The 72,089-nt window shown below is 44.8% G+C and overlaps 1 protein-coding gene across 1 annotated transcript; it reads left to right on the forward strand.

Annotated features, from left to right (window-relative positions):
* The first annotated feature begins 25,871 nt into the window (after nucleotides 1–25,871).
* Nucleotides 25,872–28,011, forward strand: LOC127330344 (chloroplast envelope quinone oxidoreductase homolog). Its single transcript, XM_051356591.2, has 4 exons — nucleotides 25,872–26,011; nucleotides 26,614–26,752; nucleotides 26,940–27,031; nucleotides 27,122–28,011. Exons 1-4 carry the CDS (start codon nucleotides 25,931–25,933, stop codon nucleotides 27,800–27,802), a joined length of 993 nt encoding a protein of 330 aa, XP_051212551.1. The 5' UTR covers nucleotides 25,872–25,930; the 3' UTR covers nucleotides 27,803–28,011.
* Nucleotides 28,012–72,089: the final 44,078 nt, after the last annotated feature.

The raw sequence follows: 72,089 nt of genomic DNA on the forward strand, positions 1-72,089 counted from the left end.
AAAGAGATTAAAAGATAGTGAAGGAGCATGTACAGAAGTACCAAGTGATTGGAACCTCGTATGACAACATCATACTCTAAGGAGCTCTTTACCCCTGATTCTGCACTTAATTCTAAGGCTCTAATAGCAATAACAAAGGAGAGGGTAACGAATGACATGAACGTTGATATGTGCAAGGAATTTACTGATGAAGAGATGAGGGATGCTATGTTTCAAATAGGGCCTCTCAAGGCATCTGGCGTGGATGGATTTCCAGCCCGGTTTTATCAGCGCAACTGGAGAACAATTAAAGAGAAAGTAATCAATGCAGTTAAACTGTTATTTGTCACAGGGAGTATCCCTGATGGGGTTAATGATACGGCCATCGTCTTAATACCCAAGGTTGATCAACCAGAAACTCTCAAGGATTTTAGACCTATCAGCCTATGTACGGTAATTTATAAAGTTATAGCGAAGTGTATGGTTAATAGGCTCCGGCCTATCCTGGGTGAAATTGTTTCCATCAACCAAAGCGCATTTGTGCCAGGACGGCTGATCACTGATAATGCATTGGTCTCTTTTGAATTCTTGCATTTTATTGAACATAACTCAAATTCGAATAATTATTTTTGCGCCTACAAACTGGACCTTTCCAAGGCTTATGACATAGTGGATTGGGATTTTTTTGAAGAAGGTGATGCAAAGGATGGGTTTCTCGCATCGATGGGTGGACTGGATAATGTCACGTGTCACATCGGTGCAGTACAAGGTCAAATTCAATGGGAATCTTCTGGATTCATTTTCTTCTTCTCGGGGCCTCCGACAAGGTGATCCTCCCTCTCCATTCTTGTTCTTTTTTTGTCACAAACGGGTTATCTACACTCTTACAAGATGCAGTAGACAATCACACTATAGAACCACTCAAGGTATGCCGAACTGCCCCAGGGGTCTCTCATCTTTTATTCGCTGACGACAGCTTGCTATTTTTTAAGGCACAGGAATTACAGGCCCAAAGAGTCAAGGATATACTAGACACGTATGCATCTAGAACGGGATAGCTTATTAATCCTGGCAAATGTTCCATCATGTTTGGCGATGCATGCCCGCAGGCCAGGCGCATAGAGGTTAAGCAAATGCTACAATTTGAACAAGAAACTTTTGAATCCAAATACCTTGGACTACCCACACCTGATGGTAGGATGAGCAGGGACAAGTTCCAAAGCCTCCAAGCAAAGCTAGACAAGTGCTTAGTGGAATGGGATGACACCCATAAGTCCCAAGCAGCAAAAGAGATCTTGATTAAAGTTGTTGCATAGAAAATTCCAGTATATGTGATGAGCGTGTTCAAATTGCCGTTTGGTCTCTGTGATGAGTTGACGAAGATGATTCGTAGCTACTGGTGGGAAGCGGAGAATGGAAAGCGGAAAACCCATTGGGTGGCATGGGATATCATGCTACGGCCTGAAGACTATGGTGGCATGGGATTCCGAGACATGCGACTCTTCAACCAGGCCTTGCTAGCTCGTCAAGCATGGCGCCTTTTGTAGCACCCCAATACCCTGTGTGCGCAAATTCTTAAAGCTAAGTACTATCCTAATGACTTCCTCCTAGATATTGTCTTCTCAGGTAATGGATCCTCCACTTGGCATTCCAACGAGTACGGTCTTGAACTGCTCAAGGAAGGCGTAATTTGGCACGTTGGTAATGACGCAAAGATACGAGTATGGCGTGACCCCTGGATTCCGAGGGAGTCGGATCACCACCCAACAACTGACCAGGGAAGATGCGTATATCGGTGGGTGTCTGACTTCATCATGCCAAATGGAGCATGGGATATGCAGTGCCTCCAACAATATTTCAACCAAGAGGACATTCAGGCAATTGTCCAGATTAAACCGTTGACGAGGCATGAGGAAGATTTTGTTGCATAGTTCCCTGATAAACGGGGCATGTTCACGATTAGGGGTGCATACCGACTGGGCCTTGATTGAGCGATGATGAAGCAGGACCGAGGAGCTAATAGTGCCAGACCGAATGGGAGGCAGCCTACATGGAAGCTAATTTGCACTAGTAGGAAAAGGGCTAACTGTGGCGCACCATTTCCTCTTTCTGTGGCGCACGAGGCCGTCGCCACAGTTGCCACGCGACTAGTATTAGAATTCTATGGCGCAGCACCGGGTGCGCCACAGAAGTTTGGAATTCTGTGGCGCATGCGCACCAGTGCGCCACAAAATCTTTGAGAATTCTGTGGCGCACCTGCACACATGCGCCACAGAATTTGGCTGTAGATTTTGTGGCGCATCTGCTTTCGTGCGCCACAGAATATTTATAAGTTTTTATGGCGCACTACCATTGCATGCGCCACAGAATGTTAATTTTTGGATTTTCGAATTTTTCCCATTTCTGCAGTATATACTGGTATTTGACAGGAAATATACAGGAAATACATAGCACAATCCAGAAATAACAGAAATACTCACAAATGACATGATACACACAAATCTTCATCATTACATCATTTAGATCCAAATTATTACACAAGTACAAATGTGTTCATCGTCGCATACACATGCATCGTCACCGGCCACCTAGACTAAAGTAAAGTATAGTACAACCGCGGTGGCGGTGAGTAAGAGGGGGACCAAGAACTTCAGCCGGTTCTTCTTCTTCCCCACGTGTGCCCTCCACTGTGCTACCGCCTCCTCTCTAGTCGCGTATCCCTTGTAGCTGTTCCCGCTGAACTTGTGCACCTGTTCGAGACAGTCCTGCCACTCCTCGTAGACACCTGGAACCCGACCCTTGTACACAACATACGTCGGCATCTCTATTGACAAGGCATATTAGTATATCATATTAGTACATCACGCATATATATATATGTTGATAAATATTAGAGCAAAGCATATAGTAAAGTTGAACACGTCAACAATAAGTTTGCGAGGCGCACACACAAGACGACGTCCATCGATACACCTAAACCGATGAACATAATACTTAAGAGTTTAATTACGACCCACACAAAAGACGACGTCCATCAATATATACAAACTAACCGATGAAGATAGCTAGTACTTAGAGTTTATGATCCACACACACTAAGTCAAGGCTCGCAGGGCTCCGGGAACAACTTGTACAGATCTTTCGTATTCCACGTCCTCCTGTCACCCTGCGCTTTGAGGCGTTGTTCGATGTCCCTCTTGCATAACGCTCTACCCTGGTGTAAGAGCCCTCCCCCTGTGATGACGTCTTCAATGATGATATGTGATAACTTGACCTGGGTAGCATGGAAGTCTTCTCTGAGGTCATCATCATTGATCCGCGCCAACTTTTCGGACCATCCTCGGAGAGCAGATGGCAGCAACAAGTTCTGGCTATCCCGGACAAACCCTTTTAGGTGATGCATGACATAGAAGGCCTCCAGAGTGCTGTTTTCAGGCTGCTTGACACAGGGGAACTCGAACACGTGCTTGAACTTGTGTTTACCATCATCCCTGAAACATTCCGCCTTTTCTTTGAAGGCGCCTCCCTTTTTGAAGTAGCCCTCGAGAGCATCATCTAGCACACCCCTTATTCTAGTGTAGTTCTTCTTTTTCGCACTTCCCGAGTCGAAATAGGTGGCAAGAGAATACTTCGGGGCGATGGAGATGAGTACGCAGTACGTGTCTCTGCGCAACACAAATTTGGAACAAGATCGATGTTGGAAATGAGCAATTGAAAAGAAATTTATTACAGGGCTAGCGGGATGTGTACTTACTCGGGAAAGTAAACCAAAAGGATGTTGTCCTTCCTCTTGTTGTCCAAGAAGCACTTCTGTAGGTACAACGAAGCCCGGACCCGCACCACTGATAAGGCCAACTGGCTTTCACGCATGTAGTAGGGATCCGCTATCGCGACGTCCGGGGTACTCTCTCTCTTGATCTTCATCGCCAGATTGAGCGTGAATAGGCGGACCAAGTTATAGTCCAGCCTTCTCGAGTGGAATAGCTTGAAGATGTCCTCGTACGCTATAAAGAATATATCCGCGGGGGCATCAGTGACAAAGCCCACATCTCTTGGCACCCTGACCGTGAAGACCGGGTAATTTGGATCTTTGTCCTTAAGAAGGACACTCTCTAGGTGAAGGACACTGTCCTGCAGACGCAGCATATCTCCGGAAGCGAGGTGGCGCAGCTCCGGACCCATTATTGGTTTGCCAGCTTCATGCATTCTGGTCAAGCCATCCTTGCTGGGAGGTACAATGGAGTCCCGATAACAGATCGTCGGAGGTGGCTGGCTCGCAGACTTGTCCTTGTTCTTACTAGGTCTTTTACGGGGCTTCTTCGGAGCAACGGCCCCTGACGCTTCAAACTGCTCGTTGACCTTCTTGATTAGCGTATTAGGGCTGAAGATGTTTGCGGTGGATGGCTCTTGTGTATCGGCGGCCGGAGGCGTCTCTTCAGAGAAGCCGCGGAACACCAGGCGCTGTTTGGTTGCCTTGGGTGGGCCAGCTTCTTCGTCGCGAGCGCGGAATGGTTCTTCATCCACGCCCGCCATGTACAAATCGTCTATGTCGGCGCCGGTGTTGAGGTAGGCATCGACGTCGACCAGCCCATCATCATCATCGATGTCATCTTCCTGGGGTGGTGGGATGGGCGATAGCGGTGCAGCGGCCTTGCCTTTAGGCTCCGCCGGTGGCGGTTGAGGTGTAGACGCTCCCAGCAGTTTCTTGTGGCGGCTTGTTGTGGCAGCGAGGACGGGAGGAGCTGCCCTCCGAGGAGGCGGCCGGACGATCGGCTGTCGGGCGATCGAGGAGGCGCCGGTGGAGCGACCCCCAAGACGGATCTGGGTCTTTGGCCATACCATGGTATAGCCATGGCAGTTCTCAAGTGTCAGGCGCTCGTCGGCTCCCTCGGGTTGTATTGGGGGGTCCATGTCTTCGCACCCCGGCAACACCCGACCCAAAGTGACCTTCAGGATGTTAGCGTCCATAGCCACGGTGTGCAACGTGGTGCTCTTCGGTTGTATGATCATGCCCGTGGCAACATCCTTCAACTTGCCGCCGGGCGCACAATGAAGGAGCACGCATGGAGTGTCCTGAGAATGTTGGGCATCATTAATTAGATCGCCGGGTATCAAAACGCATGAAGGAGATGGCATGGAATAACTAATTAGTTAACTACCTTGGTGATGGCGTTGAGCTCTGCTAATGTCGAGACAGGGGCGGCCGGCCGATCAATCTTCTGCGGCTCGGGTGCATTATGAAGCACCACCGCCGCCGGTTGCCCCTTGGTAGCCTTGACAGGAGGGGGCACCGGTTCATCCAACTCCATCGGCTGCCCCGCGGCGATGGTGGGCGGCGGGGTAACCACATCCGGAGATGGCGACACGTTGAAGGTCGAGTTGCTGCCCCCGGCGCTAGGCACTTGTATCTGCCCCACCTGACCGGCCGCATTCCACGCAGCTATCCCCTCGATGAGCTGAGGGGGTAGGAAATCGCGGAGCTTCTTCTCAAACAGCTTGTCTACCTCTTCTTTATCCATCGAGGTTGCCTGTTTTGCCTCCAGCATGGAGACCTTCTGCCTCAGCTCTTCCACCTCGGCTTTATCGCTCCTCCTCTCCCTTCTCTTCTTGTTGTCCTCTTTGTAGTACTCGCGAAACTTCATGCTTGTACCAAAGCCGCAGACACGGCCAGCCGACGTCGGCGGCTCGGACAATGGCCTCTTCTTGTAGGAATTCAACGCCCTGTTGAAAGGCGTGTCCCACGGCTCCGTCGAGCCCTGGGATGATGATTCGTCCTCGGGGCGATCGGCCGCCGCCAACTGCTCGTTCTGCAGACAAGGATATGGTGAACACATTTAGGGCATTGCCTTCACCTCATATATGTAATATGTGCAGCAATGGACCGCGCGGGTAAATTCCCTTACCAGCTTTTCCTCAAACTTCTTCACTTCTTTATCCTCGGTAACGAATTCCATGGTCTTCCTGTCCAGAGTGTAGCGGGCCCGTACAAAGTACCTCACCTGCAAGTTGGTCATTTTCAACCATGGGTTCGGTTTCCCAGCACGTGCAAGGTCTTCGTCCTCCTTTTCCCAAATGGGAATCTTTCCTCTATAACCGCCGCTTCCAAGGTGATGTGCTCCTAAGTTGAGCTCATGCATTTGCCTACCCCACTCTGTCCATGCTTTGGCATCATCGCTTTCCACCTGCGCCTTGAATATCGTGAACTCCGCTTCATCGAGCATCGGCTCACCCTTCTTAATAGTCTCCCAGCTTTCACCTTTGTCGATCTTAGCCTTCACCTGGCTTTTCCAGCTGCTCAGGGCGTTGCTCATCTTCGTGATGGCCAATTTATTCACCGGGTTGGATGTTGACAAGGTATTGTATGGCGCCGGGAACGTGTACCGTCGGTGAAGCTTCCGAAGGCAGAGCTCGACCAATTTCTCCTTGCCTTCACCTCGGAGGTTCACCGTGTTGATCGACATGCTTTCCCGGACAATGCACCCGAGTTGCATGCCGTACCCAGCGGCAACATCCATAGGCTCCAAGGGCTGCCCACTTTCGGAGACCAATGTGATCTCGCTGGTGGTGTTGGCGAGCACCGTCGGCTTCCGATCCTTCCGCGGCTTCTTCTTCTTCTTAGCAGCCGGGTTGCCGCTGCCGTCATCCTCCGTGTGGTCGGCACACTCGGTGGAGTCACCCCCCGTGTGGTCGCCGCCGTCGGTGGTGGTGGGTTCATACTCCTCCTCCTCCTCCCCGGCTTCAGTCATCTGTCGGTCAGGTCCGACTTCCTCCGCCGCCATGTCCACCTCCTCCTCCTCTTGTCGATGGGAGGGGCCGACTTCCCAGAACGCGACGTTCGCCGCTCTGGCTTCCTCTTCGAGGCTCATGGCGGCCTTAGAAGTGCCGGCCACGTTGTCATTGGCCGACATGTTTGCACTTTCTATAAACAAGAGGAAGAAATCTATTAGTACAATTGTCGGCCGGAAAATTCGGCATGACCTTTGCTAATTTTTGGACATAGGAGCCCCATTTCTCAACCGAAACGGAAGTGAATCAACGTTTCGGGAGAAATGGGCAGCTCATTTGAAATCCCTGCAACATTTCACATAAAAATATACCACTAGGTCCATACACAACACCAATTCACATAAAAAAATGCCACCAACAGCAGCAACCAAGCAACAGCACCAGCATGCAGGCAAGCAACAACAACATCAGCAGCCACCAACAGCACCAGCATGCAGCAGCACCAACAGCACCAGCATGCATACCACCAGCAACAACAGCAGCCACCAACAGCATGCAGCAGCCAAGCAACAACACCAACATGCAGCAGCCAAGCAACAACAACAGCAGTTTGGTTTATAATTTCTTGCAAAGCTGAATCAAAGAATGACAAAGGCACTGACTTCACAAGTCCTCAAGTCTGAACATTCTATATGCTGAATAGCTCTAGTATACAAGTATAACCAGTAAGCAAGCTCATACCAACAGATAAATGAATAAAATTGATAAACCAATATAACCAGTATACAAATATATATAATTTACCTAGCTACTGCCAGTACTGCCAATATAACCAACATGAAATGGATTTACCTAGCTACTGCATGCCACTACTGCCTTGAATTTATCAACATGAAATGGATTCAAGAACTAGATAGGAGTGACACTAAACCAACAGTATGCAACAATTAAACACTAGTGGAAATTTAGTAGAGCATATAATTTATGTACATCAATTTAGTCAGATAAATTCTCTGACTTGAATTTATCTACAAGAACAGCACTAGTGGAAATTTGACCTGCTTGTGGAGGGGGAGAGGGAAGGGGAAGAGAGGGGAGAGGGAGAGAAGCTCACCAGGGGCGGGCGTAGGGCAAGGCGAGGGCGCGGTGGTCGTCGGCGAGGCGAGGGCGTGGTGGTCGTCGACGAGGCGACGGTGCGGGCAGCGGGCGGCGCTCCTCCTGCTCCTCCGGGCGTGTGGGAGGCGCTCCTCCTAGCTACTCCCTCTAGGCGCGGGCGGCGGGCGGCGGGCGGCGGGCGCGGGTGGGCGAGCGCGGCGGTTGGGCGACAGCGCTAGGGTTGGGCGGTGTGTTGGGGAAGAAGTGAGCAGGGACGCGAGGAGAAAGCGGTATATGGCTAAGTGTTGGAATTCTGTGGCGCACCAAGCCCCATATGCGCCACAAAATTTCAACTTTCTGTGGCGCACTAGGCCGCATATGCGCCTCAGAAGTTTTTTCGACGGAACTATGGAGGAGGCTTTGGCTTCCCATAATATGGCTAAGTGTGAAACTTCTGTGGCGCATATCGTGTCTGGTGCGCCACAGAAGTTATTTTCCTTATAAAATTTATTTCTCCCCTGCATTATATGTTCCTAATATAGATAATTCAAAAAAATCACATCACACACATATACACACTTGTGTTTTTGCCAAAGAACATATATGTCTGCATTAGAGTAAACAAAAAAACCACATCACACACATGCATGGTGCTTGTGTCATACACACACATGTACACACATGTGTTTTTGCCAAAGTACATATATGTGTGAATTAGAGTAAAAAAAAAAGGCACAATGAACTTCTCGGTTCCGATTGGTGGCTAGCTAGCGTTTCTTGACAATGTTCTTGCCCTTCTTCATCGCGGCCGTTGTTGAATACTTTAGCCCGGCCACCTTGAGATTTCTTCTCGTGTACGGGCAACCTTTAGCCGGTAGGGTGGTCTTCCTTCTTACTTTCGAATAAGTAGTAGGCTTGTCGAAGTACTTGTCAAATTCCTCTTCGATCTTCGGATCGCCGTTCTTGTCGATGTCTTGCTTGTCGGCGTCTCCTTCCATTCCGATGATGCTCCTCTTGCCCCTCCTCACGACCACACGGCTGGGCTTTGACAGGTCGGTAATGAAGAAGCATTGGTCAACTTGGCTAGCGAGCACCCACGGCTCATTTTTCGCGGAGGGGGTCTTCGATTTGGCATCGGGTATAACCATGGTGGTGAAATACAGTCCATCTTTTTCGACGCTCTTGGCCCATCTCACACGGAACATCGGCATCGTCTCTCCAACATAGTCGAGTTCCCAAATCTCCTCGATCCTTCCGTAGAATCTTTCCTTGACATCAGTCTTGTCATCGGTGTAGGATAGCATAGTTACTCCTGAGTTTTGATATTCGCTATTCTTGTCCTTCTCCTCGGTGTAGAATCTATAGCCGTTGATGTCGTACGACTGATAGGTCCTTACGTTGTGCCCGGGTCCCTGTGACAGGGAGAATATGAGTTTCTGCTCTTCAGTACAAGGCGTCGGTGTGGGACTTTCCAGTAGCCTTTTCTTGAACCACCCCGTGAAGCTGGAGTTGTGCTCTTTCGTAACGTCTCCCATTTTCCTCGGCCGGCCTAGGTCGATGAACTCCTGCTCGATTAAGCTTTTGTGCTTATCCACCCAAGGGCTGACCAATTCTATGTGTTGTAGCGCGACTCGGTGTGCCCTGTCAAAGTCGGCGCGTCGACCAGCGATGCTGACATGCATTGCGCGGTAGCCCTCGCGGTGACCAAACCCTTCTAGCCTGCCGACGTGCTTCCTGGTGGGCAGACCGACATCCTCGTTCTCGGTGCTTAGGTAGTTACGCGAGAAGGAGATGCACTCGTAGGTGAGAAAGCCCTTGGCTATGCTTCCATCTGGACGGGCCCTGTTGCGAACGAATCCTTTGATGACACCATTCAACCTTTCGAATGGCATCATGTTGTGCAGGAATGTCGGCCCGAGGTGGATGATGTCATCCACTACATGGACAAGCAGATGCACCATGATGTCGAAGAACGCGGGCGGGAAGTAAATCTCGAGCTCGCATAGTATCTCGACGATCTCTTCTTGTAGCCTGTTGAGCTGCTTAACGCCGATGGACTTCCTAGAGATGACGTCGAAGAAGTTGCAGAGGCCAAACAGCGTCTCGCGGACGTGGTCGTCCATTATCCCTCGCATCGCAACGGGAAGTATCTGCGTCATCAGCACGTGACAGTCATGAGACTTCATCCCGCTAAACCTCTTCTTCGCTACGTCCAGATATCTGCTTATTTTCCCAGAGTAACCGTGAGGAACTTTGACTCCTAGGAGGCACTCGAAAAACCTCTCGAGCTCCTCATCGCTCAGAGTGAAGCAGGCAGGTTTAAGCACCACCACCTCATTTATCTTAGCCCTTTTGTGGCGACCCTGAGTCGTTTCCGTCTGTTCATCATCATCATCATCACTATCGGTGGGAATCGAAGTTCTTTCTTGAGGCCAAGCAATTTCAGGTCGGTTCTTGCTTTCGGGCCATCCTTGGTCCTCTCTGGCATGTTCATCAGAGTGCCAAGTAGGCTCTCGGTAACGTTTTTCGTGATGTGCATGACATCGAGGCTATGGGGCGTGTGGAGGACCTTCCAGTACGGCAGGTCCCAGAAAACGGACCTCGCTTTCCATACGCCTAGCAACGGCGATTCTCTCGGTCGCTTCTTTCCCGGCGCGGGGCAATCTTCCCAATTTTCCAAAAGCTCGGATATTTCTTCGCCGCTCCTCGGTCGTGGGGCTCTTTCGAACTCCTCTTCGCCATTGAACAGATCCTTGCGTTTTCTCCACGGGTGATCGAAGCGAAGCCACATTCGAGTCCCTTGGAACACAGTTTTAGAAGACCCGGGCACCTTCGGCAGCTGCAGATGCGGGGTCTTATCCATGCACTTGACACATGCGTTGAATCCGTGGTTCACTTGGCACGCTACATATGCGTAACCAGGATAGTCCTGCACTGTCGTTAGCAATGCGGCTCTGAGAGGGAAATAATCTCTTTTGTACGCGTCCCAAGTACGGGCCGGCGTCTCCCATAGCGTGGCTAACTCCTCTTTGAATAGACTGAGATACAGATGCATGTCCACACCCGGTTGTTTCGGCCCCTGAATAAGAATACTCATGTGTACGTACCGCTGCTTTGTGCACAGCCAGGGGGGGAGGTTGTATGGCCATACAAACACGGGCCAGGTGCTATGCGTGCTACTCTGGTTTCCAAAGGGATTGAGTCCGTCGGTGCTCATGCCCAAACGAACGTTCCTCGGTTCGCTCCCGAACTCATCTGCGAACTCAATGTCCAACGCATTCCACTGGCTAGCGTCTGCAGGGTGTGTCAGGATCTTGCCCTTCTCCGGATCATCTGTGGGCTTCTCCCTTTCCGCGTGCCATTGCATGAGCTTTGCTTCCTTAGGATCTACGAAATACCGCTGCAGACGGGGAGTGATAGGAAAGTACCAGACAACTTTCAGAGGAACTTTCTTGTTCCCTCTCTTGTACCGTCCGTGCCCGCACACTGGACATGTGGTTCTGTCCTTGTACTCATCCCGGAAAAGTGCACAATCATTGATGCATGCGTGGTACTTTACGTGCGGTAGGTCGAGTGGGCAAACTATTTTCTTGGCCTCGTCGATACTTGTTGGCAATGTGTTGTCCTTGGGAAGACGAGCATGCCAGGATTTCATGTTATCGCTGAAGCTGCTGTCGGTCCATTTGTGTTCCGCCTTCATCTCCAGACACTCGAGCGTTACACTCAAGCGTGTATCCTCGGGCCGACACCCTGGATACAATGGAGTCATCCCGTCTACCTCCATTTGCGCCAGCTTGGCTTCAGGTTTGGCGTTGCCCGTGTCCTTCAGGAGCAGCTCTTGAACATGAGGGTCCCGCAAGGCCGACGTTAGCGGCGTCTGCGTGCTCTCGGCTTCTCCACCACCATCTACTCCGGCATCATCATCTCCTTCATCGGCCTCATGATGAACACCATGTTCGGGAGACTCTTCGTCTTCTCGCCCGATGTCGTCCTCTTCTTCATGACCAACATTTGCCGCCGGCTCCTCATTGAAGCCGAGCATGAAACCGCGCCTGAGCAGGTGTTCCTCCAGTTGTCCAGAATCAGGGTCGATCCACTGCCGGAGTCCGCATTTTCGACACGGACATCTTATCAGGGTCATGTTGTTCCTAACCATGTCGGCCTTCGCGTTCACCTTGTATCTAACCACTTGGCCTTCCCTCATATGGATGACCATGGTTCACTGCGCGTCATACATAGAGCAAAAGAGAGTTAATTAGAACCACACACATCATGCACAAACACACATGCATGCATGATCGCCGGAAAATTTCGGCATGACCTATCCTAAAAGTAGGACATATGGCTAGTGCAAAAATTTGCCGAAATGGAAATGAATCAACATTTCGGCAAACATCCATGCACCACACGCCGGCACAAACCAACAACACCAACAACACAAATAAGCTTCTTCGCAAGCAAACATTCAACCACAACACAAAGCTCAACAAGTATAAACATCATCGTCTCGCCATCGCAAACCGTCCGGGAGCGCGATAATCTTCACCTACAAAACATCCATACATACAAAACATGCATCCAATAGTACTCAACCTCTCACAAATCTACCAATCATGGTGGAGCAAGAGGATGGGGTGGTGGAGAGAAAGCAATGGACCATGCAAGAGGGAAAATGGAGGAGGGAAAGAGAATTGTGGTTTTTAGTACCCTCTACAAGTTGGAGTGGCTTCCCCTTACAAATATGCCCACAAAATAGGCTTAGAGCTATCAACAATGGAGGAAAGTATGACTAAAATGGAGTGAAAGAGAGGAGCAACACGAGCTGGTTAGAGTAGACAAGAATGGAAAGTGTGGTGGGTGGAAGAGAAGAGGGAAAAGCCTAGATCTACTGTGCTCATTCTGTGGCGCATATGGTGATATGCGCCACAGAATGTTTGACTTCTGTGGCGCATACCAGCACATGCGCCACAGAATCTTGGTGGCATGAGCCGGGGGGTGGTCCCCGCTGGATGTTCTGTGGCGCATGGAGCAATGTGCGCCACAGAAGTTTAAATTTCTGTGGCGCACATTGCTCCATGCGCCACAGAATATCCTTCGCCCATGTGCAGTGTTGGACCCCGCGTGGGCCCCACTAACTTTCTGTGGCGCACTGGCCATAGTGCGCCACAGAATGTCCACTTTCTGTGGCGCATGCGCTGACCGTGCGCCACAGAAGTTGCTCCATTTTTGTGGCGCATAGAGCTTGGTGCGCCACAGAAATTGTTTTGTGGCGCATGGTTAATATGCTGCGCCACAGTTGTTGTTTCTACCTATAATGGTTTTCCTACTAGTGTTGGCACTACCCGGTACCACCTAAGGTGATAACCCTAGCATGGAAAATCAGCCATAATGCCCTTGCCACCCAGCTCAACCTGAAACGTAGAGGGATAGTGACTTCTGGCATGTGCCTTGAGTGCGGTAAGGAGGATGAGGACACATTCCATACCTTCATGCGATGCCCACACCCTCGGAATCTCTGGAACGCCATGAAAGAGGTTTGGGACCTCCCACCTGACAGCTTGTTGGAACCAACTGGGTTGGACTGGCTAATCCACCTCCTCAGCGCCATCCCTGAAAACCAATGAGCTATGACCTTGATGACACTCTGGAGAATCTGGCATCCTCATAATGAGATAACACATGATAAGTCGTGCCCCTAGATCAAAGGTTCTCGTAGGTTCTTGGTGAGTTATTTGAATTCCCTTCTCATAATTAAACAGTTTCTTGATGCAGACATTACCAAGGGGAAGATGACCATTGATCATATCCAGGGATTTATGAAGCAAGTCAAGCTCGTGGATGTCCGAAAGAAGGTGTGCAAGAGATGGGAGCCACCGGGAGCAGATACAACAAAGATCAATGTGGATGACGCCTTCTCACGAGATGACTGCGCATGTATTGGCATCATCGTACGCGATCAGCAGGGTGCAGTGTTGTTTGATGCATGCCGGCCACTAGAGTCTGTCAGGATGCTACGGAAGCGTAAATCATGGCGATTGAGGAAGGAGTCAAGCTCGCTCTACAATGAACGTAGATGCGGTTCAGCGTGGAGTTGGATTGCTCTGAGACAGTGGAAATGATCAATGAAGCTGCACCAAATTTGTCAGCCTCTGCATTTAGGATAAATGCCATTCGTGAGCTGCTGAGGTAAAGGGAGAGAGAGTAGTTTAGTTAAAATAAACAGAGACGCTAATAGAAGACCATTCCAACTTCCAAGAGACCCGCCGCCGCCGACGCGGTAGATGAAATTCCGATCCACTAGAAAACCATTCCAAGCATCACATGTTACAAAGCGATGCCCCACAAGTGTGAGAGCGACACTTATAGTGCCGCCACCGTCCAATCCGGGAGATCTAGATCTAGGATTTCCATAGAAACATCTCGGGAGGAGGTGGCAGATAGTAGCAATGACACCCCCAACAAGGTAACAATGACCGAGGACCCCGCCATCGTTGGCCCAAGGATGCCCCCATCCCACGCAATAGCCATAGGGGCCGCATCGTTCGCCATCGATCTCCCCGCAGAGGCCGCAACGCCATATGTCATGTTGTCGCCGAAGCAACCACGCCGTGATGCGCGGCGGCCGAGCCACTCCCAAGCCCTAGGACGTCGTCCTGGGCCGATTTCTTCGGGCGTGGGGGCGAGATGAGACCTCAGCACGGTCGCGCCGACGCTGACTAGGATTAGCCGTACCGGAACCTATGGTGACGGTGGGAGAGGAAGGATGGACATGTCAGGGGCTATGGGCGTTGAAATTTTAGCCTCCCCCAGTCCCCACCTATCGAACGCGCGAGGGAGATGAGAGGCTATCCCAATTAGATTGGTTATGATCAAGGATCCCTCCATATTTGTTTCAATAAAGGAAATATATTAGTGTCACAAAGATACCATCAACCTCTGCACCACTAAGATCTCTAAAGACATCAAGGCTGCACACACCCAAGAAAAAATAAAAAGAAAGAAAAAAACCACGTTGCAATGATGAAACACTCGCAACATAACACTTTAACCACCACCTAAAAAAACACCCGGACTACAAAAGATAATCTCCGAAAGCAACTCCCCCAAGAAGGAAACAATATAAAAGCGTGTTGTCGTTGCCCAATCGAGGATCTTGGGTTTCCACCCTGAGAAAAGCCCAATTTCACAAAATAATGCCTTCAGGAAGACCACTGCCAGGTACAACCAATGAAGGCTAGACCTTGGACTTTCACCTTTGAAATCGTGACTCGGTACTCGAAGAGCACCACCAAAAATGTAGTCCGCACATGTGCTTCCATCCCCTCTTGCCAAGGCTGCTGCTACAAGTCATCAAACACCCAACAGAAAGGAAGAACATCTGCAAGTCTTCATCACAACCAATACACCTCTCCGCTATTGCAAACCTCCGATCCAAGACACCATACCTTTCTCCACATCTATCAATATTATGGAAATATATATTGAGACATGTCCCATGGCACCGACAAGAAAGGGAAGCTTCACGCCATGCCCTGATGAATCCACACTGGCTGAAGATAAGGGCGCGCAAGGCCAGAGCAATTTCGATCTAGCTATCTAGCGGCTCCATGTACGAAAGTACAGAAATCTCCGAGTTTTTTTCTTCGAAATGGGGAAAAATCGCCCCAGCTTCTGCATCCAAGGGATGCACACGACTTTTTTATTAGATTATTCGCAACATCTTAGAAGAGCAATACAAAGATCAAACTCGAAGCCACCTCGCTAAACCTAGAGAGGGATGAAGGGGGTGAAAATACACCAACTCACATCATCCAAACAACCAAATGCCTTCCCAAGCCGCCCAATAGCAGGTGAGAAGCACATCCAGTCAAGCAGACTCTCAGCGCATGCCAACATACACGCCACAGAAACCGCTACCGCCGTCTTTCTCGCACCCATCTTCAAGAGGGATCACCCCATTGACCTTGCCAGACCTGCCGTCGATGTCACCATGATGCCAGACAGCTCCACCATCCTGCATGTGTCCTGCGGTCCGCGCCTGTCTTCGATACCCTGCAGCTCCACGCCGCCGAGAATCATCAACGTCAACGTGGTAGATGAACACCACTCCACCAAATATCTACCTCCATCTAGCCGCTGCTCAAAAATGATGCCCCAAGGGGTAGAACGACGCAAGAAGCGCCATCATCATCCGATCCGGGAGACCCGGATCTAGGGTTTCCCCCGGAGCAGCACGAGTGAGTAGCCGCAGACTGCGACGATGATGCCTTCAAGAAGGAAGCGAAGCTTAACACCGCCATCGCCCACCAATCGTGGCACAGTTTTCACTGACAACCGCTAGTCCCCAACTCGGCAAGAGCGAGCGTAGAGGCCAGCAAAGTTGATGCCTTCGCAAGGGAACGACGCCAATAGCCGCCGCCATCATCCGCCAAGAACGATGTCAAGGCGCGGTTTTCACTGGTGGACCCTTCACCGCTAGCTCGTCGTCGACTAGATCTTCATCGTCGGAGTAGACGGATTTCGTGATCGGCCACCCCAAGCAACCAGCCGACCACCTCCGGCGAAGGAGGAGGCCGCCACCACCATGCCAAGGACAGTCGCCCATGGCGTACTCCAGCCTCGGAACGAACCCAGAAACCTGCACGAAGCCGGCATCATTGTGACCGCAGCAGTAAGATCGCAGCCCACCTGAGCCCGCCAGGACCCAGATCGGACCCGAACCACCGTCGCCGCCCGCCAAACGATGGAGATCATATCCCTCCTCTGGTCGCCGCAGCTCCATGGCACCACCGTTGAAAGTCCGATGCGGATCGCCACCGCCGGACACCCGAACCCGCGCCCCCATGGATGCCGTGGCCGAGGAAGTCCGCCGCCGCCACGCCTCCAGGGCTTTGCCCGGTGGCGGTGGTGGGAGGAGGGGAGCCGCTGGGGAGGAGGAGGAGGGGAGTCGCTGGTGGGCGCCTGGGGCGGCACGGTGCCGCCGCGCGGGTGCGGGAGGAGAAATCTCTGAGATGAAGACCGGAACACGTCGGCGTCCAGATCGAGAAGGCCGACATGAAGAAGATCGACGACTTGGTGCACGAAGAACAATAGGGCCAGTCCTCTTCTATTCTTCGATGCAGCAAGCAAGCCCCCACTACGCCATTCACCACCCAACGGGTCCATTCGCCCGATCTTCCCTATCGGCAACCTAGGAGGTTGTAATCAGCAAAGGAGAAGATGACCCGCTAATACGTCTCCGACGTATCGATAATTTCTTATGTTCCATGCCACATTATTGATGATATCTACATGTTTTATGTATACTTTATGTCATATTTATGCATTTTCCGGCACTAACCTATTAACGAGATGCCGAAGAGCCAGTTGCTGTTTTCTGCTGTTTTTGGTTTCAGAAATCCTAGTAAGGAAATATCCTCGGAATTGGACGAAATCAACGCCCAGGGGCCTATTTTGCCACGAAGCTTCCAGAAGTCCGAGGGAGTGACGAAGTGGGGCCACGGGGCGCCGCCACACTAGGGCGGCGCGGCCTACAGGGGGCCCGCGTGGCCCTAGCGTGTGGGGCCCCCGTGACGCCTCCTGACCTGCTCCTCCGCCTACTTAAAGCCTTCATCGCAAAACCCCCAGTACCGAGAGCCACGATACGGAAAACCTTCCAGAGACGCCGCCGCCGCCAATCCCATCTCGGGGGATTCAGGAGATCGCCTCCGGCACCCTGCCGGAGAGGGGAATCATCTCCCGGAGGACTCTTCACCGCCATAGTCGCCTCCGGAGTGATGAGTGAGTAGTTCACCCCTGGACTATGGGTCCATAGTAGTAGCTAGATGGTCGTCTTCTCTTAATTGTGCTTCATTGTCGGGTCTTGTGAGCTTCCTAGCATGATCAAGATCATCTATCTGTAATGCTATATGTTGTGTTTGTTGGGATCCGATGGATAGAGAATACTATGCTATGTTGATTATCAATCTATTATCTATGTGTTGTTTATGATCTTGCATGCTCTCCGTTATTAATAGAGGCGCTGGCCAAGTTTTTGCTAGTAACTCCAAGAGGGAGTATTTATGCTCGATAGTGGGTTCATGCCTCCATTAAATCTGGGACAGTGACAGAAAGTTCTAAGGTTGTGGATGTGATGTTGCCACTAGGGATAAAACACCGATGCTATGTCTAAGGATGTAGTTGTTGATTACATTACGCACCATACTTAATGCAATTGTCTGTTGTTTGCAACTTAATACTGGAAGGGGTTCGGATGATAACTTGAAGGTGGACTTTTTAGGCATAGATGCATGCTGGATAGCGGTCTATGTACTTTGTCGTAATGCCCAATTAAATCTCACAATACTCATCATATCATGTATGTGCATGGTCATGCCCTCTTTATTTATCAATTGCCCAACTGTAATGTTCACCCAACATGCTTATTCTTATCGGAGAGACGCCTCTAGTGAACTGTGGACCCCGGTCCATTCTTTTAATCGAGTACAATCTACTGCAATACTTGTTCTACTATTTTCTGCAAACAATCATCATCCACACTATACATCTAATCCTTTGTTACAACAAGCCGGTGAGATTGACAACCTCACTGTTACGTTGGGACAAAGTACTTTGGTTGTGTTGTGCAGGTTCTACGTTGGCGCCGAAATCCCTGGTGTTGCGCCGCACTACACTTCGCCGCCATCAACCTTCAGCGTGCTTCTTGGCTCCTACTGGTTCGATAAACCTTGGTTTCTTACTGAGGGAAAACTTGCCGTTGTACGCATCACACCTTCCGCTTGGGGTTCCCAACGGTCGCGTGCTGTACGCGTATCAAGACTGTTTTCTGGCGCCGTTGCCGGGGAGATCAAGACACGCTGCAAGGGGAGTCTCCACCTCCAATCTCTTTACTTTGTTTTTGTCTTGCTTTACTTTTATTTACTACTTTGTTTGCTGCATTATATCAAAATACAAAAAAATTAGTTGCTAGTTTTACTTTACTTGCTATCTTGTTTGCTATATCAAAAACACAAAAAAATTAGTTACTTGTATTTATTTTATCTAGTTTGCTTTATTTACTATTGCTAAAATGGGTACTCCTGAATACTAAGTTGTGTGACTTCACAACCACAAATAATAATGATTTCTTATGCACACCTATTGCTCCACCTACTACTACAGCGGAATTCTTTGAAATTAAACCTGCTTTACTAAATCTTGTTATGAGAGAGCAATTTTCTGGTGTTAGTTCTGATGATGCTGCTACCCATCTCAATAATTTTGTTGAATTATGTGAAATGCAAAAGTATAAGGATGTAGATGGTGACATTATAAAATTAAAATTGTTTCCTTTCTCATTAAGAGGAAGAGCAAAAGATTGGTTGCTATCTCTGCCTAAGAATAGTATTGATTCATGGACTAAATGCAAGGATGCTTTTATTGGTAGATATTATCCCCCTGCTAAAATTATATCTTTGAGAAGTAGCATAATGAATTTTAAACAATTGGATAATGAGCATGTTGCCCAAGCATGGGAAAGAATGAAATCTTTGGTTAAAAATTGCCCAACCCATGGACTGACTACTTGGATGATCATCCAAACCTTTTATGCAGGACTGAATTTTTCTTCGCGGAACCTATTGGATTCAGCTGCTGGAGGTACCTTTATGTCCATCACTCTAGGCGACACAATAAAGCTTCTTGATAATATGATGATTAATTACTCTGAATGGCACACGGAAAGAGCTCCACAAGGTAAGAAGGTAAATTCTGTCGAAGAAACCTCTTCCTTGAGTGATAAGATTGATGCTATTATGTCTATGCTTGTGAATGGTAGGACTAATGTTGATCCTAATAATGTTCCGTTAGCTTCATTGGTTGCTCAAGAAGAACATGTTGATGTGAACTTCATTAAAAATAATAATTTCAACAACAATGCTTACCGGAACAATTCTAGTAACAACTATAGGCTATATCCTTATAATAATGGCAACGACTATGGTAATTCTTATGGGAATTCTTACAACAATAATAGGAATACACCCCCTGGACTTGAAGCTATGCTTAAGGAATTTATTAGTACACAAACTGCTTTTAACAAATCTGTTGAAGAAAAGCTTGGGAAAATTGATATACTTGCTTCTAAAGTCGATAGTCTTGCTGCTGATGTTGATCTTTTGAAATCGAAAATTATGCCTAATGAAAATAATAATAATAAAATTGTTACTACAGCAAATGCCATCCAAGTTAGAATTAATGAGAATATAAGATTGATAGCCGAATTGCGTGCTAGGTGGGAAAAAGAAGAAAATGCTAAAGAAGATAATATAGCTAAAGTTTGGACTATTACCATCACTAGTAATGCTAATGCTCCACATGTTGCTGCACCTCCTACTATTAATGGTAAAATAATTGGTGTTGGCAATGTTTCCACTTCTAATGCAAAGCGTGAAAAACTGCCTGAAACTGCTAAAACTGCTGAAACTGCCTGTGATAAAACTGCTGAAATTTTTTCCAACATTGGGGACAATGATCCCATTGCTTTAGATTATAATGGTTTGGATTTTGAAGATTGCCACATCTCTGAAGTTATAAAGTTCTTACAAAAACTTGCTAAGAGTCCTAATGCTAGTGCTATAAATTTGGCTTTCACGAAACATATTACAAATGCTCTCATAAAAGCTAGAGAAGAGAAATTAAATCGCGAAACTTCTATTCCTAGGAAGTTAGAGGATGGTTGGGAGCCCATCATTAAGATGAAGGTCAATGACTTTTATTGTAATTCTTTATGTGTTCTTGGTGCAAGTATTTCCGTTATGCCTAAGAAAATCTATAACATGCTTGACTTGCCACCATTGCGAAATTGTTATTTGGATGTTTATCTTGCTGATAATTCTACAAAGAAACCTTTGGGGAGAGTTGATAATGTTCGCATTACCGTTAACACTAACCTTGTCCCCGTTGATTTTGTTGTCTTGGATATTGAATGCAATGCATCTTGTCCCATTATATTGGGAAGACCTTTTCTTCGAACTGTTGGTGCTATCATTGATATGAAGGAAGGTAATATTAAATATCAATTTCCTCTCAAGAAAGGTATGGAACACTTCCCTAGAAAGAGAATGAAGTTACATTTTGATTCTATCATTAGAACAAATTATGATGTTGATGCTTCGTCTCTTGATAATACTTGATACACACTTTCTGCGCCTAGCTGAAATGCGTTAAAGAAAAGCGCTTATGGGAGACAACCCATGATTTTACTACTGCACTTTTATTTTATATTTGAGTCTTGGAAGTTGTTACTACTGTAGCAACCTCTCCTTATATTAGTTTTGTTGCATTGTTGTGCCGAGTAAAGTCTTTGATAGTAAGGTTCATACTAGATTTGGATTACTGCGCAGAAACAGATTTCTTTGCTGTCACGAATCTGGGCCTAATTCTCTGTAGGTAACTCAGAAAATTATGCCAATTTACATGAGTGATCCCCAGATATGTACTCAACTTTCATTTAATTTGAGCATTTTCATTTGAGCAAGTCTGATGCCTCTTAGAAATTCGTCTTTACGGACTGTTCTGTTTTGACAGATTCTGCCTTTTATTTCGCATTGCCTGTTTTGCTATGCTTGATGGATTTTTCTATTCCATTAACTTTCAGTAGCTTTGTGCAATGTCCAGAAGTGTTAAGAATGATTATGTCACCTCTTAACATGTGAATTTTGATTGTGCACTAACCCTCTAATGAGTTGTTTTGAGTTTGGTGTGAAGGAAGTTTTCAAGGATCAAGAGAGGGAGATGATACAATATGATCAAGGAGAGTGAAAGCTCTAAGCTTGGGGATGCCCCGGTGGTTCACCCCTGCATATTTCAAGAAGACTCAAGCGTCTAAGCTTGGGGATGCCCAAGGCATCCCCTTCTTCATCGACAACATTATCAGGTTCCTCTATTGAAACTATATTTTTATTCCATCATATCTTATGTACTTTGCTTGGAGCGTCTGTTTGTTTTTGTTTTGTTTGAATAAAATGGATCCTAGAATTCATTGTGTGGGAGAGAGACACGCTCCGCTGTTGCATATGGACACATATGTCCTTAGGCTTTACTCATAGTATTCATGGCGAAGGTTGAATCTTCTTCGTTAAATTGTTATATGGTTGGAAACGGAAAATGCTACATGTAGTGATTGGTAAAATGTCTTGGATAATGTGATAATTGGCAATTGTTGTGCTCATGTTTAAGCTCTTGCATCATATACTTTGCACCAATTAATGAAGAAATACATAGAGCTTGCTAAAATTTGGTTTGCATAATTGGTCTCTCTAAGGTCTAGATAATTTCTAGTAAAGAGTTTGAACAACAAGGAAGATGGTGTAGAAGTCTTATAATGTTTACAATATGTCTTTTATGTGAGTTTTGCTGTACCGCTTCATACTTGTGTTTGTTTCAAAGAACCTTGCTAGCCTAAACCTTGTATCGAGAGGGAATACTTCTCATGCATCCAAAATCCTTGAGCCAACCACTATGCCATTTGTGTCCACCATACCTACCTACTACAAGGTATTTCTCCGCCATTCCAAAGTAAATTGCTTGAGTGCTACCTTTAAACAATTCAAAATTTATTACCTCTGATTTGTGTCAATATTTTATAGCTCATGAGGAAGTATGTGGTGTTTATCTTTCATTCTTGTTGGGCAACTTTCACCAATGGACTAGTGGCTTCATCCGCTCATCCAATAATTTTGCAAAAAGAGCTGGCAATGGGATTCCCAGTCCCAAATTAATTAACAAAAAAATAGACACTCCTCCATGGTATGTGATTGTTGGACGGCACCCGAAGGATTCGGTTAGCCATGGCTTGAGAAAGCAAAGGTGGGGAGGAGTGTCATCATAATAAAACTTAAATAAAAAGGCACTCCTTCATGGTATGTGATTGTTGGCAGGCACCCGAGGATTCGGTTAGCCATGGTTTGTGAAAGAAAGATTGGAAGGAGAGCCACACAAAAATAAAATAAAATGGGAGCCGCTCTTTGAAGGTTTGTCTGGCAAGGGGGTTAGAGTGCCCACTACCATTCGTTGACAACAACAAACACCTCTCAAAATTTTACTTTTATGCTCTCTATATGTTTTCAAAATCAAAGCTCTAGCACAAATATAGCAATCAATGCTTCCCTCTGCGAAGGGCCTTTCTTTTACTTTTATGTTGAGTCAGTTCACCTATCTCTCTCCACCTCAAGAAGCAAACACTTATGTGAACTGTGCATTGATTCCTACATACTTGCATATTGCACTTGTTATATTACTTTACATTGACAACTATCCATGAGATATACATGTTACAAGTTGAAAGCAACCGCTGAAACTCAATCTTCCTTTGTGTTGCTTCAATGCCTTTACTTTGAATTTATTGCTTTATGAGTTAACTCTTATGCAAGACTTATTTATGCTTGTCTTGAAAGTACTATTCATGAAAAGTCTTTGCTATATGATTCATTTGTTTACTCATGTCATTTACCATTGTTTTGATCGCTGCATTCATTACATGTGCTTACAATAGTATGATCAAGGTTATGATGGCATGTCACTCCAGAAATTATCTTTGTTATCGTTTACCTGCTCGGGACGAGCAGGAACTAAGCTTGGGGATGCTGATACGTCTCTGACGTATCGATAATTTCTTATGTTCCATGCCACATTATTGATGATATCTACATGTTTTATGCATACTTTATGTCATATTTATGCATTTTCCGGCACTAACCTATTAACGAGATGCCGAAGAGCCAGTTGCTGTTTTCTGCTGTTTTTGGTTTCAGAAATCCTAGTAAGGAAATATTCTCGGAATTGGACGAAATCAACGCCCAGGGGCCTATTTTGCCACGAAGCTTCCAGAAGTCCGAGGGAGAGACGAAGTGGGGCCACGGGGCGCCGCCACACTAGGGCGGCGCGGCCTACAGGGGGCCCGCGCGGCCCTAGCGTGTGGGGCCCCCGTGACGCCTCCTGACCTGCTCCTCCGCCTACTTAAAGCCTTCGTCGCGAAACCCCCAGTACCGAGAGCCACGATACGGAAAACCTTCCAGAGACGCCGCCGCCGCCAATCCCATCTCGGGGGATTCAGGAGATCGTCTCCGGCACCCTCACGGAGAGGGGAATCATCTCCCGGAGGACTCTTCACCGCCATGGTCGCCTCCGGAGTGATGAGTGAGTAGTTCACCCCTGGACTATGTGTCCATAGCAGTAGCTAGATGGTCGTCTTCTCTTAATTGTGCTTCATTGTCGGGTCTTGTGAGCTGCCTAACATGATCAAGATCATCTATCTGTAATGCTATATGTTGTGTTTGTTGGGATCCGATGGATAGAGAATACTATGCTATGTTGATTATCAATCTATTATCTATGTGTTGTTTATGATCTTGCATGCTCTCCGTTATTAGTAGAGGCTCTGGCCAAGTTTTTGCTAGTAACTCCAAGAGGGAGTATTTATGCTCGATAGTGGGTTCATGCCTCCATTAAATCTGGGACAGTGATAGAAAGTTCTAAGGTTGTGGATGTGCTGTTGCCACTAGGGATAAAACATCGATGCTATGTCTAAGGATGTAGTTGTTGATTACATTATGCACCATACTTAATGCAATTGTCTGTTGTTTGCAACTTAATACTGGAAGGGGTTCGGATGATAACCTGAAGGTGGACTTTTTAGGCATAGATGCATGCTGGATAGCGGTCTATGTACTTTGTCGTAATGCCAATTAAATCTCACAATACGCATCATATCATGTATGTGCATGGTCATGCCCTCTTTATTTGTCAATTGCCCAACTGTAATTTGTTCACCCAACATGCTTATTCTTATCGGAGAGACGCCTCTAGTGAACTGTGGACCCCGGTCCATTCTTTTAATCGAATACAATCTACTGCAATACTTGTTCTACTGTTTTCTGCAAACAATCATCATCCACACTATACATCTAATTCTTTGTTACAGCAAGCCGGTGAGATTGACAACCTCACTGTTACGTTGGGACAAAGTACTTTGGTTGTGTTGTGCAGGTTCCACGTTGGCGCCGGAATCCCTGGTGTTGCGCCGCACTACACTTCGCCGCCATCAACCTTCAAACGTGCTTCTTGGCTCCTACTGGTTCGATAAACCTTGGTTTCTTACTGGGGAAAAACTTGCCGCTGTACGCATCACACCTTCCTCTTGGGGTTCCCAACGGTCGCGTGCTGTACGCGTATCACCCGCGCCACCCACAATCTTTGCCAAGGGGCCGCCAAAACCACAACAGGTCAACGATGCAACCACCACCACGCCATCAATGGAGAAGACGCTCGCTGGCACCACCTCCACATAACCTCACTTCCGCGCCTAGCCGAGCGTCGCATCCCCGCCAGCCATCATGTCCCGTGCTACTCACCTTTGAACAAGGAGGGGCGGGAGCCCTGCCGCCATGCACCGATACCGTCTAGGCTTCGCCCGACGATGCACCCCAGCGGCGGTGGATTGGAGGGGGCAAGGGGAGGGCTTAGTGGGAAGCGGCCGGAGGAGGATTCCAGGTGGCTCATGGAACCGTGCAGAAACCCTATCATCCCATCATATATTGAGCTCAAGTCTATCTCTAATAGTACATATATAGTACATATCTGCTCTTTTAATTTAAAGTGCACCGTTGCGCTCATGACAACACAAAACAATAACCTCGTTACCTGTTCCTGGCTAATCATAAGTGGATCCCAAAAGTGCCAATATCTGGAACTTGGCTTACGAATTGAAAAGATGTCGTTCACACTTTCTTAATTATTATCTTATTAATCGCTAATCTTTACTACTGGCGTCTGATGAGAAGCCTCAGTTGAAATTGGAAACTTACATACATGGTGATGACAGACTGCGATAATAACAGATAAGAGAGTACACCAAGTAAACTGTAATCATAGTCAAACATCAAATGGGTATTAATTAGAAGTGGTGTTTTCTAATTGCATATTCAAGAGCTATCTAGTCCCTGTTCAAATCCTTCGTGCCCAAGTCAAATGGCTTTGCGAATGTTCCTTATATACGTACACATCTGCACGTTACCAAGTCTGATATGTTCTTAAGCTCGCCTCTCCGCCAACTACACCCAAAAAGTAGACGACCCACATCTAGCTCAAGATTATGGCCACCGCGGGAATCAAGCCATCCACCATGCGCGCTGTCCAGTACAGCCGCTACGGTGGCGGCGGGGCGTCTCTGAAGGTGACCTTAGTTTGTACGACTAGTTTGTTTCTATCTTATAGCTCTTTCAGAGTGATGATGTTGGTAACCCCTTTTTGTGGATCATCATGCGCAGTTTCTGCACAAATTTTTTTTCCCCCAAATAAGGCCTAAGCATTTCTTGATGCTCATCTATTTTTATCAAGTGGAGCCATACGGACATGTATTGTTGGTTTTGCTACGGCGATGAAATTTGCGAATTAATCAGAGATTCAGGTCAGGGTGTGTTAGATGGTTGCTTCCAAGAAGAAACTGGTCGTGAAAGGGGATGTGGGGTGACAGCCTGGAAATGCAAAGAAAAAAAAAGTTGACTTTAATAATATTATATATGTACAATGTCCATTACGTATTTTTGTGCCTCCAGCTAACTTGTGGAATTTAATAATTTGTAAGGTCCCATTTTGCAACTCTGAGAAGCAATAGTTTTGGTTTAACACAACAATTGGCTATTTTTTTTGCGTTTTGCTGAAACAATTGGATGGAAATTGAGTTAGTTAAAGTGCTATGACTTATGAATACCCATCCTTTTGCTGAAACAAAATTAGGTCAGAAAAATTTAATAAAAAAGTGTATCTTTACTTCAGTTTGTGGAGATCCCCGTGCCGTCACTGAAGAAGGATCAAGTTCTTATAAAAGTAGAAGCGGCAAGCCTGAATCCGGCGGATTCTAAGGTTCAGCGAGGGCTGTTGCGTCCTTTTGTCCCAAGATTTCCATTTATTCCAGGTATTTATTCATTTGAACCACAGACTAGAGTTATTAAACAGAAGCTAATTTACCTGTACACCATGCGTTAGCTCCTGCACAGTAGATGTTTTCAATGCTACAAACAGAATGATGCATGAGTCACTTGAGGAAATGCACAATTTGTTCTTGATTATCAAAATGACAGTGCCTCTGCCTTGTGAAACAGTTACTGATGTAGCTGGAGAGATCGCGGAGGTCGGCTCTGCAGTAAGCGAGTTCAAAGTTGGTGATAAAGTTGTGGCTGCACTGAAATTCTGGGTAACTTCAAACAGGCAGATCTTTATCGTTCATTCAGTTTAAAATGAACATGCTCTGCATCATTCATGAGAGAGGATTTGAAAATTGCAGAAAGCTGGTGGACTCGCCGAGTATGTAGCAGCATCCGTGAGCCTCACCGTGCTACGCCCGGACGGCGTGTCAGCCGCCGAAGCCGCCGGGCTGCCCATGGCCGGTCTCACGGCTCTCCAGGCCCTGAAAGTGATTGGGACACAGTTCAACGGCACGGGCATCGGCAGCAACATCCTGATCACGGCGGCGTCCGGTGGCACCGGCACTTACGCCGTCCAGCTCGCCAAGCTCGGGAACCACCACGTCACGGCCACCTGCGGCGCGCGCAACGTGGAGCTCGTCGCGAGCATCGGCGCCGACGAGGTGCTCGACTACAAGACCCCCGAAGGCGCCGCACTAAAGAACTCCTCCGGCAAGAAGTATGACTACATCGTCAACGGCACGAAAGACGGCAAGTGGTCGGCGTTCAAGCCTAGCCTCAGCAGCCGTGGCAAAGTCGTGGACTTGGCTCCCAACTTTGGAAACGTTATTGCGTGGATTCTGACGAAGTTCACCAAGAAGAAAATGTCCGTTTTCCTGATGTCTCTGACGATGGGGGAACTGAGGTTTCTGCTTGAGCTGGTGAAGGAAGGGAAGCTCAAGACGGTGTTCGACTCACGGCATCCATTCGAGAAGGCGGCGGACGCATGGGACAAGTGCTTGAGCGGCCACGCGACGGGGAAGGTTATAGTTGAGATTTGATCATGTGAGGTGCAATGTTCGTTCCTGCATTTGTCTCCGACATGTGAGTGTCACGGATGTACTAAGTTTATACTTCAGTGTTGATTTCTGTTGTTATGGCTGTCATGTACTTTATTGCTTTTGTACTGTATACGGAAAACAAGGATCGCCTTCTTTCTGAGAAGTGATATTTCTTCTGAAATGAAAAGATTTTTTTCTTTTTTTGGAAATATGCTACCTATTTGTTCTTGTAATTTAACAGCACCTTCTTCGTCCTGAATTCAATTAAGATATTGCTGGTAGGTGAGCTGGCTGAAATACTTGGCCACAAGTAACAGGAGCCTCTTTTAACCAAACACATAGCAAGAGCAAGAGCAGAACACTGAACACAAGTTCAATTGTTGGAGAATAAGCGAGGAACTCATACAGGAACTGTTTGCGGTACACAAATGATGATCTCCTGGGAATTAGAGGCGTCAGAGAACCAAGCGCTGGCTTGGTGGCTAGAGCTCAGGGTCTATTTAGGTTTGAGTTGGAGCGGTAGCACGCTAGGACTAAACAGGATGTTATCTGCCTAAAAAGTTGTTAGAGAGATCTTATCTACCTAACAATGTGACAGTTAAGGAAGAGATCGTTCCTGCATGTTGGTCACAACATTTTAGAGGCAGCAGGAATTTGGAAAGAAGCTCTGCTTAGCAACAATGCATACGTGTACGAGCATTCGGCCTCGATGGGGCAGTACTAGGGATATTATAATTAGGACAAGAAGGATAATTATACATTTTAAACAATTTTCAACTTTATATAATCTCTTTGATTTTTCCATGTTCACTTGTATCTGGGCTTGTAGATATTTGTTTTTAGCACAATTCTTTGCCAGAGGCCATCATGAGTATCCAACTTCCACCACCATTTGGTTAGAAGGCTAATAGTTTGCTTTCTAAGATCTTTCATCATGTCCCCTTTCTCTTTGGATCTACAAACCATTTTCCATTTTACCATACAAAAAGACTTTTTTTCTTTCCATATCAAAATAATCTTCTTCTATGCTTACCCAACCTTTCAATAAAGGTCTTGTTTAATAGAAACATTGCCATATAAAAGGATGGGATTATTGAGAGACAAGAATCCAAAAGGGTAAGTCTAGCACGAGAGGAAGCTGAATCACAAATCTGGGCATCCAACTTCTTAACCATCTTTTTGCATCCAAGAGTTCCCAATCAATATTCTTTAGGTTGGAAAAATTTACAGGAACCCCTAAGTATTTCATAGGAAGCTTACCAACTTGACAGTTAAGCAACTCAGAATAGGATTCCATAGTGTAATTATCTCCACCAATGACTACTATTTCACATTTCCATTAGTTAATTTTCATGCTTGACATCATCTCAAACATATACAATAAAGGGTTCAGTTAATAGGTTGTTCCTCATCATATTTGATACAGGAGATTGTGTCATCTGCATATTGCAACACAACCACACCCTTATCAATTAGATCATCAGCAAAGCCTGTAATCAAGTTATTTTCCTGAGCTTTAAGCACCATCTTGGTAAGGCATTCAACAACCATGTTAAAAAGGGGTGGTGAGAAAGGATCAACTTGTCTCACCCCCTTTGCACTCTGAAAATAGGGACCACTCATATTGTTCAACTTAACACTAACTGTCAAATTATGCAAAATTATTTCTAGACCACATGCACCATTGTTCAGAGAAACCTCTAGCTATATGACAATCTATCAGAAATTTCCAATTCACCTTATCATAAGCATTTTAGAAGTAAATATTGAAAATAACCCCCACATATTTATTAACTATTGGGAATTCGTAGCAGAAAAAAAATCTAACTAATGGTTGCTCAGATCTATCTAGGAGTAATGCTGTCACGGAAAAGATATCGGTGAACGTACCCTCGTAGACCGATAGAGGTTAACGTCCACCATAACATGGACGATGTAGTCGAACAGGCGATAGACAATGAGATCCAGTGACTTGATCTAAGAGAAGTTACCATTTGATTTTACCTACATGAGCCATCTAATTAAGATCCAATGCACGGTTGATCCAAAATATGAAGTCAAAATTTAAGATGCTCAGAAAAACTGAAAGCATTACAGTAAGACATCCCTTGAGTATGGCAAAGATCAATCTATTTGAAAATTTGGTTTAATTTCAAGCTTAAAATCTGGATGAACCGTGTGCGTTGCATCTTGATCGAATGACTCACGTATGTAAAGTCGCATGGTGACTTCTCTTACTAAAGTCACTGAATCTCAGTCCCTCCAGCTCCTCCCACTCGCCACCGCCAGCCCTGGCCCATCCCTGATACGTCTAAAACGTATCTATAATTTTTGATGCTCCATGCTTGTTTTACACCAATTCATATATGTTTTGCTTACACTTCGTTGTACTTTATATATTTTTCGGTACTAACCTATTGACAAGATGCCACAGTGCCAGTTCCCTGTTTCCACATGTTTTTGTATTTCAGAAAAGTTGTACAGAAAATATTTTCAGAATTGGATGAAAGAAAACCCGAAGTCAATATTTTACCGAAACGAAGACGAAGTCCAAAGGGGGGTCGAAGAGTTGCCACAGGGCGGCCAGACCTGCCCTTGGCGCAGCCTGGCCTTGGCCAGCGCAATGGGGGGGCACCTAGGCACCCTACCGGCCTAAATCCTCCGCCTATTTATACATATTCTCGGGAAAACCCAGGATATCCGAGCCTCCATCCACGAAAAGTTCCACCGCGGCCGCCATCGCAGAACCCATCTCGAGGGGTTCTGAAGCTCTTCCCGGCACCCTGCCGAAGAAGGAAATCATCGACAGAGGCATCTACATCGCCATGCCCACCTCCGAAGTGATGCGTGAGTAGTTCATCCCTGACTATGGGTCCATAGCAGTAGCTAGATGGTTGCCTTCTCCACTTTGTGCTTCATGTATAGATCTTGTGAGCTACCCTACATGATCAATATCATCTTTATGTAATCCTACATGTTGTGTTTGCTGGGATCTGATGAATATTGTATACTATGTTGAGAACTTGAGATCGATTATATATTCATTTCATATGTTATTTGTGATCTTGCATGCTCTCCGTTGCTAGTGGATACTCTGGCCAAGTAGATACTTGTGACTCCAAGTGGGGGTATTTATGCTCGATAGTAGGTTCATGCCTCTAGTTTTCTGGGAGAGTGACAATAACATCTAAGATTGTAGATGTGCGGTTGCTACTAGGGAGAAAACAATAATGTTTTATCCAAGGGTAATTCTATTGTTTACTTTACACATATTGCTTAATTCTATAATCCGTTGCTTGCAACTTAATACTGAAAGGGGTTCGGACGATAACCGGAAGGTGGATTATTAGTCATAGCCGTAGTTGGATACGTCTAATTCTTTGTGTTCAACAAACCGGTGAGGTTGACAACCTCACTGCAAGTTGGGGCAAAGTACTTTGGTTGTGTTGTGTGCAGGTTCCACGTTGTTGCTGATGCATGTAGTGCGCCCTGCCACTAGTCAGCCAGCAACACCTTCAGAAGTCACGCCTTTCTTCTACTGGTCGATTAAACTTTGGTTTCGTACTGAGGAAAAACTTGCTGCTGTGTTCATCACACATTCCTCTTGGGGTTTCCCAACCGCTTCCACAACAACTGCCAACATGATTATCTGGCGTCATCACCGGAGCACCATCAAGATTTTCTGGCGCCGTACATTACCGGGGAGAAAGAGGATTTCTGCAAGGGGAGTCTCTCATCTCCAATGTCTTTACTTTGTTATTGTTTGCTTAGTTTATTTTATTTTGTCCTTTTTTGCTTTAGCATATCAAAAATAAAAAAATTAGTTTCTTTTATTGTTTTTTTTATATCAAAAACACAAAAAAAATTAGTTTCTATAGCTGTTATTTCTGTTGCTTAGTTTTAATTTGCTAAAATGGGTTCTGCTGAAAATACTAAGTTGTGTGACTTTACTAGCACCAACAACAATGATTTTATTTGTACACCTATTGCTCCAGCTGCTCCCGAAGCAACTTTCTATAAAATTAAACCTGCTTTATTAAATCATGTTATGAAAGAGAAATTTTCTGGTGTTAGTACTGAAGATGCCGGTTCTCACCATAATAATTTTATTGAACTTTGTGAGATGCAAAATTATAAAGATATAGATGGTGACATTATTTAAAATGAAATTGTTTCCTTTCTCTTTGAGAGGTAGAGCTAAAGATTGGTTGCTACCTTTGCCTAGAAATAGTATTGATTCTTGGGTTAAATGCAAAGATGATTTTATTGGACAATATTATCCTCCTGCTAAGATTATATCTTTGAGAAGCGACATAATGAAGTTTAGACAGATTGATAATGAACATGTTGCTCAAGCTTGGGAAAGAATGAAATCTTTGGTAAAGAATTGTCCCACTTATGGACTGACTACTTAGATGATCATCCAAACTTTTTATGCATGACTAAATGTTTCTTGAAGAAATCTCCTGGATTCAGCTGCTGGAGGTACCTTTATGTCCATTACTTTGGGGGCTGCAACAAAATTACTTTATTATATGATGATAAATTATTCTGAATGGCACAGTGAGAGAGCTCCACAAGGTAAAAAGGTAAATTCTGTCGTATAATCCTCATCCTTGAGTGATAAGATTGATACTATTATGTCTATGCTTGTTAATGTTAAAATGCATGTTGATCCAAATAATATTTCGTTAGCTTCTTTGGTTTCTCAAGAAGAGCATGTTGATGTGAATTTCATTAAAAACAATAATTTCAACAACAATGCTTATAGGAATAATTTTGGTAGCAACAATTATAGGGCATATCCTTCTAATAATGGTAATGCTTATGGCAATTCTTATGTTAATTCCTACAAAAACAATAAAAGTGCACCCTCTGATCCTGAAGTCATTCTTAAGGAATTTATTAGTAAACAAACTGCTTTCAATAAAACTGTTGAGGAAAAACTTGGCAAAATTGATATTATTGCTTCTAAAGTTGATAGCCTTGCTCATGATTTTGATTTACTTAAATTAAAAGTTTTGCGTCATGATGTTAAATAAAGTAAAACTTTGAACGCCATTCAAGTTAGAATTGGTGAAAATGTTAGGATGTTGGCGGAATTGCGTGCTAGGTGGGAAAGAGAAGATGAAATTGCTAGAAATAATAATTCGACTAAAATTTGTACCATCACCACCACTAGTAGTAATGAAGTTTCAAATGCTAGACACTCTCCTACTATTAATGGTAAAGTAATTGGTGTAGGAAAAGTCCCCGCTGCTTCTACAAAATTGCCAAAAACCACTGAAACTGCTCCTGATAAGTTTGTTGAAATTTTTTGGAGTATGGGAGACAAGAGTCCTTTTACCTTTGATAAAAATGGCTTTTATTTTTATGATTGCAATATCTCTGAAGTAATTAAGTTCTTACAAAAGCTTTCTAGAAGTCCTAATGCTAGTGCTATAAATATGGCTTTTACAAAGCACATTACAAATGCTCTTATGCAAATTAGAGAGGAGAAATTAAAACGCGAAACCTCTATTACTAAAAAGTTAGAAGATAGCTGGGAGCACATCATTAAGATGAAAATAGATGGCTTTGATTGCAATGATTTATGTGATCTTGGTGCAAGTATTTATGTTATCCCTAGAAAAATCTATGATATGCTTGAATTGCCACCGTTGGAAAAATGTTATTTGGATGTTCATCTTGTTGATATTGCTGCAAAGAAACCTTTGGGGAAAGTTGATAATGTTCTTATTGTGGTTAATAATAACCTGGTCCCTGTTGATTTTTTTGTTTTGGATATTGAATGCAATGCTTCATTTCCAATTATTTTGGGAAGACCGTTTCTTAGAACTGTTGGTGCTGCTATTGATATGAGAGATGAGATTATTAAATATCAATTTACACTCAATCAAAGGTATGGAACACTTCCCTCAAAAAATAAAGAAGTCATCTTATGACTCTTCATTAGAATAAATTATGATGTTGATGCTTCTTCACTTGATAATACTTGATGCTCGCATTTTTTCTACGCCTAGCTGGAAGGCGTTAAAGAAAAGCACTCTTGGGAGATAACCCATGTTTATTTTCTGTAATTTTTCTTTTTGTTGAGTGTTGGAAGTTATTACCTCTGTAATAACCTCTTCTTATCATTTTTATTTCATTTTTGTGCCAAGAATAGCCTCTAATAGGAAGAAAGTAGGATTTGGGGAAGTTGCTATCCTGAAAACCGATTTTGTGTTGTTACCTTAAAAATTCGTAAAAATAGCCAGATCGTAATTTTGAGCTCTCATTTTTACGAATATGCCCCAGGTTATTATCTAACTTTCGGTAGTTGACCACTTTTCGAGATGAGCAACAGAGAATTTTCTAAAAAATCGATCTTTACCTGCTGTTCTGTTTTAACAGATTTCTGCACTATTTGCATTTGCCTCTTAAATCACTTTCTTTTTGAGTTATTTTGATCAAAGGGATTTTTCAAAGGTTGATACATTATATAATTCTTTAATATATGTTTGATCTATTTTAGTACTGAATCAAAGTGGATTTATTTATTTTGATTGTACTAATGCTGCTAATAAAGAATTGTGTGAAGTTTTATATGAAGGAAGTTTTCAAGTGTAGGGAGAGAAGAATGATTTGACGAGATGAAGAATGGACAAAAGCTCAAGCTTGGATATTCCCCTGCACCCAAGACATATTCAAGAGGTACAAGCGTCAAAGCTTGGGCATCCCCTCTTCATCAGCAAAGCAACAGGTCATCTCTTTATGCGCTATATTTTTATTGCTTCATACGCTATGCGTTGTTCTTGGAGCGTCTTTTTTTTTGTTTTGTTTTTTTTCTGTAGAATATGTTGGATCCCGGCACATTTGTTTTGGAGAAAGACCCTCTCCTTTTTAATTGCATAGAACGCTCTAGTTTTCGATGTTATTGTTCTGCGAGTGTTCTAGTTTTCTGGTACTGCGTTTAGCTCTTGTTCTTTCACTTGAATTTTGTTCAGATCTCGTTAGTATTTTTTATTTGTGTATGATTAGCTCTCTGGTCCATAATGTATTTCATCTCTGAGAGTTATTTCAAATAAGTTGATTGGTGTTGGATACGAATAAAATAGGGATTTCTATTTTCGTGCCCTTAGTTGTACTCAGTTTTCCCCAGCCCCTTAGTTTTTCCACAGTTTTCCCCAAGCCTATGTCTGAAACCTGCAGAAGGAGCTCAGACGGAAGGAATCCGTCTATTTGGACGTTCTGTGCTGACGTGTTGCGCCGCGTCGTCTGTGGGGCCGCGTGGGGCCGCGTCGCGTGGGGCTAGTAGAAAGGGACCGCGTGGGACAGGACGAGAAGCGTTTGGTTGCACGTGAGCAGGAGCTGGGTTTTGTCTCTCTCGGCCCAAATTGGCATTTTGAAGAGCACCTTTTCCCCTCTTTCTCTCTCTGTCTTTTTCACCAAATTAGTATCAAATCTAGAGAAGCTTCTATTTCTGTCTTTCTTCAATATGGCAACAAATCTAGTAGCAAATCTATGGGGTTATTTATTCCTTTTGGCCCTCGTTTTTTCCCAATATGGCAGCAAATCTAGAAGCTAGTATATGATAAATTCACAACAGCATAATTAGAAAAATAAGTATAATACATAAACTGCATACAGCAGCCAAAAGCAGCCAATAACGTTGTTAATGTTCACGACAAACTAAGCTGAAAAATATACAAGACGCACGCAATGTATGGACAACAAGAAGATTAGGATACCCCAAGATGAATGAATTTGTTCTTCATTCCTCCTCATATATTTCTTCGTCGCTCCATTCGTGCATTACCCCAAGGAAATATTGGTTGAACTCGTTCCGTCTGCAGTGTGCGGCCAATACATCCTCCAGACGGTATGGCCTGTGTTCATTTTTCATACCGTAGTTTCCTATTCTATCCACACGTAGTGGCCACTCATCCCATGCCTTTGTATCATGAGAGTACTCTCTGATATAACCCAAATCCGTGTAGTAGATGCAGCCAGGTCGAAGTGTCGGGTGCACTCTAGTGTCGATGGAGATAGACCGGATATGATTCACGAAGAAGGCATTACTGCCAATGCTACTGACCGGATGGAGAGAGCGGCTCTGAGTGTCCACACGGTACACCAATGGTTTGCCCGCCAAAGCCCGGTTGACCAACAACACAAGCAGCAGATCACCATCCGACTTCACAAGGTAGAACTTCTGACGTCCAAGTTCTGGAAATGAAATTAGTGTCTCCATCTTGATAGTGCTCGCGCGCTGCTAAACTATACATTGGTGCACACTATTCTTCCGATCTCAAAATTGTCCGCAGCTACTGCATACAGTTTACCATTGAATGGGGTAATGCAACGCAGACAATGGTTCTCGATCGAAAATCTTTCTTCTCCCCAATCTTCATATATATCCTTAGTTGGAGTGCTCTCATCGACCCAACCAATTTCCGGCGGGAATTGTGCGGCAACGAAGACCATAGTCGGGGATTTGATTACAGCGACTGAATCCAGAAAAACAGATGGCATCTGCGCCTCAAACATAGTGTTCGATGCCTTTGTGAGTGGGTTCGGAAGCCGTATCTTGTGCGGCGGGTTCTTCTGGGCGATGACGCCACGGCAAAAGCCGACGAAGTAGTATCTAAAATATATAGATGAAGATAACATTCAGCACTAAGATGTTCAAGATTGAAAATAAAAAGGTAGATATGGAGGAATTTGAACCTTGTATGAACTTCCGATAGATCTATGGTGACGGAGCGTGTTGTGGCGAGTTGGAGGAAGGTGAACTCAGCGACGCGTGGAAGGGCGTGGTCTAGCATGATCCATTCGTCCAGGTGCACGTCGGGCTCAGGCAAACCTGAGCGCCAATTTCTACAGACTTGCCTCATAGTAGAGTAGGTGTCGGCGTACTCCTCGTTCGCCAGTAAGCATTCACCGATCTTGTGAAGTGGTCCATCAGCCGAGAGAGAGGCCTAGTTCACGGAGGCGCCGCGCTTGTATGCGCCGCCCTCGGTGGCGACGCGCTCGGTGGCGATGGGCTCGGCGGCGATGGGCTCGGCGGCGACGGGCGCGGAGGCGACGGGCTCGGAGGCGACGGCCGCCGGCGCATTCTTCTTCTCCATCGCCGGCAGGGTAGCGTGCGTAGAGCGGTTGGGGTTTTTCCGATTTGGAGAAGTTGATGGGACGTGAGAGGGGTGGTTTCGTGCGTGAGTGAGAATGAGACGACTGTGTGCAGAGGGAGGGAAGGAGGGGCTTACGCGTCCTAAATGCGACCCGCGTCCTACGCGTCCACTATTTGCACGTCTGCACCGCGACACGCGTCAACAATGGCACGTCTTCCACTTCTGCACCGCAACACGCGTCCTCGGGTCTAACCCTGGAAATTTAGATATACTCAGGTATACCCTCGAGTCATATACTAGCATTTTTTGTATGCTCAGTTTTCCCCTTGGGTGCTAATACTGGCTAGTGCAATATACTCAGTTTTACCCTCAAGTGGCTGGTCAACAGAGAGTCAACAAATGGGATTAACCAGTTAAATGAGTTATTTAATGTGCAAAAATTCCGAAAAAGAGTGGCACTTACTCATGGAGTCTTTACCACAAGTTGCCACTTCTCAAATCATAGATAAATCAAGTTTTACCACAAATTGCCACTTCTCAAATCACCTAGTAGCTATGAAGGTGCATGGTTTTCCACAATAAGCCCTACCCAAAACAGCTTTTCCCAAAACATACTTTGTCTGAATAAGGCCATAATTTTCACACTCATGTATATTTGTATTGCAAATAGTTTGAGGTAGGCCAAGATGGGTTTCATTGTACAAAACATGCATTTTCCATTTTTTAAATCTCATATTTGAATCCCTTAGTCTGTTTACTACTCACTTGCCCTTGGTTTCTTGATACTACTCAGTTATGCCCTCTCCCTTCACAAACTCTCACAGACGCCCAACATTGCCCGGATTGGTCTAGCCCATGTCACGCGGATCGTGCCCGCCGACCGTTGATCGTATGATCTAACGGGCAGGATAACCCCTATCTCTCTCTGGTCGGGGCCACCACCCTCTCTCTCTGTCGTCGGTTAGCTTCACGCAAAGTTTGGTTTTCTGCATTATTTTTCACGAGCTAAATTATAAACTCTTTTTAGGCATTACGTTTCACGCAAAAAATGATAAACCATCACCGATTTGTTGTAGCCATTACTTTTCACGCAAAAAAATGATACACCATCACCGATTTGTTGTAGCCATTACTTTTCACGCAAAAAACGACAAACCATCACCGATTTTGTTGTAGCCATTACTTTTCACGCAAAATGATACACCATCACCCATTTCTTGTAGCCATTACTTTTCACGCAAAAAAACGATAAACCATCACCGATTTTGTTGTAGACATTACTTTTCACGCAAAAAATGATACACCATCACCCATTTCTTGTAGCCATTACTTTTCACGCAAAAAACGATAAACCATCACCGATTTTGTTGTAGCCATTACTTTTCACGCAAAAAATGATACACCATCACCCATTTCTTGTAGCCATTACTTTTCACACAAAAAATGATAAACCATCAACGATTTGTTGTAGCCATTACGGTAAATGATAAACTATCACGAATTACCATTTATTTTAGGCATTACTTTTCATGGTAAAATGATAAACTATATCACGAAGTTCCATTTCCGTCAAGATAGTCCGCATTACTTTTTTGTTGAGATATATACCCCCACAACGGTCGTCTCCTCCTTAATTTATTGTGTAAACCCCCACAACGGTCATCTCCTCCTTAATTTATTGTGTAAACCCCCACCAACGTTCACCTCCTCCTTATTTTATTGTGTAAACCCCTACAACGGTCATCTCTCCCTTATAAACACCCACACGGCCATCCCTTGTGTCAATAGGTTCTGCCTCTCTCTTCTTCGTTCACATACACTTGATCCATTGCCATGGCTTCCACGTCTCGGACGCGGACCGGAAGGGGAAGGGGAAGGGGATCATCATCATTGTCACCACCACCGTCAACACTGCCATTGATCATAGAGGAGTTCTTCATCGTCGTCTATGAAGACCCTTTGGTCAAGAAGGTACGTACGCGTTCCCACATATATGATGCATGTGATTAATTATGGGCATGTTCTAAAAAACCTTTAATTTCAAACGATCGGCACTCGATCTCTTTGCAGGCTCTCCCAAAAAAGTTTGCGGACTATCTTGACGGCCAGGAGCCAGCTAAGGTGTATCTGCGAGCAGCTGACTGTGGTCCTCGTCTCTAGACCGTGGAGGTCCTATTTGACGGTCAAGGCCGGATGTACCTCGACAAGGGCTGGGAGAAATTCGCCATCGCGCACGGTGTGGATTTCGGCTGCTTCGTACACTTCAAATATGAAGGCGATGATGTGCTCACAGTGAAGGTGTTCGACGGAACAATGTGCAGGAAGTACTACTACTCGGACGACGAAGATACTGACTATGAAAGCGACGACAACGTGAAGCCATGCATCCATCCCCTTTAGATAAGGGGATTATGACCAAGAATATATATGTAGCTTCATATGCATCGATTTAGAGATCTAACTATTTCTATATATTATGCATGTAAAAGATAATATCGCATTTCCACTATTATTCGAGCACGACATCCTCCAAACGATGCCGATGCCGATGCCGATATCGGCATGGTCAGAACGGCTATGCTCGCCGCCACTGCTAGATCAACGTCGGGATGCACAATGTTTAGCATAAGAGTCACCTGCCACAGCGGTCATTGGCTGCGGAGGCCCCACAGAGCGGCAATATAATTTTCTATAAATAAATAGACGACCCACTGGTCATTGGCTGCGGCAGCCCCATAGAGCGGCCCCATTTGTCATTGGCAGCACCGCGTATACAATCAGTAAATAAAACGGCCCACGCGTCAGCGGTAGATGGATGGCTACCCGTCAGCACGAGACGGTCAGAAAGGAACTGCCCTCTATGCAGCCCCACCTCTGTGCAGCCCCACCCGTCAGATTAACGGTAACGGTAAGGCCTCTGACCTGACGGCAACCCGCGTCTTCGAGGGGTGATACGTCTCCGACGTATCGATAATTTCTTATGTTCCATGCCACATTATTGATGATATCTACATGTTTTATGCACACTTTATGTCATATTCGTGCATTTTCTGGAACTAACCTATTAACAAGATGCCGAAGTGGCGATTCTTTGTCATTGTTTTTGGTTTCAGAAATCCTAGTAAGGAAATATTCTCGGAATTGGACGAAATCAACGCCTAGGGTCCTATTTTGCCACGAAGCTTCCAGAAGACCGAAGAGTCAACGAAGTGGGGCCACGAGGTGGCCAGGAGGGTAGGTGGCGCGGCCCCACCCTTGGCCGCGCCGACCTGTCTCCTGAGCCCCTCGCGACGCCCCCTGACCTACCCTTCCGCCTACAAATAGCCTTCGTCGCGAAACCCCCAGTACCGAGAGCCACGATACGGAAAACCTTCCACAGACGGCGCCGCCGCCAATCCCATCTCGGGGGATTCAGGAGATCGCCTCCGGCACCCTGCCGGAGAGGGGAATCATCTCCCGGAGGACTCTACGCCGCCATGGTCGCCTCCGGAGTGATGTGTGAGTAGTCTACCCCTGGACTATTGGTCCATAGCAGTAGCTAGATGGTTGTCTTCTCCTCATTGTGCTTAATTGTCGGGTCTTGTGAGCTGCCGAACATGATCAAGATCATCTATCTGTAATTCTATATGTTGTGTTTGTTGGGATCCGATGAATAGAGAATACCATGTTATGTTGATTATCAATTTATATCTATGTGTTGTTTATGATCTTGCATGCTCTCCGTTATTAGTAGAGGCTCTGGCCAAGTTTTTACTGTTAACTCCAAGAGGGGGTATTTATGCTCGATAGTGGGTTCATGTCTCCGTGAATCTGGGGAAGTGACAGAAATCTCTAAGATTATAGATGTGCTGTTGCCACTAGGGATAAAACATTGATGCTATGTCCGAGGATGTAGTTATTAATTACATTACGCGCAATACTTAATGCAATTGTCTGTTGTTAGCAACTTAATACTGGAGGGGGTTCGGATGATAACCTGAAGGTGGACTTTTTAGGCATAGATGCATGCTGGATAGCGGTCTATGTACTCTGTCGTAATGCCCAATTAAATCTCACTATACTCATCATAATATGTATGTGCATGGTCATGCCCTCTTTATTTGTCAATTGCCCAACTGTAATTTGTTCACCCAACATGCTGTTTATCTTATGGGAGAGATACCTCTAGTGAACTGTGGACCCCGGTCCAATTCTCTATACTGAAATACAATCTACTGCAATACTGTTCTACTGTTTTCCGCAAACAATCATCTTCCACACTATACATCTAATCCTTTGTTACAGCAAGCCGGTGAGATTGACAACCTCGCTGTTTCGTTGGGGCAAAGTACTTGGTTTGTGTTGTGCAGGTTCCACGTTGGCGCCGAAATCTCTGGTGTTGCGCCGCACTACATCTCGCCGCCATCAACCTTCACGTGCTTCTTGACTCCTACTGGTTCGATAAACCTTGGTTTCTTCTGAGGGAAACTTGCCGATGTGCGCATCACACCTTCCTCTTTGGGTTCCCAACGGACGCGTGTCGATCGGAAAGACAACACGTCAACCACGCGCATCAAGCAAAATTTCTGGCGCCGTTGCCGGGGAGATCAAGACACGCTGCAAGGGGAGTCTCCACATCCCAATCTCTTTACTTTGTTTTTGTCTTGCTTAGTTTTATTTACTACTTTGTTTGCTGCACTAAATCAAAATACAAAAAAATTAGTTGCTAGTTTTACTTTATTTGCTATCTTGTTTGCTATATCAAAAACACAAAAAAATTAGTTACTTGCATTTACTTTATCTAGTTTGCTTTATTTACTATTGCTAAAATGAGTAATCCTGAAGTTGAAGTTCGTTTATTTAAGCAACAAGGGGGAGAATGTTTAAGAGATGCTTGGTATAGAATTAGTGATGCCCATAATAGGTGCATTAAGAAACACTCCACCACTATCTTACTCAGGAATTTTTATGTTGGTATCTCTAGCTGGAATAGGTATGTTCTTGATTGTCTCGCAGGAGGTAACTTCCTAAGTACTCCTGCTTTAGAAGCTAGTTGCATTATTGAGAGTCTATTTGGAATATCACCTGTTAATGAAGTTAAAATTGAAACCTCTCTTGAAGATGTCATGAAAAAGTTGGAAACCATCGAGAAATTTTTTCCAAGTGTTGAAACTAAATTGGAAATGTTACTTGATAAAACTGATGAACTTGACAAATCCTTAGGAGGAATTGATGAAAGAATTAGTGTCCTAGGAACTTGTGTTGTCCATGATGATCAAATCAATAGGATTGGCGAACTTGAAAAACCTATGGGAACCTTGGGTTCAACTTTTTCTTCTGTTAAACATAAGGAGAAAGCTTATGTGGGTAAGGAGCAAAAATTTATGTATGTCTCTAAAGTTCCTAAACCAAAAAAATATTATTATAGGCCTAAAATTGACAAAGTCCTTAGTACCACTACAGATGGGGGAGCTTATGGTATCGATGCTTCATCTTTCGATAATACTTGATACACACTTTCTGCGCCTAGCTGAAAGGCGTTAAAGAAAAGCGCTTATGGGAGACAACCCATGTTTTTACTACAGCACTTTAATTTTATTTTGAGTCTTGGAAGTTGTTTACTACTGTAGCAACCTCTCCTTATCTTAGTTTTGTGCATTGTTGTGCCAAGTAAAGTCATTGATAGTAAGGTTCATACTAGATTTGGATTACTGCGCAGAAACAGATTTCTTTGCTGTCACGAATCTGGGAAAAATTCTCTGTAGGTAACTCAGAAACTTATGCCAATTTACGTGAGTGATCCTTAGATATGTACGCAACTTTCATTCAATTTGAGCATTTTCATTTGAGCAAGTATGGTGCCTCAATAAAATTCGTCAATACGAACTGTTCTGATTTTGACAGATTCTGCCTTTTATTTCGCATTGCCTGTTTTGTTATGTTCGATGGATATTTCGATTCCATTGACTTTCAGTAGCTTTGTGCAATGTCCAGAAGTGTTAAGAATGATTATGTCACCTCTGAACATGTATATTTTGATTGTGCACTAACTCTCTAATGAGTTGTTTTGAGTTTGGTGTGGAGGAAGTTTTCAAGGATCAAGAGAGGGAGATGATACAACATGATCAAGGAGAGTGAAAGCTCTAAGCTTGGGGATGCCCCGGTGGTTCACCCCTGCATATATCAAGAAGACTCAAGCGTCTAAGCTTGGGGATGCCCAAGGCATCCCCTTCTTCATCGACAACATTATCAGGTTCCTCCCCTGAAACTATATTTTTATTCCATCACATCTTATGTGCTTTGCTTGGAGCGTCGGTTTGTTTTTGTTTTTGTTTTGTTTGAATAAAATGGATCCTAGCATTCATTGTGTGGGAGATAAACACGCTCCGCTGTAGCATATGGACAATTATGTCCTTAGGCTCTACTCATAATATTCATGGCGAAGTTTCTTCTTCGTTAAATTGTTATATGGTTGGAATTGGAAAATGATACATGTAGTAATTGCTATAATGTCTTGGGTAATGTGATACTTAGCAATTGTTGTGCTCATGTTTAAACTCTTGCACCATATTCTTTGCACCTATTAATGAAAAAATACATAGAGCATGCTAAATTTTGGTTTGCATATTTGGTCTCTCTAAAGTCTAGATAATTTCTAGTAATGAGTTTGAACAACAAGGAAGACGGTGTAGAGTCTTATAATGTTTACAATATGTCTTTTATGTGAGTTTTGCTGCACCGCTTCATCCTTGTGTTTGTTTCAAATAGCCTTGCTAGCCTAAACCTTGTATCGAGAGGGAATACTTCTCATGCATCCAAAATACTTGAGCCAACCACTATGCCATTTGTGTCCACCATACCTACCTACTACATGGTATTTCTCCGCCATTCCAAAGTAAATTGCTTGAGTGCTACCTTTAAAATTTCTATCCTCTACCTTTGCAATATATAGCTCATGGGACAAATAGCCTAAAAACTATTGTGGTATTGAATATGTACTTATGCACTTTATCTCTTATTAAGTTGCTTGTTGTGCGATAACCATGTTCCTGGGGACGCCATCAACTACTCTTTGTTGAATATCATGTGAGTTTCTATGCATGTTCGTCTTGTCTGAAGTAAGGGAGATTTACCACCTTTATGGTTAGAGCATGCATGTTGTTAGATAAGAACATTGGGCCGCTAACTAAAGCCATGATCCATGGTGGAAGTTTCAGTTTTGGACATATATCCTCAATCTCATATGAGAAAATTAATTGTTGCTACATGCTTATGCATAAAAGAGGAGTCCATTATCTGTTGTCTATGTTGTCCCGGTATGGATGTCTAAGTTGAGAATAATCAATAGCGAGAAATCCAATGCGAGCTTTCTCTTTAGACCTTTGTACAGGCGACATAGAGGTACCCCTTTGTGACACTTGGTTAAAACATGTGCATTGCGATAATCCCGGTAATCCAAGCTAATTAGGACAAGGTGCGGGCACTATTAGTATACTATGCATGAGGCTTGCAACTTGTAAGATATAATTTACATAACACATATGCTTTATTACTACCGTTGACAAAATTGTTTCTTGTTTTCAAAATCAAAGCTCTAGCACAAATATAGCAATCGATGCTTTCCTCTTTGAAGGACCTTTCTTTTACTTTTATGTTGAGTCAGTTCACCTATCTCTCTCCACCTCAAGAAGCAAACACTTGTGTGAACTGTGCATTGATTCGTACATACTTGCATATTGCACTTGTTATATTACTTTACATTGACAATATCCATGAGATATACATGTTATAAGTTGAAAGCAACCGCTGAAACTTCATCTTCCTTTGTGTTGCTTCAATGCCTTTACTTTGAATTATTGCTTTATGAGTTAACTCTTATGCAAGACTTATTGATGCTTGTCTTGAAGTACTATTCATGAAAAGTCTTTGCTTTATGATTCAGTTGTTTACTCATGTCATATACATTGTTTTGATCGCTGCATTCATTACATATGCTTACAATAGTATGATCAAGGTTATGATGGCATGTCACTCCAGAAATTATCTTTGTTTATCGTTTACCTACTCGGGACGAGCAGAAACTAAGCTTGGGGATGCTGATACGTCTCCGACGTATCGATAATTTCTTATGTTCCATGCCACATTATTGATGATATCTACATGTTTTATGCACACTTTATGTCATATTCGTGCATTTTCTGGAACTAACCTATTAACAAGATGCTGAAGTGCCGATTGTCGTTTTACGCTATTTTTGGTTTCAGAAATCCTAGTAAGGAAATATTCTCGGAATTGGACGAAATCAACGCCCAGGGTCCTATTTTGCCACGAAGCTTCCAGAAGACCGAAGATCAACGAAGTGGGGCCACGAGGTGGCCAGGAGGGTAGGCGGCGCGGCCCCACCCTTGGCCGCGCCGACCTGTCTCCTGAGCCCCTCGCGACGCCCCCTGACCTACCCTTCCGCCTACAAATAGCCTTCGTCGCGAAACCCCCAGTACCGAGAGCCACGATACGGAAAACCTTCCACAGACGCCGCCGCCGCCAATCCCATCTCGGGGGATTCAGGAGATCGCCTCCGGCACCCTGCCGGAGAGGGGAATCATCTCCCGGAGGACTCTACGCCGCCATGGTCGCCTCCGGAGTGATGTGTGAGCAGTCTACCCCTGGACTATGGGTCCATAGCAGTAGCTAGATGGTTGTCTTCTCCTCATTGTGCTTAATTGTCGGGTCTTGTGAGCTGCCGAACATGATCAAGATCATCTATCTGTAATTCTATATGTTGTGTTTGTTGGGATCCGATGAATAGAGAATACCATGTTATGTTGATTATCAATTTATATCTATGTGTTGTTTATGATCTTGCATGCTCTCCGTTATTAGTAGAGGCTCTGGCCAAGTTTTTACTCTTAACTCCAAGAGGGGGTATTTATGCTCGATAGTGGGTTCATGTCTCCGTGAATCTGGGGAAGTGACAGAAATCTCTAAGATTATGGATGTGCTGTTGCCACTAGGGATAAAACATTGATGCTATGTTCGAGGATGTAGTTATTGATTACATTACGCGCAATACTTAATGCAATTGTCTGTTGTTAGCAACTTAATACTGGAGGGGGTTCGGATGATAACCTGAAGGTGGACTTTTTTGGCATAGATGCATGCTGGATAGCGGTCTATGTACTTTGTCGTAATGCCCAATTAAATCTCACTATACTCATCATAATATGTATGTGCATGGTCATGCCCTCTTTATTTGTCAATTGCCCAACTGTAATTTGTTCACCCAACATGCTGTTTATCTTATGGGAGAGACACCTCTAGTGAACTGTGGACCCCGGTCCAATTCTCTATACTGAAATACAATCTACTGCAATCGTTCTCTTGTTTTCTGCAAACAATCATCTTCCACACTATACATCTAATCCTTTGTTACAGCAAGCCGGTGAGATTGACAACCTCGCTGTTTCGTTGGGGCAAAGTACTTGGTTTGTGTTGTGCAGGTTCCACGTTGGCGCCGGAATCCCTGGTGTTGCGCCGCACTACATCTCGCCGCCATCAACCTTCACGTGCTTCTTGACTCCTACTGGTTCGATAAACCTTGGTTTCTTACTGAGGGAAACTTGCCGCTGTGCGCATCACACCTTCCTCTTGGGGTTCCCAATGGACGCGTGTCGAACGGAAAGACAACACGTCAACCACGCGCATCAAGGGGTTTCAAACTAGAGGGAGGGGAAAGCTGAGGAAAAACTAACGAGCTGGGGAAACTGAGTACAACTAACGAAGCAGGGGCACGAAAATAGAAATCCCAATAAAATATGCCATGCCTATAGAATTGCAAAAAGGAGTTTGTCTAGACTGTGGTATGGACCTTGGCATGTCATGTTGGATGTTATTCTTGTTATATGCTTAGTATTTATTGTTGTAGCATGACTTGTTTCAAATGGCTGAGATTGCATAATGTGTTATTGAAAGAATCATGTGTTGTTTCTATCATAAAAGCATAATATTGTGGTATTCTCCTTTGATGCTTTATTGGGTTGACTTTGCGCATGCTTATACCATGTTATGACTATAACCAGTCAACTAAAGCCTCTATGATCATTTAGTTTTTGACTTGTAATATCACTTTATCCTTTGATTGATAATGTTTTGTCGTTATGCATGATTATGGCAATTATTGCTCTCTTAGTTGGTCGCTCCCAGTTTTTTGCTAGCCTTCGCCTGTGCTGAGTATGAACTCTACTCATGCATCCAACCACCATTAAAAAAAGTTTGCCAATTGTGTCCACCATATCTACCTAGTAGCATTAAATTTTGGCATGAGAAAATTAGTCAGTAAAGCTCTCACGAACTTGATGGAACATTTACTTTCTTGCACTTAATAAACTTGATCATTGTGTCTATCTTATGAAGTTTATATGTTTGCAAATTTTGAATAGTTCCGTCGCGGCCGCAATCGCAGAACCCATCTCGGGGGTTCTAAAGCTCTTCCCGGCACCCTGCCGGAGGGAGAAATCATGAACAGAGGCATCTATATCGCCATGCCCGCCTCCGAAGTGATGCGTGATTAGTTCATCCCCTGGACTATGGGTCCATAGCAGTAGCTAGATGGTTGTCTTCTCCACTTTGTGCTTCATGTATAGATCTTGTGAGCTGCACTACATGATCAAGTTCAACTTTATGTAATCCTACATGTTGTGTTTGCTGGGATCTGATGAATATTGTATACTATGTTGAGATCGATTATATATTCATGGCATATGTTATTTGTGATCTTGCATGCTCTCCGGTGCTAGTGGATACTCTGGCCAAGAAGATACTTGTGACTCTAAGAGGGGGTATTTATGCTCGATAGTAGGTTCATGCGTCTAGTTTTCTGGGAGAGTGACAATAACTTATAAGATTGTAGATGTGTTGTTGCTACTAGGGAGAAAACAACAATGTTTTATCCAAGGGTAATTCTATTGTTTACTTTACACACATTGCTTAATGCGATAATCTGTTGCTTGCAACTTAATACTGAAAGGTGTTCAGACGATAACCGGAAGGTGGATTATTAATCATAGACGCAGTTGGATTACGGTCTATGTATTATGTTGTAATGGCCAATCAAATCTCATAGTAATCATCTTGTCATGTATGGTCGATATTCTGTCAATTGCCCAGCTATAATTTATTCACCCAACATGCTATTTATCTTTATGGAGAGGCACCTCAAGTAAACTGTGGACCCCGGTCCTGTTTCCTTTACACTGATAAATTCATCTACTGCAATCTTGTTCTGTTTACTTTATGCAAACATCTCTTTCCACTTGATACGTCTAATCCTTTGTGTTCAACAAACTGGTGAGATTGAGAACCTCACTGCAAGTTGGGGCAAAGTACTTTGGTTGTGTTGTGTGCAGGTTCCACGTTGTTACTGACGCCGGTAGTGCGCCCTGCCACTAGTCAGCCAGCAACCCTTTAGAAGTCACGCCTTTCTCCTACTGGTCGATTAAACCTTGGTTTCGTACAGAGGAAAACTTGCAGTTGTGCTCATCACACCTTAATCTTGAGGTTTCCCAACCGCTTTCACAACAACTGCCAACAAGATTGTCTGGCGCCATCATCGGAACACCATCAATCCCTCCTGGACAACGGCCTCGCCCCAACGCACCTCTCGTCGTACGTCCTGGCCATGAAACGGGGAAGGAAAGGAGGATGTGGGTGAATTCAATGGGATGGAGGAGTCCACTTCCACGTTGGTGATGCAGGAGTGGTGCGAGCTTTGGTGAGGCTTCGCATGCGGTGGAGAAAGAGGGGAGACGGCGGAAGACCAAGCCATCCTCGCGACCAAGCCCTGCCCGTGATGGTTCTAGATCATGGAGGGTAGAAAGGGACTTGGCCCTAGCGGAGTCGAGGGGAAGATGGTGGTGGGGAGGGCAGCGTATTGGGAGGTGGAGGTATCCACGATGCTGGAGGTCGGGGAGAAAGAACATGCGAGAGGGGACTCTCGGCAGGCGTTGTGTAGATGATAGATGCCATCAAACATCGTGCACTCGAGGGAGTGACGGTGGTCGGCGCACGGTCAAGAGGGGTTGATGATGGCCGACTGACAAGATATAGACTTGTCAATGCCTACAAGTTGTAGACTAGGGTTTTGTCGGAAGTAGAGGGCAAGTAGACCTCGAGGGTTTCAGCCGGAAGAGTACTCGACTGCTATGAAAACTAGGGTTGTGTTGATAATGATTCGATCCTTTCTTCGTCCCTCGACTCCCCCTTATATAGGAGGCGGAGCCGAGGGTTTCGTATTACACAAGTTTACAGATTCTGGGAGACTCTTTGAATTCAACCCGTAAAGTTACAAATCTCTTTATTCCTAATACAACTCTATCTTTCCTTAACAACTAATTGGGCTTCCGAATTTCATATTCTTCGACTCGTGGGCATTCAGTAAACCCCAGGTATCGTCTTTGGCAGGCCCATCAGGAATGCCTATGCCAGTAGCCCCCGAGATTTTGCTTGAATCGGAGAATCAGGTAAAAATCTCCAACTTTACAATTATCATATAACTTCTTCGAGTTAACATATAACCCTTAGTAAAACAGTTGTATATTGTACAGGGATAATGGTAATTGGGGCTAGTTCATCTGACGAATCAGGTACTAGTTAACTGCTCTTGTGGCAATCCGCAAAAACCTACTTCAAAATCATGTCCCTGGACATGATCTCGGGATACTGGCGTAACTCGACATGTGCCGCAAGGTCTTACCATATGCCGAGTTCCAATCATGTTTTATCAGGTACCTAACGCGTCCGTTAGGATTTTTCTTCGTATCTGTTGATACGGAAAAAAGTAGCAAACCGCCGTCAGAGACGGTGCCACGCCGCACAGGACGGATCCGGGGACTTACCTTCGCAAAGTTTTGCGGCATTCAGAGATTATTCGCGACTGAGGCGCTCTGAGAATATATTGTCGAGTGCCTTTTTCGACTGATGGAATAGCACATTTATTGGAGTCAGTGGATGACTTGTATATTTTATCTTGTCTTCCCGATGGGAGTATATGAAGAGTTATTTATATAACTCGAAATATGCTCATCATGCTGTTTCTAAATTCATCGGGCACGCGAACAGCGTTCCCGATGGGAGTAGCCCCCGAGGATACAACCAAGTGCTTGTAATTGGTTGTAGGCTTACCGTTTTAACATCCTTGTCGCTATATTGTTCCCTTCTCGAATTCTTCCACCTTTATCGGGTGCGCGACCAGCGCTCCCGATGGGAGTAGCCCCCGAGGCTACAGTCGAGTATTTATACTTGGCTGTAGGCTCAACTTGCATTACTGAAGAACTCTACGTTTATCTCTTATCAGAAGTATAAACAATGCTTCTGATAAGAGTAGCCCCCGAGCATATGAACAAATGCTTGTATTTGATCATAGGCTCTCATCATTTTTTTTATGCTGTCTGAAATTTCCTTTGTCGATATTATTGATAAAATTCTTCATGAAGTAGCCCCCGAGCATTTGAACAAAAACTTGTGTTTGGTCAAAAGCTCTCGAGATTACCACTATTCCATTGCTTTCGCCAATCTTCATATACCGCAGCAGAGATTTTTTCGTTGTAAAGTGACTTCAGTGCTGACGATAGCCACGACCACTGTATCGGGAAAACGCGAGTTCTATCCTGTCACTGACCTGTGGACCCAAAGTCTGCGGCACTTTGACACGTTGCACAAGTGGGGGACACGCGTCCTCCACTTTTTCTGGCACGCGCGCTGTAGCGCCTGTCCAGTTCCTTCACAGTAAAAATACCTTTTTACCCCTTGAGCCACGTGTAAAGAATCAAGTCCATTCTCATATCATCCAACGGTGCGGCGCTTCGACTGACTTTCTATAAATACTCATCTTCTTCCTCCTTCAATCCCCTTCGTCGCGCCGTTCTCACATCTTCTCTGCCAAAATCTCCCTTGCAACCACAAAGCTCCAGCACTCACGCATTGCCCTACATCCTCCAACGCCATTGTTGATGCCACCGCGGCCAGGGCTCACCAGGCACATCACTCCCGACGCAAGCATGGCGGTGCAAGATCTATGAGTTTCGGAGTGCGGGAGATCCAAGATCTCGAACCAGGATGTAAACCTGATGAAGAAGCTTGGCCTGATGAAGAAGAAGGACGCGCTGCGCTTCCCCAGCGAGGAGAGCTACCCGACTCCCCCTATGGAATATCGGGTTAGCTTCGTTGACCATCTTATTCGTGGCCTCTCCGCTCCCATCCACGATTTTCTTCGTGGGTTGCTTTTCGTGTATGGGTTGCAGCTTCATCAGCTGACTCCCAATTCCATCCTCCACATTTCTATTTTTATCACACTTTGCGAGTGCTTCCTCGGGGTCCAACCTAATTGGGCTTTGTGGAAGCGCTTCTTCTGCCTCCACCGCAATGGCTCCCACAACATCACCTACAACATAGGTGGTGTTGTTATTTGCGTTCGCCCTGATGTCGAATATTTCGACTACAAATTTCCCGACTCCGTCCAAGGGTGGCGCAAAAGATGGTTGTACATCCGCGAGGAATGTCCCGACTCGCTGGAATATAACATCGCCCCCTTTGACGGTAGCGCCAAAATTCTTTGCCGCCGATCCTGGGACATAGAGGCCACCGAAGAAGAAAGAACGGCGACATAAGCGCTGATGACCCGTATCCACGAGCTCCAGAATACCCACGGCAAAGAGCTGTCGGGTATCCAAATTACAGCGTATTTCCTTAGGATCAGGGTGCAGCCTCTACAGGCTCGCAAGAACCCTCTCTGGATGTATGTTGGCGACAAAGACGTGGACCGCATATCGAAGGATCTTTCGGTAAAAGACCTGGAAAGGCTTGTCCGAAGAATTTCTTCGCTGAGAAAAAAGGATGCCGTTCCAACCTCATGTCGCGTGGAGCCGTATAGCGGCGCCAACGCCCTCCCCAAGGTGAACTATATTTGTCTTCCTGAAGTTTAACATTGTCGACTACTATTTTTTGCTGAATTTATTGGTGTAACTTATCGTCGACATATCTTTGTATCCTGTAGAAACACCAAGTCCTATCTTCTCTTCCTCCCTTACCTGAAGGTGGGGAAGTCGAGGAACGGACCGTCGTTACCGATGACAACCAGGGTACTTCTCGCCCTGATAGTGAAGTTGCGGGTTCTCACAAATCCGCGGCTTCCTCTGAAAGAGAAGTCGAATCTAAAGCTTCCGAGTCAACGCGTTCTCTCCCTTCTACTGCTTTCCCGAATAACAAGAGGAAAAGGGATGAGATCGCAGACTCTGGCACCTCCAAAGCGGGTAAATCTCCTGTCGAAGAGACATCACCCGAAGAAGAGGGGAAAGCCTTCAACCCTTACGACGATGCTCTTGTTAGCGCGTAAGTTCATGTCGCCTTTTGTATCTTTGCTATATTGCTTTTTCTTAGTATTCTCATACTATCTTTGATGCGCAGTGGCGACGAAGAAGAAGACCCCATTGTTAATGTGATTGCTCCCACGAGCACGTCACATACCTTGGTGCTTTCCGAGACTCGCCCTGCTACCGAAGAAATCTCGCCTCCTCGGCGGGATATAGGGAACCCGACTCCTCCCGGCAGCCCCGTGCCCCTTCGCCGAAGAGAGCGAGGTTGAACTTGGCGGAGGGTCTGGGAGTTCGTCGACTCCTTCTATGGATGATGTAAAGATTCTTCCCTCATTTTTATTACTGTCGAACATTTTCTTTTCCTGGCTTCCTTACCCATGTTCTTTTTTTCTTTTTTTTTTAGCCTCTGGTGCAGGAATTTATTCGTCTTGGTACTCAATTTTATTGGGTACCGCGACCATGCAAATAGTTTGAAAGGTACAGCTCTTATCTCTTCCTTGTCAAACAATTTTTCCTTTGCTACTTTGTTGTAACTTTTGTCGCTGTCTTTTGCTAGAGGCTCTCACCATAGCTAATAACCGCGCTGGTGATCTTACTCTCGAGCTGGCGAAGAGCGAGAAAGCTCGTGAAAAGGCTGAACTAGACGCTGCCTCAGTTGAGGGTCTTCGAAAAAAACTCCATGACGCTGAAAACGCCTTAAGTGAGCACACAACCCAACAGCTCGCTCGTGAAGGTGAAATCACCGCTCGCTTGGAGTCGCAGAATCGACGCTTTGTCAGTAAGTGCCAGTCACTTTCCTCGAGTTGTCTCTAGCATTAATTTTTGCGTATACTTGTTAGTAACCTGGAGTTTGCTTCAGCAGGGAAGACGAGCCAGGAATATGAACTTGAAAAGCCCGATGATGACCGTCTCCTCGACGCCCTTTCTCTCCTAAAAATTTATGGAGATGAAGTGCGCCAGAGCATCTCTGATGCCAGGGCAACATTTTCGCGGCTTTTCCCCTACTTCTTCCCAAAGACAGACGAGCCCAACACCTTTGTTGCGCTTACAAAGTGCTTCAACCCGAAGGAGGATCTTGGGCTAGCTCTTCGGCAAGAAAATCTGAAGATTGGCATTGAAGGAACCATTGCTTTGGTTGCCGAGAGCCAACAAAGCATCGACTGGACGAAGGTTGGTGACGTGAAGAAGATGGAGACGAAAAGGTGGCAATCTTTGATTAAGGCTGCCAAGCCGAGCTCGAAGAAAATCCTCTCCTTCCTCGGCTACAAACCAACTCCTTCCCCTAGTTCTGCAAAGCCGAAGGTCAAGTAGACCATCTTGTCCCTGCTTTTTCCTTTATTCTTCCTCTTTTGTTACTGTCGCCTGTAGTAGCTTTTGGGACAGCGTATCACTGGTTCACTAGGAACCCTCTATTTTGTAATGCTGATGTAAATATCCACATGAATCAATGGAGTGCTATTTTGCTAAATTATGGATGTCGATATTTTCTTTCCAGTTGGTTTTTTGACAACTATACCGCGGCTCCTTGTTCCTCAAATGCCTTGCCCGCATCTTCTTTCTCGAGGAAAACTTCCGTTGATAATCTCAACGAGGATTCTTCCAGTGCTGATCTAGGACAGGACTAGAACGAACTGCGACAGCAGCTACAGGCGATGAAAAAACAAGCACTTATAATTATGGATCAATCTCGGAAGTCATCCGAAAAAGAAAAACTGGCGTTTCACCAAGCCCAGGAAGCCTTGGCTCTGAAGGAGGCCGCAGTCGCCGAAGCTGCACAAGCTGCTGCTCGAGAGAATTATATGCTCGAGTTGATGACTGATGCGAGCCTAGATATGGCGGGTACGCTTCCTGTCTTCGAGGCTCTTCCCTTCTATTTGCTTCTTGTTTCTTATCTATGTGCTTCCGTTGAATAGGCTCTTTTTTAGATACTGCTGCCGAAGACCAACGTGTGGAAGCAAGATCCACTCATCTTATTAGGCTTGCCCAGGAGCATGGTTCCAGTTTTTGCGCCACGCCGGACCGTACCCGAGGAATCGTCAGATTTCAAGATCGCATAGGTCAAGTTCGTGACTACCTTGATTTCTGTGCGAGGACATTGGCCCTGGTTTACAACACCATGTTTCCTCGAAACACCCAACCGAAGACTCTTCCTGATTTGATGAACAAGTTCAGGGATGCTCCTTGCATCCATGAATTTGTGAAAGCCCAATTAACTGCGGGAGCCCGATTTGCTATGATCATGCTGCAAGTCGTCTATCCAAAATTGGATATGACTAAAATCGTTGAATTGTGCCATGCTAAACCGAAGAGACGAAGGAGGAATATCGAAAAAATCAACGAGATTGTCACGCCTGTAGCCGAAGAAATGATGGATGATTTGCTTCGGATGGATGCTGAGTTCTTCGTGAAGGGTAACTATGCTGAACATATGAGTGCCTCCGCTGATGATGAAAGGGTTAACATAGATGACCTGATGGGTCATGAATAGTTAGTTTTACTGTCGACAATTTTTTTGTATAAAAGGACCCTGTATGTTTTCTTGTAAGACATTTCGTATGTTTTCTTTCCCTCTAGCCCCCGCGCGTTTGTCGGCAACTATACTCTTTTTATGTTGATTGGTTTGCGAGGTTTTTTAGGCCAAGGCAAAATAACTTTGAAATTTATATATTTTAAACTTGAGTATATATATTGTATTTTGCGGGTTGCAAGCCCCCGAGCCTATCAAAGAAAGAGATGTATATCACCAATATCTTTATTATATTGCAGCACCGCGAGTCCGCCTCATTAAAAACCTTCCATCTCCACTCGGTGCCCTGAAAGGAAAAGAGTGTGTCTGAAAACTCGCGGGCGTTTCAGTACATTGTATGTTTACACAGAGGACTATATTTCGACTTGGGCGTAAAAACGCCTAAGCTGCGCCACGTTCCACGGATTTGACTCATCGATCCCTGTCTTCTTGTCCTTTATCCTGTATGCTCCTCCTTCAATAACTTCTGTGACGATGTATGGGCCTACCCATGGCGACTCAAGTTTTTCATGGCTGTTTTGCGTAAGCCGAAGAACCAGGTCGCCAAGCTGAAAAGACCTTGGTCGCAAACGTCGACTGTGGTAGTTTTTCATATCTTGTTGGTACTTGGTGACCCTTGATAATACCTCGTCCCGAGCTTCGTCGAAAGCATCAACATCATCTTCCAATGCCTTTCTCGAAGTTTCTTCAATGAATTCCGCCACTCTCGGGGAATTGTGTTCTATTTCTATCGGCAGCACTACCTCAGCTCCGTGTACCAGGAAGAATGGAGTTTCTTGTGTTGCTGTGTTTGGTGTTGTTCATATACTCCATAGCACGCTAGGCAACTCCTCTGGCCAGGTATGTCGAGCTTTTTCCAATGGTGTAAGCAGGCGCTTCTTGATGCCATTGCAGATAATGCCGTTTGCTTTTTTGACTTGACCATTGGTTTGCGGGTGCGCCACCGAGGCAAATTGCAATTTGATGCCTACCTCTGCGCAATATGCCTTGAACTCTTTGGAGGTAAAGTTGATGCCATTGTCTGTGACTATGCTATGAGGAACTCCAAATCGAAAAACAATGCTCTTGATGAATTTGATTGCTGATGCTGCATCTGGTGAGTTTATCGGCTTTGCCTCAATCCACTTTGTGAACTTGTCGACAGCTATGAGCATATATTTGTATCCTCCTTGCCATGCCTTGTGTAATTTGCCCACCATATCAAGACCCCATTGAGCAAAGGGCCATGACAATGGTATTGGCATCAACTCTGCTGCCGTAGAATGAGGTTTTGCAGCAAACCTTTGACAGGCATCGCAGGTACGCACCATGTCCTTTGCATCTTCTATTGCTGTTAGCCAGTAGAATCCTGCTCTGAAAACCTTGGCTGCTATAGCTCGACTACTCGCGTGGTGTCCACACACTCCTTCGTGCACATCCTTTAACAGCAATCGACCTTCCTCGGGTGTGACACACCGCTGCAAGACTCCAGATATGCTCTTCTTACAAAGCTCGCCTTTAACCACGGTGAAGGCTTTGGATCTTCGAATAACTCGCCTTGCTTCTACTGGATCCTCGGGTATTTCTTTCCTTAAGATATACCAGATGTAAACCTGCATCCAGGGGATTTGCAATACGATCACCTCATGTGATTCTTCGTCATCCCCTGATATGCTTGCTTCCGATGCTGCCGGAGCCCCCGAGTCTTTCCCAACCTTGTCCTTCTTCTTTGCTTGTTTCTTTACCTTAGTCGACCTTTCATTTATTTCCTCCCAAAACACACCTGGTGGTATTGCCAAGCACTATGATCCGATGTTTGCGAGAACATCAGCTTCATCGTTGCTAAGTCTACTGACATGATTCACTTCACATCCGTCAAAGAGCTTCTCGAGTTCATTGTACACCTCTTTGTATGCTATCATACTATCATTGACTGCGTCACACTGATTCATCACTTGTTGAGCCACCAGTTGGGAGTCGCCGAAGATTTTTAATCGGGTTGCGCCACAAGCTTTCGCCATCATCATCCCATGTATCAGTGCTTCGTACTCTGCTTCATTGTTTGATGCATTGGGGAACGTCATCCGCAGCACATACTTCATTTTGTCTCCTTGAGGTGAGACCAATATCACACCTGCTCCAGCTCCTTCTAACCTTTTGGACCCGTCAAAATTCATAGTCCAAGTTCTCGACAAATCTGGGGGTCTCGTATTTTGCAGCTCCATCCACTCTGCGACGAAGTCTGGCAAGATCTGCGACTTTATTGCTTTTCGTTTTTCATATGTGATATCCCGAGGGGAAAGCTCTATTCCCCAAAGGGAGACACGACCCGTAGCTTCAGGGTTATTCAATATATTGGACAAAGGCGCCTCATTGACCACTATGATCGGATGTGCCGAAAAATAGTGAAGCAATTTTCTTGCGGTTGTGAATACTCCATATGCTAACTTTTGGTACTGCGGGTACCTTTGTTTTGAAGGCGATAAAACTTCACTGATGAAGTATACCGGTCGCTGGACTCCATGGAGTTTTCCTTCTTCTTCTCGCTCCACCACAAGTACTGTGCTGACCACCTGAGGTGTGGCCGCGATATATGATAGGAGAGGTTCCTTTTCCTTGGGCGCCACCGATATTGGTGGTGTCGAAATTGTGTGTTTGAGATCTTCAAAAGCTCTGTCTGCTTCTTTGTTCCACTCGAACTTTTCGCCCTGTTTGATCAAAGCATATAACGGCAACGCCTTTTCTTCCAACCTGGCGACGAACCTGCTCAAAGCTGCGACTCGACCGGTTAGCTGTTGTATTTCTTTGAGCTTTGTTGGCTTCCTCATTGTCACGATGGCCTGGATTTTCTCCGGGTTGGCCTCGATCCCTCTTGCTGACACCAAAAAACCGAGAAGTTCTCCCGCAGGAACGCCAAAAGAGCACTTCGTCGGTTCAGCTTGAGGCAGAACTTGTCGAGATTGTCGAAATTTTCTTTGAGATCATCGATCAGGGTTGACCCTTCCTTTGTCGTTATCACGACATCCACTTGAACATTTTTGCCAATCTGAGTGGCGAGGCACTTCTACATCATCCGTTGATATGTTGCTCTCGTGTTTTTCAACCCGAAAGGCATTGTTCTATAGCAAAACACGCCATATGGTGTTATAAAAGCTGTTTTGACCTCATCTTCTTCTTTTAAACGGATTTGGTTGTAACCAGAATACGCGTCCAGGAAGGAAAGACGTTCACAACCTGCCGTAGAGTCGATAATTTGATCGATCCTTGGGAGGGGAAAGTGATCCTTTGGACAATGTTTATTGAGACATGTGAAGTCGATGCACATGCGAAGGATTTATGTATTTTTCTTCGGGACCAACACTGGGTTAGCTACCCAGGTGGCCTCTGTGTGCAACTCTTTGATGAACCAAGCTTCTCTGAGCCGATTTATTTCTGATAGCATAGCTTTGCGATTTGGTTCTGAAAAACGTCGCAAAGGTTGTCTGATGGTCCTAGCCAATGGATCCAAGTTTAGCGGGTGCTCGGCAAGTTCACTAGGTACTCCTGGCATGTCTGCTGGACACCATGCGAAGATTTCCCAGCGCTCACGGAGGAACTCGATGAGCGCGCTTTCCTATGCGAGGTCCATGTTTGTTGCGATAGCTGTCGTTTTCTTGGGATCCGTCGGGTGAATCTGTACTTCCTTTGAATTTTTGGTTGTGTCAAAGGTTGGCTCCTTTAGCGGCCTCCCTGCATCCGGTAACACATCATAATCAGTTGTGAGTCTTGAAGCCATGTACTCTGCCTGCATCCCGAAAGTTTCTGACAACCAATGAAAATCTTTGTCGCATTTATCCGCTAGTGCAAAACTGCCCTTCACCGTAATTGGGCCTCTGGGTACAGGGAGTCTCCACAACAAGTATGTGTAATGTGGAACTGCCATAAACCTGGCATACGCGGGTCGTCCCAGTAGAGCATGGTACTGTGATGGGAAATCCACGACTTCAAACTCCAACCTTTCTATCCTGTAATTTTCTCGAGTTCCAAACTGGACGTCGAGATTGATCTTCCCTAGCGGATAACTCGGCTTGTCTGGTGTGATGCCATGGAAACGTGTGTCGGTTGGTTTTAAATTCGCCAAAGATATGTTCATCTTCCTCAATGTATCTGCGTACATGAGGTTTAAACTGCTGCCTCCATCTATGAATACTCGCGAGACATCAAACCCTGTGATCACCGCTGGTAAGATCAAAGCTGATTGCCCTGGTCGAGGGACTTGTTGCGGGTGATCTGCAATGGTGAAGCCAATATCCTGTCCCGACCAATTCAAGTACTCAGTTGTTGGTGGAGGCATCTTCTCTGCCATAAAGACATGTCGCGAAATTACTTTTTGAGCTCTATTTGATGGCCTGGCCTTCTGAATCATCGACACCGCGCCGTTGGTGTCAATATAAGGAGGCGGTTGTGGTGCTGCCGCTATTTGTAAATGATGTCGATTTGCATCCGTAATTGCGGGTGGAGGTGGAAGGTGGATCTCACTCCTTGGCCCCTGGGGTTTCTTTGTGCTGCCTGCGCATTAGCGTGCCCTGCATATTTGTTCAATGCTTGGAAAGTCCGACAATACTTCTTTAGATGTCCCGACTGTCTCTTCCCATTATTGTCGAGATAAAAATGCATTTGACATGGTCCGTTCATCATATCTTCAGGAGATATATATGGCCTCTGGAACCTTGGACCATTATTTTGTCTATTTGGACGGGAGCCGTCCTTGTAGTCGCTGTGCTGCTCGCCGCTTTTTTGATAATCATCGCGATTGTTTCCTCCACTATTTTCTCGAAATCCAGCCGATATTTGGTCGGGAGCATTATAATCTGAGAACTGTCGATGAAATCGTCATCTATTTTGAATGTTTCGGCTGCGGTCTTCCTCAGGCGACATGTGCTGTTTGTTGTGAACAGCGTCTTCTCCATCCGCCCACCTATTCGCTATTTCCATGAGTGTTGCTATTGTCTTTGGGTTGGTTCCTCCCAAATCCTCGATGAAGTCCCTCCTTCGAATAGCAGCAACGAATGCATCTATCGCTCTCTCGTCAGATATATTTTCTGCCGAGTTTTTGATGATGTTCCACCTCTGGATATATGTTCTCATTGACTCGTCTTATTTCTGCCTGCAAGCCCTCAATTGCTCCAATGATGCAGGTTTCTTGCACATGGATCGAAAATTCTTTACAAATATATCCTCGAAACTTTCCCAGTTGTCGATAGACCCAGGAGACAACTTCTTTATCCACGACCGTGCGACACCACTCAAGTGTACTTGAATGCTCTGCATGGCTGTTGCTCTAGTTCCACCAACTAACTTTACCGTCTCGAGATAATCAATTAACCAATCCTCGGGATCTTGTGATCCATCGAATTTTTTGTAATTATCTGGTAGCTTAAACCCTGATGGAACTCGAGTTCTGCGGACTCGTCTCGTAAAGCACGGGAGTCCGCACATATCTTCTTCATCAACCTCTGGTGAGTGCCGACGTTCCCTTCTTTCCTGTCGCGCTCTGTCCACTCTAGCTTGCGTTGATGTGTCTCTTGCCCCACTTGTTCTCACAGGATCTTGCACCGATGCAGCAGGTCGTGGACTATTTTGCCTTGCAGATCCTTCGGGAGGCGTGTTTGCGAACGTTGTTCCCATGGCTCCAACTCCTGCCATGGCCATGTTATACAACGCTTCTCTTGGATCTCCGGGAGGTGGCCTGGATGCTAGGATGAAAGCTTGTGTCGTCATGTATCCAGCTTCTGGTGTTTTGGGAATAATATTCCCCCTCGTGTCAATCGACATAAAGGACATGTCGAGGTTTTGAACTAAATTCTCCCTGTCAGCCTCAGGTATATTTTGCAGCCGAGATCTTGCTCTATTTCGAGCTGCTCTGTGACTATCTCCCGAAGTACCTGATTGTCGGCTCAACTCCGCCCTTCGCCTGCTTGACGCGGAATCCGCGGCTTGCCTCCTATCCAGCTCAATTTTCTATTTTTCGAGCTCCCGCCTCGCACGGGCGAGTCTATATTGATATGCTTGTAACTCTTCAGCTGTCGCCATTACAGTCATTGGCTCTGTGCCATCAATAGCTCTTGCAACTCTATCCCATACAGCCTGCGGAAATTGCACCATCTCTCGTGTTCCAGGTCCAACATATTTGGTTCCCAAACCTCGCGTAAGATCCGCGGGATCGACGTATGGATTTCCCGCGTTATCGGAGTTCTCTGATATCTCCTCCTGTGGGCGACTTGTATCTCCAATTGCATAGATTTGATGGTATTTTGAACTTTGATCTTTGTCGGGATTGGTGACACCGTCATATAGATCGGTGAAGACCTCTCCAACAATAGTGGATCTGTCGATGAAGTTGAAGTTGTCGATGATGTCCGAGTCGCTGCTTATATCGGAGTCCGCAGACGACTCGAAGGACATGTCACCGAAGATCTTGCCGTAGTTTTGATGAAGCGTGGCGGCGAAACCTCCTCATCGCCTGTCTCGAACGATGACGATGAATCCAAAAAATCGGAATCGACCGCCGACAATCCCGACGAAATCGGAACCTCGAGACGATACGATCCTTCTTTCTTGACGTGGAAGTGGAACCTTCCGAACGCCATCTCCATAGGCTCCTCCAGATACGCATATGCATCCAAACGGGAGAGCGGGTGAGGAACAAAATCGACTAGATCAGTTTCGATCCGTTTACCTTTATCCATCGCGTTGCTTGCTACCGAAGAAGTTGACGATCTTGAACGTGCCATCGAGATCAGCTCCTTGCCGCCTCTAATCCCCACGGTCGGCACCAATTGACAAGGTATAGACTTGTCAATGCCTACAAGTTGTAGACTAGGGTTTTGTCGGAAATAGAGGGCAATTAGACCTCGAGGGTTTCAGCCAGAAAAGTACTCGACTGCTATGAAAACTAGGGTTGTGTTGATAATGATTCGATCCTTTCTTCGTCCCTCGACTCCCCCTTATATAGGAGGCGGAGCCGAGAGTTTCGTATTACACAAGTTTACAGATTCCGGGAGACTCTTTGAATTCAACCTGTAAAGTTACAAATCTTTTTATTCCTAATACAACTCTATCTTTCCTTAACAACTAATTGGGCTTCCGAATTTCATATTCTTCGACTCGTGGGCCTTCAGTAAACCCCGGGTATCGTCTTTGGCAGGCCCATCAGGGATGCCTATGTCACCGACGGCATTGGCTAGTAGAGTGGTTGGATTTAGTGTGGGGCGGCATGGAGGCCTGCAGGGTCGACGGCCGGCAATGGGAATCTGGGTGGAGCATCATGGGGGAGGAAAATAAAAAGAAGGAAAGGGAAGGGGAGGACGATGTGAATTTGGTATGCAGCAGAAAGAAAAAAATCTAACGGAGTTAAACTATTTTTGGTAATGTAGTGAAAATTTCTATATAGGGCGATCAGATGGCGATGTTCCCATGCGCCCGTGGGCACCCCACTGCTTCATAATATATGTATGTATGGAATCATACATATATCTTAGAGCTCCTTTGGTATCCAGGAATTGGCCTCGGAATCGTGGAATTCATTTGGTAATTCCAGGGTGCGTTATGATGTTTGGTTGCCAGGGAATTCATGCTATTTTTTTTTTTTTTTTTTTTTTTTTTTTTTTTTTGCGGGGAATTCATGGTAGATCTTTCTGAAATGACAATAAAATTGTGGAAACGTGCTACCTATTTGTTATTGTAATTTAACCGTAACTTATTAGCTCCTCAATTCAAATAAGATTGTGCCCAATACTAAAAAGGTACTTCTGGTAGGTGAGCTGTAAATGACTGAGATACTTGGCCACAGGTAACAGGGGTCTCTTTTAACTAGACAGGTAACAAGAGTAGAACGGTGAACGCAAGTTCGATTGTTGCGGAATAAAGCGAGGAACCTATGCATAAACTGTTTGGGGTTTACGAATGATAGGATCACCTGGAAAGTAGAGGTGTCATGAATTTTGAAAGAAGCCATGCTCAGCAACACTCATGATTGTACTTATTCACGCTCAACTGGGCAGTATAAATAGAGTACACGAGGGACACTATCTTAGAACCACCGTGCGAGGAAGGCTATTTATACCACTGGTCTGGAACGGAGATGACAAGTCGGTTCTATTCCCTCCTTTTGCCCCTCTCTACTCCTTATGAATCAGCAAGAAAGCGAATAACCTTTTCGTTTACTTATTCCACTTGATTGCATTTGTTTTCTCTACCTTGTACATTGCAACTATTTCCTTAGAAAAATATGTTATCTTTCTACCATTTCATAAACATATGCCACGATTTACTATAATTTGATGGTATAGAGAGGCATTCCGGAATGGACGCAAAAAAATTGGTGTTTATATATATCTTGATAAAATTGGATAGTCCACTTCGAGGCGATACAAGCAAACAATGTTACACCCGGACTCTACATTACCAAGATCACACAACCCAACAAATTTTAAAATAATGTTCGCTATATGCACTTAAACATGCGAAAAATAGAGATGAAGAACCAAGGCAACAAAGGACAAATGTGAGAGGCTGGTGCTTATATATTTGTCCAGGGAATATACTTATATGAGAGATTGTTATCTCTATTGTTGTGTAGATTGCTATGTACATGGGATATGGAAACAAATTAAACATATGACAAACGGCCATCTCTATGGCCGGTTTAAACCGCCTAAGTGAGACTTTTCCACATGCTGATGCTCCAAAAAAAAAATCCCCTATGGGTGCACGTAATCACTTACGAATAATATCAGAAAAAAATGACCGAGACAACTACACTTTTTTCAACAAAAGAAATATATTGATACCACGAAGGTACCAATTACACCCAACCTCTGCAACAACACGATAGCCTAATGGTAGTACGGATGCACACATCCAAAAAAGAAGAAGAAGCTAAAATGGAAAAATTCTCGTTATAGTATTCTAGTTTTTGCGGCAGCAGTATAACAATGAAAACACTTAGAGTCTAACTTCTCTAAAATCGACACCTCCACTAAGGAAGCAGTGCACAAGAACCATTGTCATCCCATCATAGATCTTATGTTCTTGATGACTAATGAGCGTAGATTTCACACCGTTGGGAACCCCAAGAGGAAGGTATGATGAGCACAGTAGCAAGTTTTTCCTCAGTAAAAAATCAAGGTTTAATCGACCAATAGGAGAAATGCGTTACTTTTAAAGGTGTTACTAGCTAACTTGTAGCAGGGTGCACTACCAGAGTCAGCAACAACGTGGAACCTGCACACAACACAACCAAAATACTCTACCCTAACTTACAGTGAGGTTGTCAATCTCACCTGGTTTGCTGAACACAAAGAATTAAATGTATAGTGTGGAAAGATGATGATTGTTTGCAGTGGAATTAAAGAGAATATTGATTGCAGTAAGTAAACAAAACATGATGATTTTATCAGTGTAAAAGAAAGGACTGGGATCCACAGTTCATGAGAGGTGTCTCTACATAAAGATAAATAACATGTTGGGTGAACAAATTACAGCTGGACAATTGACAGAATAAAGACCATACATGACAAGGTGATTACTATGAGATTCGTTTGGGCATTACAACATAATACATAGACCGTAGTCCAACTACGTCTATGACTAATAATTCACCTTCCGGTTATCGTCTGAACCCCTTCCAGTATTAAGTTGCAAGCAACATATTATCACATTAACCAATGTGTGTAAAATAAACAATAGAATTATCCTTAGACAAAACATTGTTGTTTTCTCCCTAGTAGCAACATCACATCTACAATCATAGAAGTTATTGTCACTCTTCCAGAAAACTAGAGGCATGAACCTACTATCAAGCATAAATACTACCTCTTGGAGTCACAAGCATTTACTTGGCCAGAGAAACCACTAGCAACGGAGAGCATGCAAGATCACAAATAACATATGACAAGTATAAAATCGATCTCAGCACAGTATTCAATATTCATCGGATCCCAGCAAACACTAGATGTAGCATTACATAAAGATGATCTTGATCATGATAGTCAGCTCACAAGATCTAAACATGAGGCACAAATTGGAGAAGACAACCATCTAGCTACTGCTATGGACCCGTAGTCCAGGGATAAACTACTCACGCATCACTTTGGAGGCGGGCATGTCGATGTAGAGGTCTCCGGTGATGATCTCCCTCTCCGGCAGGGTGTCGAGAAGAGCTTCAGAACTCTCCCGACCTAGGGTCTGCAATGGCGACCGCGACGGAACTTTTCGTGGATGGAGGCTCAGGTGTTTAAGTTTTCCCGAGATCGTGAATAAATAGGCGGAAGGGTGGTGTCGGTGGAGGCCTGGGGGCCCCACACCACCCCTTGGTGCGGGCCCACCCTTGGTCGTGCCATGGGGTGGTATGGCTGCCCTGTGACGCCTCTTCGCCCCCCCCCCTCTGGACTTCATCTTCGTTACAGTAAAATATTGACTTCGGCTTTTGTTTCGTCAAATTACGAGAATATTAGTTGTACAACTTTCCTGAAATACAAAACAACAGAAAACAGGAAACAGACACTGTGACATCTTGTCAATAGGTTAGTGCCGAAAAATGGATAAAAGTGCAACAAAGTGTAAGCAAAACATATATAAATTGGTGTAAAACAACCATGGAGCATCAAAAATTATAGATACGTTTGCAACGTATCAGCATCCCCAAGCTTAACTCCTGCTCATCCTCGAGTAGGTAAGTGATAATAAAAATAATTTTTGAGGTGACATGAAGCCAACACAATCTTGATCAAGTTATTGTAAAAGCATTGTGAGCTGGAATCGATGTACTCTAAACATAGGCATGATAGATATAATTCTAATAATAGAACTTAGCAACTATGATATAATATGAGAAGTAACTCAAACAAAGGATCATGAATAATTGTGGATTGAAAGCAACTGATTGTTTATGAGCATAGAGAAAACAAAGCAAAGTGGTACTCAGCATGTCGTATGTTAGTTGAAGATGTTCACTTACTACACATTTTTTATTTGAAATGTTAATCTTAGTTTGTTGTGCATATTTCAGTGATGCCTCACAGGGAAATATTCAAAATGTTGTATACATCGATGTTATTTGTTCACCCTAAAAAAATACGTTGTGTCTATAACTAAAATATATCCATATACCTTACTATCTAAACAAAGTTAAGCAGATTTTTTTAGAACGGTGTGAGATGTTTATTTAAGGGGGACATTCAATTGTGAAGTTGTGTATAGGAGAAGAAAACACGTTCTCTTATTGTGCTTGGGGTAAAAAAGGAGACATGCGATATTCATCAAATAAGATGATGCCGGATATACGAAGATGATGACCGATATCGAGAAATGATTATATTCATCAAATAAGATGACGCCGGATATATGAAGATGATGACCACTATTTTTTTTATATCCGTAGCAACACACATGCATTTAACTAGTTGTTGTAAGTAATGTGTTGGTGTTGACGTGACAAATGAGACAAGTCATCCTTACGTTTGTGCTCGACAAACGTTAATCGCCATCCCCGGCTGAATTTATAACACCATTCCATATTCAAAATTTCACATGCATTTGCACCTGGATCCAGCGTTCTAGTCTGTCGATTAGCTAGAACATGCACGAACTGAACGAAACACACACATGGTTCACCAAGCTACCTTCCTTCCCTTAATAGCCAATATTTTTTGGCTATTACCTTATCGCCAACTCAATGAGATTTCGTCTCATAGATATGCAGTGTTACATCTGGTATTAGATTGTGTGATCGCCACATCGTCTCTGTCCTGGCGCAACTCAACCAGCAGAGGTAATTAGTAGACATGTTGCTCGTCGCTAAGTTGCACACAATGCGGCTCGCCAAGCAAGACGGCATCAAAGAAAAGGACGATTCGGTAGAGCCGTGGAGGAGCTTAAGTTCGCGCCCCTCGACATAACAGCATGGGAGGCACCCATCTCTGTGCTCCAAGATGCTCCGGCGAGCTCGGTGATGCCACCGCTACTGGATCTAGGCGAGCTTGTGGACTTGTGGTGCCTCTACGCAAGCCCCCACCCAGGCTCAATTCCCGAGCTCTCCGGGCAGTATGTGGCCTTGATGTCGCATCCATCGAAATCTTCGCAATCTCATCGAAGCTGATGAGTGATGATGGGAGACTGCCAGCATTCCTTTGTGTCGCTGGTCTTTTTACCTTCCTTCTTGGCGCATAACCATGCACGTAGCTGGTCCCCGCAGAGAGACTTGAAGGATTCTTCTGCCGCGTGATGCTCCTGCTTTCTCAGATTACACCGACGCGATGGATTCCTCTACCATGATATGCTCATTCAAGTCCTTCACCTACTACTTGTCATTCTTATCTGCTAAACCACCGCCTCTATAGAAGGGAGGGCAACAACTCCATAAAAGGGGCTTCTTCGGCTGGATCTCTCCCAACCATTCCCTAGATCACATCTAGATCTCGGCGACAGCTAAAGCTAGAGCTTTGTAAAACCCTATTGCACCTCGCGAGCCTTTGTGGTGCAATACAAACAAGGCAGGAGTAGGGGTGTTACCTCCTCATGCGGCCCCTCAACCTGGGTAAGATCGTTTTTCCCTCTCTGTCGTGATCACTCACCCGTTCGCCACGTGGATGTTGTCGCCGAGGTCCTCGTGAAGCTTGGAAGCTGTGTTCGACACCTTTTTTGGGTTCCTCACGAGTACCCATATTACTTGGGACACGAATCTCTGACAGTTCGAGACTAGCACGAGCCTCCTTATTACCACGAAGAATGGTATACACATGTCCCATCTCACGCAACCACTAGTACAAAGTAGCATACCGCTCCTATGTGGAATTTGACTACCAGTCGCGGGCTCCCACCCGCGACTGGCAACTTGCTATTGTTAAGGTTCTACTAGTCGAGTGCGTACCAGATATGCAACTAGTAGGACATGTACTAGTCGTGTTCGTACCCGGATCGAAGCTAATAAAGTATTAGTGACGTCTGCTACTCTGGCCCGCTACTAGTGTGCTCTTTTTGTAAATAAAAAAAGATGGGACCGGTGCCTAGCTGTCGAAATGATTTAAAAAAACACCCTAAAACAAGAAAAAAGCAATCGTGTCCATGTCGCCTCTTTGTGGCATTGATGAGAGGATAGGACCAGTAGCAGATCAACGGATCAAGGCATTGTCGGTGGTAGAGAAGGGCGTCGGAGGTAGGCGTCGGAGCAGGTAGTCGGTGGTGGTGGAGCAGAGCATCAGAGCATGTAGTCGGCGGTGGCGGAGCATGGAATCAAAGGTGGTCGCCATCATTGGTGAGGAGGTTGTTGCCGTTCCTCTCGAGAGGAGATGTACTTGTCTCTGGAGAGGAGGTGGTCGCCGGAGGTGGTTGTAACCTTTGGGGAGAAGGTGTAGAAGTGGACGACGAGGAGGGAAAGAAGGTGGAGAAGGGGAATAGGAGGAGGGGGAAGAGAATGAAGAAAAGAAGGTGGAGAAGGGGAACATGAGGAGGGGACAATGTGAAGAAGGGGAAGAGGAGGGAGAAGGTGTAGAGGAGGAGGGGAAAGTAAGAAAGTATATAGAGAGAGAAATATGTTTGAATTTTTTTCAGAAAAGTAATTTTTGCATCGAATCTAAAACGTTCGAAAAAAAATTATTTCCACTCTATTTTCCTTTTTATTTTTTGGATTTAAAAATTGGTAAATGTCCATAGTCCATTTAAATCGGATGTAACTTTAGATACATTTTCATATAAAACAAATTTTCATTGAAGGACGTATGCAAAATCCAGAGCTGTTTACCCAAACATGGCGCCATTTTGCCAAATAGGTCAAAACTCATTTTTTTAATATTCCTAAGATCTAGATCACATAATATATGGACATCTCGAGTGATTTTCAAATTTGAAATTTCTATCATTTTTTTTGAAAAAATTCGAAACTCAAAAGGCGATCCACCGGGGGTGCAAATTTTCTGTTATTATTAGTCGCGGGCAGAAATGTGTGCCCTACTAATAAGTGGATACTTGTCATGTGTGCTTGTACGGCGCGCTGCTAGTATTTTGTCCTCATCCACGCCCCGCCAGCAAAATATATGGGAAGTGGGCGGGCAAAGGGACACATAGCCGGTATGGACACAGCTGTCGCGTGCCTCCATTGGCGCGCGCTGCAGGATGTTTCTAGACTAGAGTCCAGTGGGGGCCCACCTAGTAGTCACGTACCCTACTCTCCTCTCTGCATTCGCGTGCGCATTTCCCGCCCGTAGCAAATAAAAGCATTCGCTTGCGTTCAGATGGGTGCGCTTCCCGTGAGCATGCCCCTACAACGTTTTCCCTACTAGTGAATAAAAAAAATATTCATAATCATCATCATCATTACTCTCACCATTAGAAGAGGTGTTGGGATTCAAAGTTGGAGTTACCTTTTATTCCTTTACTATAAGGCACATGTGCAAAGCAGGGGTTGATGATGATTCATTTGGAGGAGAAGAAACTTCACTATCAAGAGTAGGGCAACATTTTGCAAGATGATCATTCTCATAGCATTCATAGCACGTCCTTCTCTTGATGATGAACTTCTTTGTTATTCTAGCAATTTGCTGGTCAATGATGTGTGCCAATTTTGTCTTAATTGTCTCTACATGATTATTCATGCAACAAATAGAGGAAAAAGAGGCATTTTGATCATGGCCACAACTAGAAATAAGCATATCATCAAAAAACTTAATCAAGCAAATTCTAGGAGATATGCAAGAACCTTTATCACAAGAGTGTGTGAAAATTTATTCCAATAAGTGTTTAAGTCCAAGCTCTATACACCATTAGAAATTATAAAACAAGAATGAACGGTGTAAAGAGAAACTTACCATTATCACATATGATTTATCCACTCGCAGTGTCGTGACCATGTGACTTGTCACATGTAAGTGAAGTGGAAGAAAATTTAATATGCATCGCGACTGGAGGTGGAATCAAATTGGAGCTCTTCATGATTTGAAGGAGAGATAGCTCCTCACATGTACAACTACCCTCATGAAACATGGCCACACCAAAGGTTTTTCAAGCTTGATCCACATATCACAAGAAGACTATGAGCAAATGAGCTTTTGGGCCCAAAGAGGAACAAAATTCATTAGATAGTTGAGATTTGATGTGTAATTTTTTTCTCATCCTCAAAAGAAAGAACTTGAGGACCCGTCAGAGGATAAAATCCTACATCTAAAAATCGCTCTACATTTGGACACGAAGTCCAAAGATTACAAAGAATGTGATTTCTGCACAAAACATGATTTGTGCCATCAAAGGTAATGTTGTCATTGTGCATTATATTACTAGCCGATATCTCTAATCTCAAGGCGGTGAAGCATAAACAAGGAGAGACCTTGCTTTCATACCAATTAAAACAATGAGATGTCGCATAGGAATTTTAAAAATTATTTGAGATTTGTCTTGTAAGAATGCGAAATTAAAAAATGCTTAATTAACAAGAAAAAAACCTAAATATAATAGGCTCAACTAAGTGCACCAATAATAAGTTAAGCTAAAAAAGATAGGCACAAGATATATATAGCAAAAGTCATTAGCAAGATATAAGTACTTCAACCTCGATGGCTATCGCAAGGAAAGTAAACTCGGGTATATAGATAACCGAGACATGCTGAGACGAAGATATTCGCGTGTTTCCTCACACGAAGTGAGGTACGTCACGTTGGATAAATGCGGGCTACCACGAAGGTCTCCCAAGCCCCACGCAGGCTCATATTCTTCTCCAATCCAATACCACGACGGAAAAAGTCCCTTTTATAATGGCTAGCTTTTCCACCACCGCGGAGATTGCAATCTCCACAACCACTTCACTAGCTCCACGAAGGAGAAGCCCAGGCCTCTTCACAATCTTCCACGAAGAGGTCACCGGAGCACCAACCGCCAAGTGAACTAGAAAGTTCACCCTCAAAGAGTAACAATCACATGGTCTCTCACTCAAACTAATCGTAATGGAAAGATTAATACTGATGCAAGGATTTAAAAGCATGAATATCAAGGGTGTTCAAATCCTTCACGCTCAAATCCCACCAAAGCAACAAATGTTATGGAGGAACTAGAGAGCAAGGACAATGGAGGAAATCAACAAATGACTCTAAGATCTATATGCCAAGAGTTTCCATCACATAGAGTAGGAATTGATTGGTGGAGATTGTAGATCTAGATCTCCTCTTACAGATCCCTCAAGAAGATGCAAGAATCATAGTAGGGGAAGGAGAGGAAGCAGGCTTTTGAGGTTCAACAATGGAGTATGAGAGAGAGAGAGAAAATGGAATGATTGACCTTACCTCCTGAAGAAGGAAGAAGGGCTATTTATAATTCAAGGAAGAAAATTAGCCATTTTGAGAATTCCTGCAATCCAGCCCGGCGGCAAGCACACCGACGTCTGTCCTCCCACCAGAAAGGTCTGGCAAGCAAGCCAGCAAACCCGAACCCTCGCTAGTTTTCAACCAGCGCACACGGCTGATCCAGTTCCAAACTGGCACGTCATATCCCTCGCCGCGAGCCGGAACGAGTTTGCCGGCCGCCGGAATCGCACTCGACCTAGCCTTTCGGCACATACCAGAGAATTCTGGTGGCTGCTGACTGATTTTGGGGGTGATCCTTGCATGGCTGGTTTCGTATAAATTCCTCAAACTGTAGTTTTCTCGAAAGAACTAAACTTTCACAAAGTTCCTGAACTCCAATTAATATAAAATCAATTTTGTTGGAAAGATAACGGTAAATAGAAACCCAACAAAAACCTCTCCAACCAATGAACCGGTAAAAACGTCCAATCGCAAAAAAAAACAATAGAAGATGCATATGAATACCGTTTTTGATGAACTTGAGCTTGTTGAAAAGCAAGCAACAAGCTCAAGAACCTCACAAAGAGAAACAAGAATAAACAACAAGAATATGGGGTGCAAATTATGCGAAGGATTGAGCTCCCTAAGAAGATGTAATCAAGTTACCAGACCAAAAACCCCTCTTAATAGTGCGGGTATCTATTATATAAGCCCGTCTCCCAACAACCACCTTGAGACCAGTAAAAGGAAAACCTAGTAAGGCCATACCTTTTCCTTGTGCATCCCGCTTGCCTTGATGACAACACGTCAAGCTCATTTCAAGCTGAAATGCTTCACTAGGTCATGTTGCTTCGTGAAGATTTATAATTTGCTTTCCCATACACTAGTATGTGATAGCTTCATTAAGTCACATTTTCACATGTTCATTATCAACAAATGGACAACAATTTTCAAGCATATGATCTTCTCAAGATGCTCATCTTGAACTTGCCTTTATGACGAACACCACTTTATGTCATC

Source organism: Lolium perenne, chromosome 2 (assembly GCF_019359855.2).
Source record: "Lolium perenne isolate Kyuss_39 chromosome 2, Kyuss_2.0, whole genome shotgun sequence".
Classification (NCBI taxonomy): domain Eukaryota; kingdom Viridiplantae; phylum Streptophyta; class Magnoliopsida; order Poales; family Poaceae; genus Lolium; species Lolium perenne.

Bases quoted from the DNA above. Each gene is read 5' to 3' on its own strand.
- LOC127330344 (XM_051356591.2), top strand. From the start codon at position 25,931: ATGGCCACCGCGGGAATCAAGCCATCCACCATGCGCGCTGTCCAGTAC. The intron at 26,012-26,613 runs GTGACCTTAGTT...TCTTTACTTCAG, and splicing joins GCGGCGGGGCGTCTCTGAAG to TTTGTGGAGATCCCCGTGCC. The intron at 27,032-27,121 runs GTAACTTCAAAC...TGAAAATTGCAG, and splicing joins TGGCTGCACTGAAATTCTGG to AAAGCTGGTGGACTCGCCGA.